General features: G+C 38.3%; 1 protein-coding gene across 1 annotated transcript; it reads right to left on the bottom strand.

Annotated features, from left to right (window-relative positions):
- Positions 1-14,134: 14,134 nt before the first annotated feature.
- Dsel (dermatan sulfate epimerase like) lies at positions 14,135-23,893 on the bottom strand. Its single transcript, XM_021664539.2, has 2 exons — positions 23,297-23,893; positions 14,135-22,506 (listed from the first exon to the last, which is right to left on the bottom strand). Exon 2 carries the CDS (start codon positions 21,648-21,650, stop codon positions 18,027-18,029), a length of 3,624 nt encoding a protein of 1,207 aa, XP_021520214.1. The 5' UTR covers positions 21,651-22,506; positions 23,297-23,893; the 3' UTR covers positions 14,135-18,026.
- Positions 23,894-72,089: the final 48,196 nt, after the last annotated feature.

The raw sequence follows: 72,089 nt of genomic DNA, 5'->3' as shown, positions 1-72,089 counted from the left end.
ATGAATGATCCTGATATGAGATACAGTGTTCCACTAAAGATTCAATACTTCTTTTAAAATACATTATTTGTTCACTTCTTATATAACTTCAAAATGACTTTTATATGAATATTAATTATTAAAACATTTCTACTAGGTACCAACAATACAACTTCATACAGTTTGGTTATTGTCTAATCATCAAAACAGGCTAACAATTTTAGACATTAAACAAATGCTAATTATTCAAACCTAATTGACTATTTTAGGCTCAGTTTTAGTTCTTAATATTCAAATAGAATTCTTGAATTTAGAAATATCACAAGAATTTACAAACTGAACTTATACATAAAATATGATTCTGAAAAAATAATTCTAGAAGTTTAGAGTTGGCAAAAACTCAGTATTATTAATCATTTTCTAACCATTGTTATGCTCAGTGTTTCCATAGAAAAAAGTGCCAAGACACCAATGACTTAAATAATATCTTAAACAATTCTATGTGTTAGCAAGGAAGATGCTATCTGATGTAGGTACAATACTAGGACTTTTACCAAGGACATGATGTCTTTCTACCTGTATTCTCTAACACTGCAGTGTCTGTTCATATAGGAACTTACATTGTAGGTCAAGTCTAATACTAGGCCAACCTTAATATGTTTAAGTACAGGAATAAATTTATTTAATATTACAAGAAGTCAATCAATGAGCAGTGACTTTATTAATACATTATTTCATTTGGGCTAGAGTTTATAAAGCTCAGAATGGTTTCACCATAAGCTTTTAATACCTTCTTAATTCATTAACTATATATATATATTGCATATATGATATGGATATATACGCTGATTTCTGTTAAACAATAGTTCATATTTTAATTGCAAGAATGAAGTCAAAAGGCCCAAGTGTAAATAAAATTAAAATAGTTTTACCAGACTATCTTATATTCATAGGAGGTATTAAGGAAGAAAGGATGGGTCTGGGAGAGATGTCCCAGTAGTTACAAGTATTTGCTGCTCTTTCATAAGATCTTGTGTTCTCCAAACCCATATCAAGAGGCTTGTAATAGCCTCTGACTCCTGCTCCAATGGATCATAGCCCCTCTTCTGGCCTTCAGAGGTACCCACACTCATGTACATCTGCTAATACAGATTTATACACACATATACAATAATTACAATAATAATAAATCTTTAGAAGGAAAAAGAATACAACATATAGATTAAAGCTATAGACTATATATTCTTTGGAGTACAATCCTATCACCTTCATATAATTAATTAGTGAAATTCTATCAGAGAAGCACCTTCCTGCTTAAAGAGCATCCATGAAAGATGTAATGTTCCAATTTCAGAGGAAACTGTTTCACTACCTGTAGTTAATACTTTGGAAAAGTTTGATTTATAAAATAACAATTTATTAAAATTTTTCTGAAAGTGTTGTTCAAATAAGAGTTCAAAAGAGTAATCAAGATTTCAAACCTAAATTATAATAAGAATATCAATTTCATTTAAATTGGACTCGTCTATAATATATAAAACTATTGGTGGATATATTGGTAGCATATGTTAATAAATTTTAAACTTTTATAAAAATAGACTAAGAGGCAAAAATTCAGCAAACAACATCCAGTTTTTTAAAGACGGAACCAATTTTGTTTCATGGAATTCTGATGCATCAGCTGGCAGATTCCTCCCTAGATACACATGCGAATTATTTTTTATATTTTATTTTATTTTTTGCAGCCCACATTATATTTGAGACCACAAGAGCAATATCTAAAAATTACTACTTCAGTGGCTTTTCATAGAGTAGATATATCATATTCTTTCTTTTGCCATAGTCTGAGCAGCTACTAAAAAATTACAAGACATTTTTTCTTATAGTACTTTGTCACTTGAGGCATACAGCTTTGGGTCCAAAGAAAACAAGAAGAAAAGGTCATATACTTAGCGTGAATGAATTTATAAAACACCACGTAAAAGTTAATTTCCCAAACACTTATTTCACAGTAGGCACAATTACCCTTTGACTCCTGAAGTTTTGACTAAGTATAGGTCTTATTGTTGGATTGATGATACATTTTAATTAGAAGATCTGATCTTCTAAACATAAAAGAGCAATTTTTTGAAAGATTAAACCTTGAGCATTAATTTGAGGTCATAAAACCCATTCTTATTAGTGATGTCACTCGTGCTTTTAAACAGCCTAAGTAACTGCTAATTTATCTTAGGGCCACGCCAATCCTGATGCTCCCAGGCATTATGTTTATCTCAGTTAATCTCCTTGGACACTAAATCTTGGGCACTATTTCAGAGTCAACAGAACTCATTCTTGTGAAAGACACCAGAGGTACTTTTTAAATAATCTCAGTATAAATATGTCTTAAATTGTTGTGCACTCGGGACTGTGGTAATTGTTACCTGAATATGTTTTTGCAAAATTCCTCTGTGTTTAAATATGGCTAAAGTAAATGATACGGGCCAGACTCTAGAGGTACTGGTCCAGTGCCAGTTACAATAAAAGCGGGCTGAGCTGACTTTCATTCTTACCTCATCCTGCTCTTTTTTTCCCCTGCCTGCTGTAAAGCCTGCAGGGGAAACATCACAAGAATCTGTTTAAAGTTTCAATATATCAACACTCCCTTTATACTGGAATTTCTCATTTCTTAGTTTTTCAATACTTGGATGGAAATTCCAGACAGCAGGGTGTAGGAGGGAGATGGTTGAAAGATTATAGCGCACAGGACACCCCAAGACCGAGGTCTGAGCACAAAGGTGATTTATTTGTCCCAGACAAAGTCAGAGATCAAGGAAGCGAACGAATGGGAAAGAAACAAGGGAGAGGGTGAAGAGATATTTTAGTCCCTGAATGACAAAGGACTGCCTCTGGGTAGAGAAGAGACATGTGTTGCTCATATGCAAATGACATTTTATAAAGATAAAAAGGAAAACCCTGTATTAGGATGAGGTGCTTCATTTTGACTGGGCATGTTAATTAGGGCAGCCAAAAGGGGGCTTCTGATTGTTGGGCTTTGGTTCTTTGATGGCTGGACCTTGTTTGTCAACCCAAAAGGAGGAAGTAGCAAAATAAGAAAATGGACGTTGGTGAGTAGCTTTAGGACTGTAATCTGTCTTTTAGCAAGAAAGGCGGGAATAGGGGAAGGAAAAGACCTGCCAGAGCCACGTTTGTCATGCTGAGGCCTACCAGAGGCTCCTCAATGGTCACTATGATCCAGTGAACTACCATACGCTCCTCCATGAGGATTTCCAAGCTGAGAATGGCCCAGAGCTAAGTGTGGCAGTGGTTTATGAGGACAAACCTTGAGGCCACCGTACTTTTCCCTGAAGCTTTGTTATTTCTCAAGAACCAGCACTTGTAGCATTCTAGAAAGTTAGCTGGTCCCTGGGCAGGAGGGGCTTACCAATTAGTCTTGTACCTAACATTTCCCCCTGGAGTTGTATGTTCAGTGAAGTCTGACTCTATGTTGGATATTTTGTTTTTTTTTTGTTTTGTTTTTTGATCTAATAACCATCAGAGGTGTATCTAGAAGGAACCAAGAAGTGGACAGGAATTAGTCATTTATTTGTTCTCAGGTCCCATTTTTGTAACGTTTTGAGTAGAGCCAGATTATAAACCTGAATGGTTTGTATAGAAATAATAATTTCTTCTGAGCCACATAACACAGTTTTGTTTTGTATGAAGGTTAAGTGTCCTAGCGTATTGCAGAACTATTTTAGTTACCGAATCTTCCAATTGACTAACCTGTGCTCATCTTTCTGGCATGTTAGTTGGCTATAGGTGGCCATTTGTTCCTTATGCCAGAAAATTTTATTTTCACTTCGCATTTCAGCCTGTTAGGGTAGCAAGGGACGATGTGTTTTCTTCTGTAAATCATTTCAGCTGATATTAAAGTGCTGTTTCTAGGGCTCAGGAAGTCTGAAAGGCTAGTCAAAACCTGGGCAATGAGACATTTAGAATGGCCTTGACCAAAGGTTATCTCATGTTCAGTATTTAATATTTAATAAAGCTTGTTTTAAATTTGGCCCAAAGTGATGTAAGTGGTTTTCTCTGGTGATCTAGGATTAACATAAGGCAGAATTAGGAATCCAGATAGAAAAATGTCTAAATATGGCTTTGACTGTCACAGAAATATATGAAAGTAGATAATAAGACAAAATAAATACAATGTACTTGGGATAGGCTCAGGATTCACATTTCTATTTGATCTTTCTCATGCCATCAAAGTCTTAATGTCATTATACTCTCAAATTCTCTAAATATGGTAGCAGATATTTTCATCCTACAGCTATACATCCTGCCTTGAAGCATCTCTTGGCTGCTATAAGGGGCAGTCCTGGTACAGTAGAAAGCCTTTTTAGTCTGACTTGAGACAGGAGGAAACTGGAGAGTAGGTAAAGATCCAACAATCTATGAGCCTGAAAGGCACATTATTCTAGAAAATGAGGTAGAAATAAATAGCAGGAATATGATTAACAAACTGTATTTACACAGATGCCAGAAATCTAAACAGTATGACAATACCTTTAGCTTTATCATTACAGGAACTCTGAAACCTAATTTTTCATACTGCATTATATATGAAAGTTAACCAGTGATTAAAAGTGTTAAAAACCTCTCCAGGTCTTACGATCTCAGAAAATATCCCTGTGCCCAGACTTTTTGGATCTGTTGCTCTCATTGTGGAGTTGCTGTCCTCTCCAGGTCTTACTATCTCCCACTTCTTTCATAAGATTCCCTGCATTCTGCCCAAAGTTTGGCTATAAGTCTCAGCATCTGCCTCCATACCCTGCAGGGTAGAGCCTTTCAGAGGCCCTCTGTGGTAGGCTCCTATTGTTCCCTGTTTTCTCCCTCATCCCAAACTTTGGGCAGAGTGCAGGTAATCTTATGAAAGAAGGGGGAGATAGAAAGACCTGGAGGGAACAGAAGCTCCAAACAGAGACCAACAGAGTAATAAAAACTGAGCCCTTGAGGCCCTGAAGGGAATGATATCCCAATGCATGGAGAAGACCTAAAACCCTGCTCAAATGTAGCCCATAGACTCAGCCTCAAAATGTGGTCTCTAATAAGGGGAGCAGGGACTTTCTCTGGCATAAGCTCAGTGGCAGGCTCTCTGATCACCTCCCCCTGAGGGGTTGGGAGCAGCTTTACCAGGCCACAGAGGAAGACAATGCAGCCAGTCCTGATGAGACCTGATAGGCCAGGGTCAGATGGAAGGGGAGGAGGGCCACCCCTCTCAGTGGACTTGGGGAGGGACATGAAAGGAGATAAAAGAGGGAGGGTGAGATTGGGAGGGGATGGGGAAGGGGGCTACAGCTGGGATACAAAGTGAATACATTATAATAAATAAAAAATTAATTAATTAAAAATAAAAAAGAATTATTTAGCCCAACACCATTGTCTCAGAAGGACATAAGATAAAGCAGGTAGATCCCTCTAGAAACTAGAAAATACAAGAAAACAGACTCTGTCCTAGGATTACATAAAGGAGTTTGGACCTTCAGACATCTTAATTGTAAACAAGAAAGCTCACTGCAAACTCTTGATAATCCTCTGGAGATTATTCGCAAGACACGAAGGCTGTATTTTTTTAAGTAACTAAGGTCAGTGTTATGTATTACTCCAGCCATGCTAAGTTACCTACATATATATGGCAAAAACTTAGACAAGGCATGAAGAGGGTTCTGCTTTGATGCTGCCCAGAATTAAATGCCATCCATAAAGACACATTTTTCTCTCATTTTTATCCATGGTTCTAAGAATTCCACAATTATAACCTTTACCATGTGCCGTGTGTTAAAAGAATTAAATTCAAGTGTCAAAGCTTACTATGTAGATGAATAACTTATGAGGGTTTTTTTTTTTTTTTGGTAACCTTTAAGACAGATTTTTTAAATTTAAATGATGTGGACAAAACCCAATTCATGCATCAAAAATGTTTAAATAAACATTATGATTTAACAAACTCTGCCAAGGACTGTCAAACGCAGTGAGAAACATGAACAGTTTTTTAAATAGCAGATGTGAAGCACTTTCTCCCAAAGTAATGTCAAAATACATTAGTGTCTCAACGCTATGACAGCTGAAAACCCTGGAGATTATCTCTTTAAAATGCAGAGACAGACTGAGGAATTAATGATATAGTTGTGTGAGATTAAACTTAAATGTGTAAATGTATAAAGTGGAGGAATATTCCCTACGACAGACTCACATTTCCAAAGCCATTAACATAATACAGCAAGGAAGAAAGTGTTCTACATTGACTCTCTTACCTGGTAAAATCACCTGATCAGATCATTAAACTCAGTTTTATTCTGCCACAAGAATTTAATCAAGACAATAAAGAGGAGCCCAAATTTAACCTGTGTCCACATTCTAAACGATGCTGCCATGAGACTCTTTTGGCCAGACATGAAAGTTAAAGTGCTCATTTGTTAAGTCATGAAGCTGAAGTGTTCCATCCATGTAAAAATCACACCTTTTCATAGCGTAGGTAACAGTTTTCTGTGTAGTAGCAATCCATGTGCATGTAGTCTAACATAACAATAATTTATTTGTTTAAGATTATATTTATGTAAAAATGGCTCAGAACTGTTCTTTTGTATTCTTGGAAGTGGTAGAGCTAATGATTGTTGCATTTTGAATTTCTATTGATAGAGTCTTCTGACACACCTGACATGTGGACCTGTTTCTTACTTTGATCATATAAGTTTATGGATACACTTTTGTAATCTCTACCATTATATAATTTCATAAATTTATGTTTCTGTTCTACAATCATTGTATAGTATGATTCCTTTGAATCCCTTCATTATAGACTAAAAGGCAAAATTATGTAGAAAGTAGTTTTTGGCTTGAGTAGCACAAAGTATTTCTTCATATTTTAAGGCTAATGAAAATCATTTAAAGGATTCTACTATAGAGGTTTTCCTGTTAGACATGGCAATATGCTCATTAAAGTACTACATGAAATAAATTGTTTCAAATATAGATGATATGTAGATTTTCTTATTAGCACTGGAATATCTTAATTAGATTTAAAAGTATAATAAATCTCTTCAAAATTGGTTACATATTTATGAGCTAATATATTTTAAAACCTTGATATAATAAAAAATGAAAGCTATCCTATCATTCTAACAAGCAACACATTTTGATAGGAAGTTCTCTTGGTGATGTTTTACCTGCTCTATGATCCACTATGGATGATAATAAATGTTTCATTCTCACTATTAAATATGCAAATAAGAAACTAGTCTAGTGTCATAAGTAAATAATCTCAAATTTCCCATGACTAGAAGAAAACAAAAAGACACAAACTTGCATCAATAGATCTTGATGTCACACACCTGTGAGAAATTATCAGTAGGCACAGGTTTTAATAAAATATTTGAATCTTGTCTTTCCACCAAAAGTCTCCACCACAAACATATGCAGCTCCTTAACTGCATATAATTATAAATTACATGACATGATTAATGAATACACCTATTGAAGGATTGAAGATAAACCGTGATGGAAAAGCATCACTTGCTTTATGTTGGAGACAAATTCTTTGGGCTTACTGAAGTTACTCATGAAAGGTTTCTTATCATTTAATCAGTGTACTTTTCTAACACTGACTTATCCATGTGACTGCTATGAAATATTGCAGTTAAGATTGCTACCATCTCCTAGTAATGCCCTTCTTACTTACCCATCAAATATTGTATCAATTAGTGAGCAAAATGAGACTTGCCATACTAAATTCTTTACTGCCATTCATAGAAATGATTGAAAACTTGCATAGAGAACTATAATATATGGATCTTTATTCCATTCAAAACTTTTAATTATTAACAGAACAACAAAAGTTGCAACAAATGTGTGTGTGTGTGTGTGTGAGTGTAGGCATAAGGTTGTGTAATTCAAATGCTGATTTCTGTACCCCTATATCTACCTGATCACAATCCTTACTATGAGAATCTCCTGTCTCAATGTTGTATAATAAACACAGCTCCTCTATTAATGCTAATAAAGCAGCTTACAGTCAATCACTGAGCAGGGGAAAAAAAATAAGGCTGGACTTCCTGCCATCCAGAGAAGGAGGAGTTAGAAGAGGAAGTAAGGTAATTGAGCCACTAGAAAGGTCCAAGAGATGGGAGGAGGAAGGAACTAGATCAGGAAAACTACAAATTGTAAGTATTGCTAGGGATGTATGCTAGGAGAAAACCAGATTAGAGTATAGAGGGTTAAGAATAGAGTAACAAGTGTTCAGTTATTGCATTGTAAAGCTTATTATTAAAATAATACAATAGTCTCAACTATTGGTATAATAGCTGGGTGAAGAGGCTAGACAGGTTAAGAGAAAAAGTGAGAAACAAACAGAGTTTTATAAATAACTTTAACACACACACATTGCCTAGTGCATTGGTCTAATGCTCAAACACTTTTCAATCCTTTCTTCTCCACCATGTTTGATCTAAATATGGGGATATTATATCTATCTATTAAAATCAATAATAAAAATGTTTCTCTGTATTTCTTTCTTATATTTCAATTTATTTTTTACCTGTCCTTTTTTAATGTGGCAAATTATAAGTGACACTAGAAATTGAAAAGCAGGAATAGCTCAGGATGTAACTGCCTATAACACTAAAGTCTGTCAGCCTGAGTTTAATACCTGGAACTGACATAAGGTTAAAAAAGTGAACTGACTCCACACTGTGGTCCTCTGTTATCTACATATAAGCCATAGTGACTACAAACACACATACACACACATACACACATACCACAGAAACACGCAAAAGAAATTCAAAAGCAAAACTGCCCTTCGAAAGAAGTGGTATGATAATCAAACTACTACAAAATCCATCTCATAGAAAGATAATCTTTTTTTAATAGAAAATTCAAGTTGTAAAATTAAATTGAATTCCAAAATGGTGTCAATACACATTAAATTTAAATTTTTAATAGTCTTCAGCCAAATATTATACTGTATTGGCTCTTAGCACTATCGTGTTAAAAATGAAATTAATGAAGATGAAGAAGACAGATAAAGGGCATAGTTTTAAGATTTGTACACAGCAGCAAGTTAGAAATCATAACTAATGCAACAAAAATAAAACCAGGAGGAAAAATGGTTTGGGCCATCTGGTATGCTGTGTAGGATCCCAGACAGATTGTTATAGAACTTAAACAACTGTCTGGCACTTTTCATATCTTGGTGGTATAATTTTCAGCAAAGTAGAAGCCTCTTAGGAGCAGTTTTTTTTTTTAATTAAAAAAAGTCTAAAAACTATAATTGAATATGCAAATACAACTTGATTGGCAGGATGAAGTTCTTAAGATTTCTCACACAGATAAAAACAGATATTCCACTCTTTTACTGAATCTAAGTATAATTTTACACAATTTTCTATTTTGTCATGTACTTCTTTTCATGATTATCTCTCAAGTATCCAAATTCTAAATATGATGTCCAAAGTCTTAGGTTTGTCTTTGGCCTTCAGTGGTGCAGACATCAATGGCCAGGGAGTCAAAAAGGGAAAGGTCAGGGTTGACTTGAAAGTTTTGTCTGAAGTGCCAGTGAGTCTATAGAATAGAAGCTCATGAGACACAGACTGGATCTTGATGCTGGCTCATCTGTAAAAGCAGAGGGCAAATTGCCTTTCTTCAAAAAAAGTCTACAGCCTCATAAATTAGAACCAGGAAGAGAGAAAGCTAATCTGACCTCAGCTTTTAGACTTCACATAGACACTCCTCCTCCTCCAACTTCAAAAATTAACGATGTATTATTAAAATAAAAATCAATATCAGTAGGTACCAATAATATGAATATGCTATGTTTCCCTTAGTACTTATTTATTCACTTATTGTCAAATATTTTGGGACGCCTTTAGTTTTCATTTGTGTACAATTAATGGGGAGAATTTCCAAAAATAAATAATGCTTCTATTTCTCTTTTTTATTAAAGAAAAAGATTGGCTGCAAAAATCTATTAGCTCCCAGGTCAGAGAGCATTTGTTTCAAAAATACCTTGAAGAGTGAATGAGGAGATACCTGACATAAATTTCTGGCCTCCACATGCATGTGTATGAAAGTGTAGGTGAACCCCCCCCCACACACACACACACATAGGAAGCACAGCTTAGAATAGCATTGACAAAACCAGGTTTGTCAATTACATGAGCTCTGCTTATCAGCCAACAGAATTCACTCGTATTGTAAAGGTCACAGGTTACAAGTTCTGCTGTGTTTAAATGTGTAAGAAAAGTACCCCACGAGGTCAGTCTCTGGAAAATTTTAAGCCAGTGCTTGCAAGCTAGCACTGTCCAGATTCACCCTTCACCTCCTGAGGATCACCACCCCATCCCCAGCAAGATATGAGGCTTGGGAGGGAGGCTCCCAACATCCTCCCCACCACCCAATGTACTCGCACACAGAAACTTACACAGAGAACGCAACTAAAAGGCAGAAACATGCTGCTCACTACAGATCAAAATTCACATGGTGTGTAGACAACAGCTGTATGAAAACCACAAGGAATGTGTAGAAGAAATTTTAAGATAAAGTTTCATAAAAAACAAAACAATCAGATGTCACAATTATTACTGTACCATCATACAAGTTTTAAAAAGTCCTCATCCTGTTAGAAGAATCTAACACGTTAGTATCTAAATGTTAGAATTACATCTTCAAATTTCTTTTTAGAACTATTTCATGAAGTTGCAGCTTAGGGGTAAGATACTTGCCTCAAAAGTTCTTATTTAGTCCTCAGTCCCTCCTCAAATAAATACATAAGCAAATAAAACTAAGCTATTATTTTTTCCGCTAATGTCTCCACTTACATTTATGGGTAGGGCTTTGCTTGCTTGCTATTATATTTAAATAAAATAACGTAAGGCTGGTGACATAGTTCAGTGAAAGAGTATTTGCCCATCATGAATTAGGCTCTATTTCAGTTTCCTGTACTCCAAAAACAACAAATTAATTTCAATTTAATTTTAGTGCTTTACTGTGGTGCTTTCTATGTCAACATTGATTGTGAGGGAGATCAAATATATTATTTCCTGTATGTTCAAATTAGCCACACTTAATACACTGGTACTCTTTCTACAGTTGTTTTAGTGGTTGAGCTTCTTGTGATAGTTTTCCTCACCATGAATTCCTGATATCAGGACAGAGCAGTACGTGTTCTTCCACTTTTCTTTTTATATTATTTTAGTATATTTTACTATGCAATGAAAATCATTAGTATTTTGTTTTATGTAATCAAATGTATCATGTTTTTCTTAAGACAACTTTTCACATTGCTAGCAGGTCAAAACTCAGTTCGGTTGTTTTTCTTTAGATAGGCACTGTACGGTGCAAGGCTGGCTTAAGCGGCATGACCACAGCCTAAAGGTAAGCTGTGGAGGTAACTGTTACAGCTTACGTGATTGACAAACCTGTATTCACCAATGCTTATTCTAAGCTGTGCTTTTCACAGTGGGGATACAAGTACAGTTTCACACACGTGCATGTGGAGAAATTTATGTCAGGTATTCTCATGCCTTCTCTTGAGTATGTGAGCCTGAAAAGGAAGCTGTGCCCTCCCTTCCTCCAAGGGTAAGTCAAACAGGAAGTCAGCTATGGTCTTCCTTCATTACATTGAAAATTTACAGTTTCTACTAACTTTTGATTACTTTACAATGTCTTCTCGTATTTACTTGACCTTGTAACATTTTCGATTTTAAATTAGCTGCTGTCTGCGAGAAGTTTATTCTATGCTTAGATGTCCCCATCAGAAGTAAAATTCAAGGATGTAAACTTTGAGTCATAATTAAAAAGATTTCATATGTCTAGATTTAACAGAAGCTTCCAAAAATAGATAATTCCAACCATAAGAGGTTTAATCTTTTCTCAAATGTTCAAAAATAATTTTGACTAATCTTTAATCCCTCCTCACAATTTTATGCCATTATGAATAATAGCAGGGCATAAGATATGGATCAGCAGTAAATAGCTTATACTGCTCTTGCAGAAGATTTAAGAGTTCTCAACATCCGTAGGGCAGCTCAAAACCATCTGTAACATCAGTTCCAAAGGTTTGTCTGATGCCTCTGGCTCTTCCGGGACATTTGGACCTGCATTCTCACACCAACATAGAGACTTTTTTTATCTTAAAAAATAATAATATTAATGTTTTTGCCATTTACTGAAAAATTTTACTTTGGTCGTTAACAGTCTTTCATATAATTATTTCCAAAATACATTATAGAATCACAATATATTATAAATAGAACATTGCAGTGATTATAAGCAATAATAATAAAGAATATGAATGTTTTTCTCTATTGAAAATTCAGACTGAATATTAATTGATTTATGTTTGGGAACAGAAATAAAAAGTAAGTACTATAACTAAGAGACCTGGGATTCTTTCAGTTTCTTTAGTATTAAACCAGTTCTTACTGAAAGTTTGTATACTTTAAGGATGCTTGCTTAGGTGAAGTCTCTTTGAAGGAATATGAGTTTCAATGGCTAAGGTTCTATAAAGGGTATGAATAGTTCATTAGCATATCATAAACCTTCCAAAGTATCTCTGAGAGATTTCTAATCTTTTATCTGTAACTTTCCTCTTTAGGAAAAAAAACTAGTAAGAGCTGTGTCCTGGGATCTGAGTTTTACTTCAAGGTTCTTAAAGAATCACAGGAATGCAGTCAAAAGTAAGAGTAATGCCCAGAGGGTACTGCTATCAAGATAACCCTGACATTTCAGGAAGCTTCAGAAATGATGGGAAGGAAATACTTTTAATCTATTTTGTGGCTAGTCTGAATAAATTCTGACAGAAATCCCAATTTTTCTGTCCAAGTTTAAAAATAAGGATGGTAAATTTCCAACCGTACAATTCACAATGCATAGCTATCACTTTGCAGAAACTCATGTTCATGAAACATGGTGTGGGTGTGGTTGGAGTTATGAGAATCCTTGAATAACACTGGCCAACCAATCTAAACAAAAAGGCTAGCTTCTGGTGTTAAGTGAGAAAGTGGGTCTCAAAAAATAAGGAAGCTGGCTCCTGATTATAATGACATCTAAGACTGAGTTCTTGCCTCCCTGTGGATGTTTACATAGTCTCACATTCCTGCATATGTGTATGCATGTATGCATGTATGCATACACACATGTATGCATGCTTATGGAAATATGTGCTATGCGTCTTAAACAGCACTATCTTCTGGGCAGAGCATCCTCCTTTTTCATAAGACCAGCTGGTTTGCTTTCCAAAGATCCTCACAGCTGAGCGTGTTGACTGCTGACACTGATAGGGAGGAGTGAGGAGCTACAGGACGGTGGCCTGGCATATGACCTGGGTCGTCCCCTCCACAGAACCAGCTACATGAAATTCTGCCCTAGTCATATGTGGCCCAAGGCTCTCAGGGACCACCTAGAGCGTGCACGCTGGGGAGTACTGGGCGGAGGGGCTCTACACAACTGCACACCTGAGGGAGCACCTTCATCCATCGTAAGCTCAGAACTTCCTGTGCGATGGCCTGTGGTCGCCCACACTTTAGCATGTCTCAAACATGTTTCCTAATCCCTAGGGCCAATTTGCTGTACTGGAATTTGAGTTTGTCACTGAAACCACAGGATTTGCAAGGGGGCATTTCTTAGTTCCCCGAGGACGAAAGTTCCTGACACAATATGAAAAAAGTGTACTTAGCAACATTACAATCGAATAGTTGTTGACCCATCAAACTTAAAAGGAAATATTCAACATGAAGATAGAAAAGGAGCCTTTGTGTGCCGAAAGCAGTGCACTTCCCTTAAATACAATCCAGTGTTGTATAACATGTAGAAGGGGCTGAGAAAGAGAGATGTGTGAAGCTGCCTCCTGCCCATCTATAAGCACAGAAACAAGTCTATTATTTATTGGCTATGAGCTGTCTAGGATATCCCACAGTAAAATAGACAGGCTTTCATCACGTTGTTCTAATTGCTACAGCTAAAGAGTTATTCTTCACGGTGACTTGTTTAATAAGAACTGTCTCTGGGGATATGTGGTTATAGGTCAAAATTAATTAAACTGGATATTAAAACCACAGTGCTCAAATAAGCTTTCAAACCTGCCATTTCATAGCTCGTTCTAGCTTTGAGGAATGAAAAGTAAAGTAAATTTATTAACAGCGACACAAATATATGAAACATAAATTTATGAAAATACAAGAAAACGGGCATAGATCATTGGATATTATTTTTAACAACATAATTAGAAAATGAATCCATGTAGTCAGACACATGTGTGTGTTCATAATAATATGTTTCAAAGTTCCACCCAACTTGAAGTTTTACAACAAAGCTGTTGCTTCAATTAAAGTGGAGTAATAAGTAAACATGTAATTAAGAAAACAAACATAAATAAAACCTCACAGTAATCTTTCAATATCGTAAAATAAGGACAAAAAACATTTTCTCTACCATGCCATGCTTGGTGAAGCAGTGCTTATTTAGTGACTACAGACTTTCATTCAGATAACACAATCTGTGCAGTTTTTTTAACAGCCTGGAAAGTCAGTGTTCTAGGCTGACCTGGCTCCCACAAATGGGAAGACTATGAAGGCTGTCCAGTGTGCATGGGTTTTTTCTCCTTCAACAGTGATATACAAGGTATAAAGTCTAAGTTTTGAAGAAAAGAAGAATACAACATTTGGGAGAATACTGCACATCTGAAGAATCTGAAAACCTGAGACACTAGTTGAAATTGAAGATCAACATTAATACATTAGAATCAAGACAGTCATATCAGAAAAACCCAGAGAAATACAGCAATAGTTTAAGAATAAATAAGAAAACAACTGCAATGTAATAGCAAGTACTCAGATTATAGCTTTTGTTTTTAATCAAGTTTTATACACTCTAATACTCCAAGAGCTTTTACAATTGTTTAAACAATCATTTGAGTATAATAAGAAGGCTAACGCACTACTTCCTGCCTTCTTCCTTCTCTGTCCCTTCAAGTATTAAGCACAAAGAAGAGAAAAAAATATAAATAAGACATTGTTCTATATTTTAAAAAATCATTGAAAAATCTGGCACTTTCTCAGACAATTAGGAATATTACCACCTTAAGATCCAGCTATACCACTCCTGGGCATACACCAGAAAGATGCTCCACCATACAGCAAAGACATTTACTCCCCTATGTTCATAGCATCTTTATTCATATTTGCCAGAATGTGGAAACAACCTAGATGTCCCTCAACCAAGAATGGCTACTCAGACAGTGGAAATTATAACATGATATGATGTGGAATGTTAAAGGCATGCTAGTATGTGAGAAGGTAGATGCTTCTTTGAAGACATTTACAAAGCATAACTTAACAGAACCTTACATTTCTTAAAATTTGAAAAGGCCTGTTTAATTCTTAGGAGGCAGTAAATCTTTTTGCTTGTCTGAAGAAACCAAATGTGTTATTTGTGGAATCTAATCTTAATATATACGTGTCATTGTATCTTCTTGATAAATTAAATTTAAACAAATTCACAAATTTAACATCCAGGCTTTGAAAATTTCATCTCTAAATGAGTTCTAGCTTTAGGATGGGTTGTTTTCTATTCATCTAGAGTAAATCTATACGTGTTGGAAAGTTTTGAAAACTTCATTGCCAATGTTTCTCTACATTGTCATCTGATAGCAGTTTCTCAAAATTCAAACACTGTTTTTTAACAAGTAGTTGTACCAACCAGACTTAAGTTGGAGGACATTGATAAAGGAATGACTTTAACACATATGATATTTTAAGAGGGTCTTATTCTTCACAAGCAATTAAAATGTTAATTCCATTTGCAAGTTGGTAATAAGTTCAGAGGGTGTTTAGAGCTAAGATGTGCCAAAAGTGTCACTCACCTTAAGTACTCAAACTGTAAGGCAGCAGCGTTCTGCATGGACATACACAGGCAAGTTCAATTGATACCTTTCCTGGATACAATACTTCTCTGAGGACACTTGAAAGGTCTTCTTCGGAAGATTTTCTTTACGGAAATAATGAAACAGTCTGACGTCTCACATTTCCTCTGGGGTAAGAGAGTTTAGCTCTGTATTGCTCTGTCAAGGAGAAAGCTGGGATCCATTGTGATTTATCGGTAAAACATTCCCATATCCCATCTTAAAATTACTCACTCTTTATTTTCTAAACCTCTTCTTCCTCTTTTCCTCACATAACCCATTGACCACCTTCCACCCATGGGTACATGTCTGTACAATATTTAAAGAAAGCCAGAAGTAGCTTTCAATGTTTTCTCTGTGCCTGTCACCATTTCTAAATCCTACCTCAGTGTGAGGTACTGCTCTTCCACCCCAGAGCTTCTCTATTTGATCTAACTTGAGATCATATTCTGGGAATTGAAATCAAATAGTGAGACTGACCAATAATGGAAATAGTGTTATCATCGATGTAGCAATTTTACATGCATGTTGACAAAAGTGAGATAGATTAATCCTCCTTGAAAATAAAAATGTAGACTTAAGACTTCAATCTATATTAAATTCTACTCATTTTACCATGAAGGCAAGATTATAAGTCCTATATGTGAAAAACAAATAACAGGAGACACAGAGCAATCTCCACTCAGGCCATAATAGAAGTGACAGTCAAGTTAAGTACTGTTGGAATGTTACAAACCCTCAGCTTTATCACTCAGGAGGCACAGTTAGACATAGTAACAAACTACTGAGACAAAAACCACTTTATCTAGGTCAGAGTGACAGACTCCAAATGTTAGAGAGCTTAAAGAAACTGTAGTTTGAAACATCAGGAAAAAGCCTGCAATCTGCATAGATTATGAAATCTCAATGCTGCCTGATAATGTTCACCCAACACATTGTAATTACTCCACTGGCTTATAATAGCAGAGCATTTTTGATTTGAGAAACTAAGTAAAATGAGCCACATTTTATGTTGACTACATTTATAACAAGATGCAGATGGTAAAGGGAACAGATCCCTCTGACATCATCTCTCAATTGCTTTCAACTTTTGCAGACACTGGCAGCCTGTACATTTACCCAAAAGAAAACAGGCAGCTTTTTAATTCTATTTCTAGTCATCACTCCCCAACGCCCCCACAAAAAAAAAAAAAAAAAAACAAACCAGTGGCAGCAGACTACTGATGCTTTGAGTCATAAACCGGTAATGCCACACAACTAAATTTGATTGTCTGTGTCAGTCTTTAACACAAATTAATTATTGGAGAAACAGGCATGTTGGGACTTTCAAAGCAAGTAGTTTGTAGGTAAAAACTACTGATTTTGTTGTTGTTGACAATGACAAAAAGGCTAGATAGGGTGGGCTTTGTGTGACAGTGAACAGCTGTAGCTTCAGGGAGGCACATGTGAAAGAACCATTTTCAAAGCAGTTCACCAAATTTCATCATGCATTGTCCACAGCCTTTATTTCTTAAGCAAGACAAAAAAACTTTATTCTATATTTTCCTCTATATTTTCTAAAAGTTCTAGAAGGAACTTTTATCATTTCCCAGTGATTTCACTGAACATTACACAAAATATTTTTTTTTCTTTTTTATTTCTTTTTCTTTGTGCAAGATAAGTGTTAGACCTTCTCAAAACATAACAAAAATTTGTAGTCCATCTTAAGAACAAGAGATGACTAGATAAAGCAGCAGTTGCAAGGCCTTTTGTAGTGTTTGAGGTCCCAAGATAAATTAACAATTTCCAAAGGTGAGTTAAAATCCATTAAAATCTTCCCATATTCCCAGGCCCCCATAATATATACCTCTGTAGCAGAAACATTTTAGCAGAAAAAAATTCAGAAACCAAGGCAAGGAAAGTGGTAACATAAAAAATACATCCTGCTAGGCCAAATATGGTGCCTATTTAAAATATCTCTCTGTGCAAATAACAGACTGAACACACACACACACATACACACTCTCTCTCTACACACATACACACATATACAAGAATAAACAAAGTTTTTCTAGTTCATATCCACAAAGTAGGTTGGGACACATTAGTGCAAATTTTTGCTGACCTGCAGCATTTAGTCCATAAACTTTGGATATCCTAGACGATCCATCAGTGTCCAGCAGATGTTTTCAATTAGCTTAATTTCATCTCTAGGCAAGTTTTTTTTCCAAATATTAGTATTAGATGGTGATATTTCTCCCTCATAAGGAAGATAAAAAAGGTTTGTGGATGTAGCAAACAGTATTTGGTTTAAACTGGCAGGAGACAAAGGAATTCCAAGAAAAGCAAAAATCCTTTCAGTAGTCTTCTGAGGAAAATGAACAATGTCTTCAAACTTGACCAGATGGTAGCTGGTAGGCATTAAATCTGTATTTATTCTCAAGGCTGCTGCAGTGTTTGCTAGCCACAGATGAGATAATAAGGAGACAGTATTTGATTGGGATGTTTCTAATGCTTTCTTCAGTGATTCATACTCAAAAGCATAGCCTGAATTCACGTTACATTTGCTTTTACCTTCCTCTATCTTAAACAGCTTTGCTAAGTGCTCTGGCACATTCTTCAAAGAATAAAGACTTGGTTTGCTACCATATAGCATTGAATAGATCCAAGCTCGAGGGTCTCTTACTATGTACAATGCCCGCAATGAAGTTCCTAAAACTTCCTGAAAAAAGTGAAGCTTCAATGTCCAGATGCCACTACTTAAGCTGAGCACAGGACGGGCATTTGGGTAATAAACTAGGTGTCTCCTCAAAGCCCGTATGTATTCAGCGTCTCTGTCAAAAGTCCCTTTCATTCTACTTCCTTGTTCTTGCAAAGACTCCCTCCTTTTCAATTTTCGTTTTCTGTCCTTATTAGCTGTAAAATACTGGGCCGCTTTATTTCGACTGGATTCATGTAGATGGATGTTCTGCAAATGAAGTTTTGTGTCCTGGACCAAAGACAGCAGCCACCCCCGAAGAAGACGAAAGTGACCACTGTGGATATCTGAGACTTTCCACTCACAAGCATCGACAAATGAGTCAAGTTCAAATTCAGTTTCAGGGATACTCATGTAGGCTGTAGGAATTTTGATGTAGAGGAAATCACTACTGTTGAAGAAAAGCTGTTTGAGAATTTCAGCTCCTGAACCAGGGAGTGAGGTTATAACAACATCAGGGAGATCCACGGGATGCCCTTCAGAAATTGTGGCCTTCTCGTTCGCCTTGGCTTTAGTCCTTGTCCATTTTGCACAGATGGGCTGAGTGCAATTGCTCCACACATCCAGAAGCTCAATAAACCACAAGGCAATAACAAGCATTAATACACAGCGCATTAGCTTTTTAAAGGAAAGGTAAAACCGCCATTGAAAAGTTAAAATAACCAAACTAATACATAAAATGAATCCAACTGCTATATTAAATTTAAACCCAAAGGGGAAAACAACTCTGTCATGTCTTACAGTGTTTGCTATTGCTTGAGTGCCCAAACCAAATCGGGTTATATGGTCTTGATTAGCCACGCTAGCAAAACCACCAAATCCCAGGTAGTTAAATCTGCTTTTCAGGTTTTGGTAGTCAGTGACAACAGAAACACTATGTTCAGTATTATTGACATTTAGAGAAATCTGAAGTCCAGAACCGGAACTGTCAGTAAATCTGCAGCTGGAAACATTGACATACGGACCATAAAATACGTAAGCAATTCTTGTAATTGTGGATTCCATAGGAAATGTAACATTAACAAACTGAGTCCACCTTTTCTTAAATTCAGCAGCCTGTTCTGCTTCCTGTATATTAGCCACAGGACTGTTGCCATGGTGATCAAACCAAAACATTTTATAGTGTGCATCCCACACATCCATCATGGCCCCGTTATACCTATTCATAAACCTGTATGGGATGTATTTAAAATCGATGTCCAAATTATGAAAGAAGGCACTGACAGAATTTATTGGGGAAGCTTCTTGCCTTTCAATATGATCAACAACAAGCAGCGTCTGAGAATTTAAAAGAAGCAAAGCACGATAGACACTTTTCAGTCTCATTGCTGAGGAATAGGCAGATACTGCTTCCCCGCTCACAAACATCCTTTCTCCATGTTGAGAGGCGGTAACAACTTCCCCAGCTGCATCACCAACCTCTTCACCAGTCCACCTGAGCCACTGTGTGCATTCTCCCAGCTGACCTTCCCAGGGCTGATTACACTGGCTAGACGGTGATGGGGCAAACACCAATACATTGTTAAGGTGGCTCAGCTTCGGTCCATAAAGAGCCTCGGAAACAAATACTTGCCCATTGGGGGCAAAAGTAAATGAATTTTGATCTGGATGTTCATGTCCTGGATTAAAGCTTCTCCATCCATCAATCCAGGAATAGGGCTGAAAGTGAACTATGTCATACACAGCTCGTCCCCCTAGTTTCCCAGATTTAAAAGACACAAAGGTATTGGTCTGTGTGTTTGGTAAGCCACCGCCGTAGGTCACAACACCCCAGTTAGGAAATGTGTGCATTTTTGCAGTGCCAAAGTCAGCAGGAGGCTGTGGAGTGAGCTTTGGATCATACCAAATGTATTCAGTATGAAGGGTACTCCACCTTTGCGCAGTGGAAGGGACCATTGGCCCATCCTTAGGTCGATGCTTTCTAATTTGCTGAGCTAACCAATTTCCAGCTCCATTCCTTAAAACAAACTTATCCAGGAAAACTAGCTGGCTCTCTGGACCATAAAACCAATTATAATTGGAATCTGCTATGCCTACAGTTCTTTGATAGCCCGGCAAAAGTGTAGCATAATAAAACCAAAAGTGCATTTTTAACCAGTTATTATCCAAGTTGTTGATGTTAAAATGGCGTTGTGCCAAGAAAACATACTGTGTAACTGATTTGGACGTATAGCTTCCATAGGCCACACCTTCATCCAAAGAGCCATCTACAATATGGTTCAAAAGAAACATAGTCTTTTCCATCACATCAACAACAACTTGTTTCCATATGTATGCTTTAGATTCTTTATCTACTCCAGTAACCAAGGCCCCTATGAGTAACGCCACCATGTTTGTAGCTTGGTGGTTATGAAGAAGTTGCTTGCCCCATGAACGAATCTTGGAATATTCATACATTTCCTCAGTAACGATCCATATTTTTTCTAGGTATTTTTGTTTTCTATGATTACCTAACAGATTATATAAAAAGTCAAAGGCAGTGGCAAAGCCTGTTAAAGAATGGCCAACTGGGACCTCATCCCCTGGTGCATTCTCAACCAGCCAGTCTTTGTAGCTAACCATCCTGTCCATGTACTCCATGACAAATTCAAAGGCAACTTTGTCTTCTGGACATAATAAACAGTACAATGCTAAAGGAGGAAGGTTATTACCATATATTTCATTCCACTTGGCAGCAAAATCAGCATGCTTGGGTGGAGGTAGGTAGTATGATGGGTTGGACAGCATAATCGTCACTGCACTTTTGATAGCTCTAAAAAGATGCAAATGGCTTGTACGAGATTTTTGTTTCATTGTCTGTATATCTCCAGCATCAAAATATAAGCTTGGATGAAGTTTTTGGTTCGGTTTGAGATCTTGTACTTTCTGTGTCTTAAACCATTGCATATCATCTGTGAAAACTGCCCATTCAGAATAATTGCTCACAGATTCTTCACAAGTAGACAAACTACACATCGTCAAGGTTAAAAATAGGAAGTGTCCTGTAAACATTAACGCCATGATCCATGGGGAAGATCTTTTCCTTAGGCATTCGGGTTGAGCACAGTGTTCAGTGAGTTTCCCATCTGGTTACTATGAGTCATAAGTTAAAGATCTAGAGAAAACAGACTTTATACCTCACAGGCTGTGAAATCCAGGTGACAGTCAGCTCATCCAAGGCCAGGAAAGTTGCTATAAAGAGAAAATTATATAGCATGTCTGTGTCCCTGGCACAGTTTTGCTCCCAATAAAACAAAACTTCAAGGAATAGTAATGCCTCCAATATCTCCATAATGCACAGAAAACATCAGTGTAGTCAGAAAATACAATGAACCCAGCATTTATTCTCTTTATGTAAATCTAATTAACATGAAAGGTCATGTGAAAAGAGAAAACAAAAAAAAAATTCCAAAATTCAAATGAAGTCATTATTTAGCATATAGAACAAGAAACCATTCTTAGTGATTAAATTAACCACACACAAGGTACGTTTCTGTCTGTTCCCCAAAAGAAGATGATAAAGTATTGTCATTCTCAGAGCTGGCAGAATTCATTATTAGTTCTCACAGAGCCTCAAGCATAATGGTTTGTCAACTGTTTTTTTTCTTCCATTTTGGGGAGAAAAATATTCTGAACAAGTGGTCAAAGTCCTACATGGTGGACAAATAAGATCAAAATTTCTGCCTTCACTTCAAACTTCTTTCTAAAGTCTTTACAAATCTTCTTTCATCAAGTCTGTCTGTACCTCTGAAAGCATCTGGCGTTGTCAATCTCTTGGTGCTCTTCTTGCAATCATGAAAATATCCCACCAACTGAGGAAAATAATTCCACTTTCAGCAACACTGAATTTCCTCTTCCTTTTTCGTGTCACTCCTCTCTGGGAGGAAAACAAAACAAAGAAAATTTCTAAGGCTACAATTGGAGATGAACTGATGATTTAAATAGGTTGGTCATTTACAAAATGTTAGGATCATAGTAACAGCTGGTATTATTACGATCTAACTTTTCTCTAGGGCTTTTTTTTTTAAGTTTTCATACATATTTAGATCCCAGTTAATATTAGCAGAGAAAAAAACAACACAAGATACGTTTCATATCTTTTTGTGTTTGCTCTAGCTACTTAAACATATTTCTATTCACATGTCATTAGCATAAAAAAAATGAACAAAATATTCTTGTTATTTCGGTTACGAGAGGTAAGAGTCAGAACGACCCTTTAAAATTATGGCTTACAGTTTAGCTTTTAAGGAACCAAAAAGCCTCTTCACAGGAGAAGTCGCTTTTCTGAGGACAAATCCCAGTGCCCAGTGCAGGAGGCAGAGAGAAGGCAACATTGACTCAACTGTTCACCTGTAGCTGCCTGCAACATCCTCATCAGGAGCCACCAGAGGGAGCTTAGTCCCAGGTTTAAGGAGGAGGCCTCTGCTTTGCCCATCTTGGATCTGGAAGAACCTCACTAAGTTTCCGTCTAAGACAAGTCCCCTTTTCCGGAGGAAACAAACACTCCTAGTAGTTTCCTAGTCTGCCCCGCCTGTTGCATATTTTATTTTCTGACTTCAGAACTCAACGCTCTTCTGCTCGACTCCCCACCCCCAACACACACACTTCTTGATGGCCGGCTGCGATATTTGGGGACTAGAGCCCTCTCAGTGGCCAAGTGGGCTTACCTCACAGCGTTGGAGGCTGGGCTGGGCCCCAACCCAGGCGAAGGAAGGGAGTTCAGGAAACCGCGGTCCTCCGGGGGCGGGCCTGCGGACCCCAGGGGCTCCGAACGCCCCCGGCGGCGGGTGACCGCGAACCCGGGGGCACCCGCCGGGCGGGCTCCCCGGGCACGGGCTCCCCGGGCGTGGGCGTCTCCCGGCGCGGGCTCTCCCGGCGCGGCCGCCTCCCGGGTGCTGCGGGGCGGGAGGGCGGGGGGGTCCTCGCCGGCGCCGGGACCTCCTGCGGGAGGGGAGGGCTGCCTCGCGCGCGCGCCTTCTCTGGCCCCACCGTCCGGTCTCGGCGCCGAGGGTCGGCAGGGCCGGATCTGGGGGAGGATGCTCGGAGCCCAGACACGCCCGCCCCAGGAGAACGCCGGGCGCCGGCGACGAAGGCTCGGCCGCCGAGAGGCAGCCCGCGGGCGGCGGGCGCTGTCGAAGCGCTGCCCTCCGGGGCGCGCCGGTGACCCGAGGCCCGAGGCCGCCGGGGCCACGTTCTCGGCCGAGCTCGCTGTGGCTGCCTGGCCCGGGCAGGGCGAGAAAAGGCGACGCGGACCGGAGGGCGGGGGCGGAGCCTATGCGGAGGGGCGTGCCCGTGGGCGGGGCGGAGGCGGGGTCTCAGGGTAGGGAGAGGACCGCGTCGCTGACTTGGGGGCCGCAGCGGGGCTCAGCAGGGAAAGGCGAGAGCCTGGGGAAGGCCATGGCAGTCCCGGCCTAATCCTGCTCAGCAGGGGCTCCGCGAGGCGCGCAGGAGCTTGAGCTGGGCCGGCTTGGCAGCGCTACAGGAACCTCCCGGCTAGATTTGGGGGAGGTTTGGAAGCCCCTGTGCCCAAGGTTCTGTCTGGGCTGGTGTTCTAACTTCTGGGTTATTGATGTGTGCTACATCTAAACGTGGCAGGAAGGGATATTACAAATGATGAGAGAAACTCTTGGGGGATGGGATGGTTAAGGGCTGTGGAAGGACAAGGATATTCAATTACCCTTAAGCGCTGGAAAAGGACTGAATAAGCACTCTTTGCGACCCTGAGGCTCGCTGGCTGGGCTGAGATTGCTATCATCAAAAAACTAACCCAAAATATCCAGATTAATATACTGGGGACTACTTCCATAGCAAAAGGGACTAGTCAGCTCTACTGATTGAAAGTTTCCAGTGGAATGTAAACAGGGGCAAATATGGGACAAGCAACCAGTAAAAACCTATTTAGATAGGAAAACCCTTACCATGGTTACTGGATTACTGTCACACCGGCACCTCAAATGTGTGTGTAATTTGATGCTTGAAAATTCAATTGCAGAACAGGCAGGGCTGTGGTTCCTGTTGTACCCACCCGGAGCCCTTCCACCAAGCTTAGATTACTCTTGGACAAAGGCCAGCACACAGTCTGGCCGATAATTTGGACGCAATAATACAAGGAAGTTTCACATAAGAAAACTTCATCCCTAGATGGGAATTAGTTATACACTTCAGTTTCCTTCTAACCCTTTTTACTTACAAAAATGCACAGCTATATTAAAAAACAAACAAACAACAACAACAAAAACTTCAGTTGCTTGAGTAACATCCTGTAAGAAGAAAAGATAACTTTACTAGCTGAGTTCTACTTTGGCCCTTTAGTAATTGTGCGTAGCCTACGCCTTCCTCAGAGTGTCTACCAGCCAGTCACACACACAAGTTGGTGACTGCAGGTTTCTCTAAATCGAATTTTCTTGTCCTAGTCTCAGGTGGTATTTCCAAATTCCTCATCAGTTTCCCAACCGAACACTCTCAGCAGAACTGTATTTTTTTTCTTTTTCCTTCCTCTATTAGGTTTCTAAATTGTTCTATGGCTTACAGTTTCAAATGGTTCACTTTTCTGCTCTACCTGAGGCTCTATCTGGCTAGAGATATACATAGTAATTACCTTTGTAAGAGCTGTGGCTGGGTTCGAAATGACTTGATCTTTTAGCAGTTAGGCTTTAATGAACTTAGAACCTTTACCAAAGGCCATCTCAAAACAAAGATTTTCCTTAAAGACAAACTTCTCAAAAACAGCTGGACTGTCTTTCTCCATGACTCCAGACTGGAGAGTAGGGAAATCTGACATCATTGACTTCAAGCTCCATCTTTTTACAAAGAAGAAAGAAGAAATTAGTGTTTATTAAAAAAAGAAAAATGTTGGTAGATATATAGACTGTTTCTTAAAATAAAATGTGTGGACAAAGTTAATTTCATCTTGTGGTTGCATGGTACTCAGTAATGTGAGTGTCACCAGGAGCAGGAACTGGTGGCAGAGGAGGAGCTGTCAGATAAACTTTATAAGTTTCACACAGTCACTGTAGTTTCTAATTTATTATCATAGGAATGTTAATTTTCACTTGACTGATAAATTAATCCTGGACATGGGCATTGAGGATTTTTTTTCTAATTTAATTTATCTTTTTATTAATTACAGTTTATTTACTTTGTATCTCAGCTGTAGCCCCCTCCCTTGTCCCCTCCCAATCCCACGCTTCCTCCCTCATCTCCTCCCATGCGCCTCTCCCAAGTCCTCTGATAGGGGAGGTCCTCCTCCCCTTCCCTCTGACCCTAGCCTATCAGGTCTTCCTCTGTGGCCTGGTAAGGCTGCTACCCCTCTGGGGGGAAGGGGTGATCAAAGAGCTACCTACTGAGTTCATGTCAGAGACAGGCCTTGTTCCAATTACTAAGGAACCCACTTAGAGACTGAGCTGCCATGGGCTACATCTGTGCAGGGGTTCTATGTTATCTACATGCATGGTCCTTGGTTGCAGTATCAGTCTCAGAAAAGACCCCTTTGCCTAGATTTTTTGGTTCTATTGCTGTCCTTGTTGAGCTCCTGTCCCCTCCAGGTCTTTCTATCTCCCCCTTCTTTTAAAAGATTCCCTGCACTCTGCCCAAAGTTTGGCTAGGGCTCAAAAAACAACAGCCTACAGACTGGGAAAGGATCTTCACCAACCCTACATCTGACAGAGGGCTAATATCCAGAATATATAAAGAACCCAAGAAGTTAAAAAGCAACAAATCAAGTAATCCAATTTAAAAAATGGGGTACAAAGCTAAACAGAGAATTCTCAATAGAGGAATATCAAATGGCAGAGAAACACTCAAAGAAATGCTCAACATCCTTAGTCATAAGTGAAATGCAAATAAAAACAACCCTGAGATTTCACTTTGCATCCATCAGAATGGCTAAGATCAAAACTCAAGTGATAATCCATGCTGGAGAAGATGTGGAGAAAGAAGAACCTTTCTCCATTGCTGGTCGGAATGTAAACTTGTACAACCACTTTGGAAATCAATTTTGTGCTTTCTCAGAAAATTAGAAATAGTGCTTTCTCAAGATCCAGCAAAGTCTCTCTCTCTTTCTCTCTCTCTCTCTCTCTCTCTCTCTCTCTCTCTGCCTCCCCCTTCTCTTCCATCCTCCCCCCTTTCCTTCTCCATCACCTTCTCTCTCTCTCTCTCTCTGTCTCTGTCTCTCCCTTCTCTTCCGGCCTCCTCCCTCTCCTCCTCTGTCACCCTCTGTGTGTGTGTGTGTGTGTGTGTGTGTGTGTGTGCATGTGTGTGTGGTATGTACACATGCATGTGTGTGTGTGGTGTGTATGCGTGTGTGAGTTTTACTGTGTGCAGCTTTAGGAAGAAACACCACATAGCACAGGAAGCAGGGTCCCACTAAATCTACTGGAACCAAAATGTCGGATGGACTTGATCCCAGAACTCAGAAAAACAAACCTCTACCCTGTATAGATTAGTAGTCTGTGGCGTTCTGTTTTGGCACCAGCTCTGCTTTCCTTTGTTCACAGATGGCTTTCTATTATTTACTAGGCATTGGGTCTGTTTCTCTCTAGTTGTCCTAAAACACTTAAAAACCTAGCTGTCCTGTCTTCTGTGAAACTGTGGGCTGCATTTAAGGAAATGACTCAGTAATTAGAAGCACATGCTCTCTCAGAGGACCTGAAGTCAGTTCTAGCACCCATATGAATGAGCTGACAACCATCAAGCTACAGGAAACGCAACACCCTCTTCTCTCTGAAATAATGTACGTGTACACACACACACACACATTTATGTTAAAGCGTAGAGCATAACTGTAGGCAGGATGGACAATAACGAATACCTAGTAAATTACACAGTGGTGTGACATTTAGGATTATCAGAAATGCCCTTCAGATCCTTCTATTGTCGCTATCGTGGTACCTTAAACAGCTTTCCTATTATCTGATTGATTTTTTTTCTTCAAAACACTGTGTACAAGTTACCATTCTCTTTAAAAGTCAGTCTGCCATTTTAGCTTATTTCATGTTGATGTGCAAAACACCCAGGCCAAAGCCAAGAAATGAGAAACACTATTTCAGGGGTCTTGAGTTACTGCAGGAATAAAGACGCTGTTATTCTAAACTAATGACTGACACCAAGCTGGGGCGATATTTGAGAGACATTCCAAGCATTATATGCAGTGTTTCAAACAACAAGGTCACTAACCATATATCATATATGTGAATATTTAATCTACGTATGTGAAACCAGTCAACTGGTTGTTTTCACACACAACGCAGGGCCATGTTTGGCCTGAAAATCTGATTTTGCAATGATAGTCAAAACTCTGGGTTATTTTTTTAAAAGAAATTATTTGATTTTAAAAACATTGTTGAAATTTTATGAAAACTCCCAGGTCAGATAAAATAAAATATACCTGGGAGATATATCAAAACTGTAGGGATTTTGACTGAGAAGTGGTAGGCACAAAAATAGATATCCTGATTTTGATTGTGTTGACAGACGCACAAGGATTTCTGTTTCCATTTAATGCTTAAACGCAAAAAAAAAAATCACCTCATCTGTGAAGCTATTACTCCAGGCAACTCTTCTGCTGGTGATATACTCAAATAATCACATGTATATCAGCAGAAAAGCTTTGCATTTAGGTTCCTAAATTTAGTCAATAAATAGAAACCTAGTGTTCAGTTATACATCCCGCTAGACACTGGAAACTTTAATGGAAAAAAAAAAAAAAAAAGAAATTCTACCCAAATGGAACTAAGAATCTTTTTAGAGAGAAAACACTTGAGAGTCATGAATTATTACTTAATTTTTTTCTGTATTTTAATCATTAGTTCGTCAAATTTAAATGACTTTGAAAGATCATATGGATCTCGTTTTCCATTGTTTTTCGACGTACTTATAACTTAATGAAAACTAAAAATTAGCAGTGATTCCGGACTAGAGAAGTAGATAAAAAACATGACTGCTTTAAGGAATCTCCAGGACATCCTCGGGACTGTGCCCATTGTTTTCTAACACCTGGGCAGCAGCCAGGCAACAGGCAGGCTCGCTGAGGACTGCAGAAAGGAATCCTGGAACTGTTCCTGAACGGCTGCAGAATTTCCAGCATATCCAGCCAGAAACTTCCTCTAGACAGGGAGGGGACTAAAAAAATAAATGAAAAATAATTTATGATAGTTCGGCTATTCATTTAGCAACAGTTAGAGATGGGGTGATGCCATTCTTGGTTGCAGCTGGCTGCTGAACAGGCTACTGAAAGACTTGAGAGAACAGAGCAGTTTTATTGGCAGCAATCCAGTGGCGGGGTGTAGCTTTTCACTGCAGGACACGGTCAAATCTGCAATGAAAAAAAAAAAATCATCTCTCTTGTGCCTATTTTAATCGTAAGGACAACAATAAGAAACAGAAATGCGCACAACCACATTTTGTGAAAACTTTTGATAATAAGAATTATCAAAGGTGCCTAATAATTTTCTGTTTCAAATGGCATCCAGATTCCAGCAAGAGGTCAAGAAAGTGACCCTCTTGCAAGTTGTTTCAAGTGGTAACTATCACCAGAGACGCAAAGCAAACACTGAAGAAGGATGCAGAGTGGCCCCTGGGCTGATGGTCACCTGCCATCTGGCATTAGAGTGTTGCTGTGTCCACTCACAGACAGATGGTTGCACACGTAGATTTTGGAATAAGGCAGCTCTGAGTTTAAATTAGAAAAACCATGAAACTCGATGAACATCATTTTAAATTGCCAAGCCAGCTATATACCTTGCCTGGCTAGAGAAGTCCGCACATGAAAAGACGAGGGGCTAATATCATTAACTGTAAGTCGTTATAGGGAAGTTTAGAATTTAGCTATGTTTTTGAACAATTTTTTTTGTCTTTTGTCATGAAAGTGCCATACGTGAAAGGCTGTGGATATACTTTGTACCTTGAAACTACTGCTTCAGAAAAACAATGTTAGAGATTTTTTTTTTACTTCAAAATCTTCTAAATCTACTTCTAAATCTAAACCTTTTATTAATACCATATTTTTAGACAGTCTGAAATTTATGGGAAGGTGAATTAAATAATGCTCAATTTCATATAAATATAGGAAACTTTATATATAAATGTTAAAACTATTAATAAGAACATAGCTTTTCTGGGATAGTCTAGATTTTTTTTCAGTGTTTTTCATCTAGATATATTTTTCTGTGACCCAATCTTGGTCCTGAAAAAAAAAAGTTCTTTTTTTATTTTTAAATTTTTATTTTTTTAATATTAGTTACAGTTTATTAACCTTGTATCCCAGCTGTAGCTCCTTCCCTCTTCCCTCCCAATCCCACCTCCATCTCTTCCCTGCCCCTTTCGGAGTCCACTAATAGGGGAGAACCTCCTCCCCTTTCATCTGATACTGGTTTATCAGGTGTCTTCAGGACTGGCTGCAAAGTCCTCCTCTGTGGCCTAGAAGGGATGCTCCTCCCTTGGGGTGGGTGGGGAGGAGGTCAAAGAGCCAGCCATTGAGTTCATGTCAGAAACAGTCCCTGTTCCCCTTATTAGAGTACCCACTTGGATACTGAGCAACCAAGGGTTACATCTGAGCAGAGGTTCTAGGTTGCATCCATACATGGTCCTTGTTTGGAGAAACAATCTCTAAAAGATTCCTGTGCCCAGATATATTTGGTCCTTGTGAAACTCCTGTCCTCTCCAAGTCATATTAACTCCCCCCCCTTTTTTTTTTTGCTCAGCCATATTTGTAGCAGTTTTATTAGTAATAGCCAGAACCTGGAAACAACCCAGATGTTCCTCAGTTGAGGAATGGATACTGAAATTGTGTTACATTTACACAATGGAATACTACTCAGCAATTAAAAACGAGGAAATCATGAAATTTGCAGGCAAATGGTAGGACCTAGAAACGATCATCCTGAGTGAGGAATTTCAAAAGCAGAAAAACACAAATGGTATATACTCACTTATATAGACCTATAAGATAGAATAAACATACTGAAATCTATACACCTAAAGAAGATAAACAAGAAGGAGGACTCAGGGTAAGATGATCAATCCTCACTTAGAAAGAAAAGGGGATGGACTTTGGATGTAGGAGCAAACAAGTAACAGGACAGGAGCCTACCACAGATGGCCTCTGAAAGACTCTACCTATCAGGGTATCAAAGCAGATACTAAGACTCATAACCTAACCTTTGGCAGAGTGCAAGCAATGTTAGAGCTTATTAACCCAGTACACTGTTGCGCTTATCCAAATCTTTACTTAACAAGAACTAGTAGAGTTTCTGTAACATGTCAGGCTCCATAGCTAGCACTGGGAATACAAGAATAGAAACAGGTAAATGATCCTATTTTTCAGCGATTTTAAGGTCAGGTGCAAAAAAAGTTCTATTGACATATTAACATTGATAATGATACAAACACTTATTGCATGGTACCATGAAAAATGATAGAGAATCTGGAGAAATATTCATCAAAATCTACCTGGAAAATTAGAAATTTATTCCTGAAACTATGGATTGTATAAAAAATCATATCTCCATAATTAATTAAACTTCAGCTCATGTATTCTAAAATTTAAACTACTTTAACCTTCAAAGATAATCTCAATGTTTGACATTCTCAACTAATGTTATCTTTAAAATATCTTAAAGTTTTTACTTCTCTGAATAATTTTGTTAATAAAATGAATACTTTATTAGATGGCCTTTAAAAATATAGACTATAGAATTTTTATTAAACAATTTAAGATTCATTAGCTCGTAACACGAAGGGCCGTATTTTCTGTGTTCTGAGTTCTTCAGCGCCTTACTTATGTTTGACAACACTCAGTAGGAAGTCATCTTCTCTAGTATTCACTAGGACAACATAGGGAAGAGCCTTATTTGAACTTACATGTAAATAAAAACCTGTCTTTTTCTAAAATAAAATATTCTGACATGCCTATCAGTTCTTCGATGCAGCCATTATGTGAGAAAAGGACATCAGGATTTTGATCTAGTTTCTCTTGGCTTGTGGGTCACTGTGATAGTTATGGGAGGAATTCAAACGAGGTACACAGAGAGCAATACAGAAGATAGGCAGACTTTGTTGCAGACTACAGCAGAGGTCAAGGCTGGCAGCAGACAATGGTCACTGTGAGTTTTATGCTGATCTCTGCTTTGGACATTCTCTAGAACAAGCAGTTTTACCTGGAGGCTGCTGTCTTGTCTAGTTGATAGATTGGCCTGTTTGTTTGACTCTCAGAAAACAGAACCATGCTATGACTGTTCTGTAACAGGAAGCCTTGTGTTGTTATACAGTAATCTTATAAGGTTTATGATCGGTGGAATGAGGTTTATAAAGTTAGACATTAATGACTCTTCTGCAGGTCAGTATGACACATCTCTTCCCAGGACCAGAGAAATAACTCAGGTTCCATCTTACTGACCAATGAGTGGAGCACTGCAGTTCTAGTCTAGAAGCCACTGAAAAAGAAGGAAGAGTCCAATTCCAGTGTTTTTTAACTCTGCTAAAATGTAACTAATTATCAAAGAGCTCCCACTAACATGTTCAGGCCTTAAAATCAATTAGGACTTTGGGTGTCAAATCAATCTTGATATTCTTTGCCGAAGTAAGGCATAAAAATAATTTTTTTTTTTTTTTTGCTGACTTTCAGGCCTCAACAAGTGATCAAAAGGGGCTACATAAATGTAGGTAGACATTAATTACACCATCTGAGGGTGAGTTGATTGTAAATTAGGGGAAATAAAATGGAGGCTGTGGTTAAGCACCCAACTTCTAAAGACTGATGGAATCATGGAATCCCTACTAAGATAGTAATGGATATAGTTCATTTTCACTATGAAAATACAGAGATCCAATTTTAAAGCCATTTGCCAAAGAACGTTGGTTTCTGACATTGTTTAAATCTATTTTTGCAGATCCTGTGGAACAGATAAGAAAAAAAAAATTGGAATAGCACTACCTCAAGATCCAGCTGTCCCCTCCTGGGCATATACCCAAAAGATCCCCCCCCCAATTCAATAAGGACATTTGCTCAACCATGTTCATAGAAGCTTTCTTTGTAATAGCCAGAATCCAGAAACAAACTAGATGTCCCTCAACGAAGGAATGGATATGGAAATTGTGGTAGATCTACATAGTGAAATACTAGTCAGCTATTAAAAACAAGGAAAAAATGAAATTTTCAGGCAAAATGATGGAATTAGAAGCGATCATCCTAAGTGAGGCAACTCAGACAGAGAAAGACAGGCATGGAATACACTCACTAATAGGCAGATATTAGCTGTATAGAATAGGACAGCCATCTACAGACCTAAAGAAGCTAAACACTAAAGAGGACCCTAGGGAGGATGCTTAAATCTCATTTAGAATGGCAAAGAGGATAGACACCAGAGGAGGTGGAAGAGAGGAAACAGGAAGGGAGTCTACCATAGAGGGTCCTCTGAAAGGATTCACCCAACAAGGGACTATGCAGATGCTGAAACTCATGGCCAAACTTTGGGCAGAGCTCAGGGAGTCTTATAAAGGAAGAAAGGGGTGAGATTAGAGGAACATGAAGGGGGCAGGAGCCCCACAAAGAGACCAACAAAAGATCTGAGCCCAGGGGGTCCTGCAGAGACTGATGCACCAAAGGAAGACCATGCATGGAGAGGACCTAGACCCCCTGCTCAGATATGGCTAAATGGCACCTCAGTGTCCATGTGTGTCTCTGAGTGAGGGGAGCATGGACTGCCTCTATCATGAACTCAGTTGCCTGCCCTCTGATCACTCACCCCTGATGATACAGCCTTGCCAGGCCACAGAGGAAGAGGATCCAAGCAGTCCTGATGGGACTTAACTAGCTATGGGTAGATGGCAATAGCAGAGAACTCTGCCTTTAAGTGGACTAGGGGAAGGGGATAAGAGGAAGAGGGACAGAGGATAGAGGTGGGGGAGTTGAGGGAGGGGGCTTTAATTGGGATATATAATGAATAAATTATTAAGAAAAAGTAAAAATTAAATAAAATTTAAAAAGAGCTATCAGAAACATTTGCAGCCTTTAGTTTGACAACAGTATATAAGTTTCTCTGCATAGCTATAAAGATATCTAAGGCCACACCGTTTTGTGTATTTTCTTGTATAATTATTTGTAAATTTAAAGTTAAGGAAAAAACATTCCTAGGGTGAAGTAAATGAATAGCTTTGTAGGGTGAAATATAGAAAGTGTGACTGCAAATACAGTATAAGTGTGCTAGAATCTATTGTTCTGGCAAGTAAGAGTGCTCAGTAGATTCAAATCACGGTGGAGAATGCACAAATTGGATTTATTTTGGTATTTCACAAGTGAGCCGGCCTCACAGTGAAGTCCATGATGACAATAAGCAGAAGCTGAAGGCAATAGAGATGAATAACATAAATGCAAAGTGACTTCTGCTTAAGGACAGATGGTACATTACAAGGTCCAAAGAGCCAGTTACAGTTTTTCTGAACATTTAAATGAATAATTTTGCTGAATGCAATGAATTTTCTGTCTTTAAATTATATTCTGTTCTCTTAGAAGGATGGGGCTATTTAGGAGCTAAAATGGAACCACAGGATATAATTTTAAATTTCAGGCATAGCACACTGCTTTATCAAAGACATTCACTGACTTCTACTTCAGGACGTACACTGAAAATCAATATTTTTTTCTTTTTTAATTTTTTGAACTTTATTATTTTGAGAATTTCATACGTGAATATGTGTTTTGATCAACTCCATTCCTAACTCTTTCCTCATCCACTCCTCTTATATCCCTTCTCCCAATAAGCCTAGGGACCTCCTCTTATATTATCATAGGCTGAATGAGGCGACACAGTAGAAGGAAAAAGGTCCCCAAAACAGGAAAAGATTCAGAGACAGTCCTCCCCCCACTGATGGGAATTCCACAAGAAGATGAAGCTACACTCCCATATATGCAGAGGGACTAGGTCAGATTGATGCAGGCCTACTAATCATCAGTTCAGTCTCTCAGTCTCTATGAGCCCAAGCTAGCTGATTTTGTGTGTTCTCCTGTAGTATTCTTTTTTTTTCTTTCTTTATTACACTTTATTCACTTTGTATTCCCCTGTAATTCCTTCCTTCCTCCATCACAATCCCTCCCTTCCTCCACCCTCTGCATGCATGCCCCTCCCCAAGTCCACTGATAGGGGAGGTCTTCTTTTCCTTCCTTCTGATCCTGGTCAATTAGGTCTCATCAGGAGTGGCTGCATTGTCTTCTTCTGTGGCCTGGTAATGCTGCTTCCCCCTCAGGGTGAGGTAATTAAAGAGCAGGACAATTAGTTCATGTCAGAGGCAGTCCCTGTTCCTATTACTATCTAACCCACTTGGGCACTGAACTGTCATGTGCTACATCTGTTCAGGGGTTCTAGGTTATCTCCATAAATAGTCCTTGGTTGGAGTATCAGTCTCAGGAAAGACCTCTGTGCTCAGATTTTTTGGTTCTGTTGCTCTCCTTGTGGAGTTCCTGTCCTCTCCAGATATTACTGTTTCCCACTTCTTTCCTAAGATTTCCTGCACTCTGCCCAAAGGTTGCCCATAAGTCTCAGCATCTGCATTGATAGTCTGCAGGGCAGAGCCTTTCAGAGGTCCTCTGTGTCAGGCTCCTGACTTGTTCCCTCTTTTCTCTTTCTTCTGATGTCCAATCTTCTTTGCCTTTCTGGATAGGAATTGAGCATTTTAGCAAGAGTCCTCCCTCTTGATTAGTTTCTTTAGGTGTACAGATTTTAGTAAGTTTATCCTATGTTATATGTCTATATGAGTGAGTATATACCGCGTGTGTCTTTCCGCTTCTGGGGTAGCTCACTCAGGATGATCTTTTCCAGATCCCACCATTTACCTGTAAATTTCATGATTTCTTTGGTTTTTATTGCTGAATAATATTCCATTGTGTAGATATACCACAATTTCTGTATCCATTCCTCCACTGAGGGGCATCTGGGCTGTTTCCAGCTTCTGGATATTACAAATAAGGCTGCTACAAACATGGTTGAGCAAATGTCCTTATTGTGTATTTGAGACTCTTTTGGATATATGCCTAGGAGTGGTATAGCTGGATCTTGAGGAATACCTAGTTGTCTGAGAAAGCGTCAGATTGATTTCCAGAGTGGTTGTATCAGTTTACATTCCCACCAGCAGTGGAGGAGGGTTCCCCTTTCTCCACAACCTCTCCAGCATGTGTTGTCACTTCAGTTTTTGATTTTAGCCATTCTGATGGGTGTAAGGTGAAATCTTAGGGTCATTTTGATTTGCATTTCCCTCATGGCTAATGAGGTTGAGCATTTCTTTAAGTGTTTCTCTGCCACTCGATATTCCTCTGTTGAGAATTCTCTGTTTAGCTCTGTACTTCATTTTTTAATTGGATTACTTGATTTGTTGCTGTTTAACTTCTTGAGTTCTTTATATATACTGGATATTATCCCTCTCTCAGAGATAGGGTTGGTGAAGATCCTTTCCCAATCTGTAGGCTGTCGTTTTGTTCTGACGACAGTGTCCTTTGCTTTACAGTAGTTTTTCAGTTTCATAAGGTCCCATTTATTGATTGTTGCTCTTAGAGCCTGTGCTGTTGGTGTCCTTTTCAGGAAGTATTCTCCTGTACCAATGATTTCAAGGGTATTCCCCACTTTTTCTTCTATCTGATTTAATGTGTCTGGTTTTATGTTGAGGTCTTTGATCCACTTGGACTTCAGTTTTGTGCAAGGTGATAAGTATGGATCTATTTGCACTTTTATACATGTAGACATCCAGTTAGACCAGCACCATTTATTGAAGATGCTGTCTTTTTTCCATTGAATGGTTTTGGCATCTTGTCCATAAATGTGTGGATTTATGTCATGGTCTTCTATTCAATTCCATTGATCCACCAGTCTGTCTCTATGCCAGTACCATGTAGTTTTTAGTATTGTTGCTCTATAGTACAGCTTGAGATCAGGAATGGAGATACTTCCTGAAGATCTTTTACTGTAGATAATTGTTTTGGCAATTCTGGGTTTCTTTTTATTCCATATGAAGGTGAGAATTTTTCTTTCAAGGTCTGTAAAGAATTGTGTTGGTATTTTGATGGAAACTGCATTGAATCTGTAGATTGCTTTTGGTAAAATGGCCATTTTTATTATATTAATCCTGCCAAGCCATGATTATGGGAGATCTTTCCATCTCAAGGGGATACAAATTGGAAAGAAAGAAGTCAAAGTATCACTATTTGCAGATGATATGATAGTATACGTGAGTGACCCCAAAAATACTACCAGGGAACTCCTACAGCTGATTAACACCTTCAGCAAAGTGGCTGGACACAAAATTAACTAAAAAAAAAATCAGTAGCCCTCCTGTATACAAAAGACAAAAGGGCTGAGAAAGAAATTAGGGAAACAACACCCTTTACAATAGTCACAAAGGCCATAAAGTACCTTGGTATAACTCTTACCAAGCAAGTCAAAGACTTGTATGAAAAACATTTCCAGTCTCTGAAGAAAGAATTAGAAGAAGATATCAGAAGATGGAAAGATTGTGTAGTATTCTTGATCCCTCTGGATGCTACAGTCCTCCTCCTTGTCTTCTGCAGGATTCTGTGAGCTCTCCTTAAAGTTTGGCTGTGCGTCTCTGCAGCTTTTTTCCATCAGTTGCTAGATGAAACCTCTCCTATGACAATTGGGTTAGTCACCAGTCTATGAGCAGAGCAGATTAGCATTAGGAATCATTTCACTGACTTTTTTTTTTCAGTCTTACTTGTTTCCATATTAGGCTTCTGAACTATTCATCTCATGATGTGCGGCTAAAGCTGGACTAGTCATTGGTTGACCTCTCCCAAAATACAGCTTGTAGGCAGGACAAATTGTATGTCAGAGGTTTTGTGCCTGAGTTGGTGTTCCAATCCCTGCACTGGAAATCTTGCCTGTTTACAGGAGATGGCTAGTTCAGGCTCATATCCCTCTCCCCGCCCCCATTACAAAGAGTCTTAGCTAGTGTTATACTCATAGATTACTGGGAGTTTTCATTGCACTAGGTTTTTACCTTGTCCCAAGAAAGCACCCTGAAGCAGCTATTAAAAGTCTTCCAACCTCCCCCCTCCCCGGAAAAAAGCACAGGGTCAGACAGGTTCAGCACAGAATTCGACCAGACTTTCAAAAATAGTTAATGCCAATACCTCTCAAATTATTCTACAAAGGAGAACCAGAAAAAAAAATTTTGCAAAATTCATTCTATGAGGCCTGAGGCCACAGTCAGATGGATAACCAAACCACCAGACTCAAAAAAGAAAGAATTACAAACCAGCTTTCCTAATGAACATTGATGTGAAAATACTAAATAAAATATTCATAAACCAAATCCAAGAACACATATAAAGATCATCCACCATCACCAAGTAGGCTTCATTCTAGGGATGCAGGAGTGGTTCCGTGTACAACAATCTGGCAATGCAATTGAGCATATTAAAAAAAACTGAAAGAAAAAATCACATAATCTTTTCATTAGATGCTGAGAAAACCTTCGACAAGACCCAACACCCCTTCATGATAACAGTGTTGGAGGAATCAGGGATACAAGGGACAAACCTAAACATAATAAAGGCAATTATAGCAAGCTGATAGCCAACTTTAAATTAAATGGAAAGAAAAACAAGACACTCCCACGAAAATCCTGAACAAAACAAGGCTGCCCACTCTCTTTATAGCTATCAAATATAGTACTTGAATTTCTAGCTAGAGCATGTACCCTTTTTTTAAACCAAGTTCATTTAGTGCCATCAGTATGTGTGTGGACGTATGCTCACTCCTGGAACACCTCCGTTCTATCAGCATCCACATCTGAAAAAACTAAATCACCCTCCCCTAGCAGCCTTCACTTGCCAACAGTTCTTCAGCCAAGTGTGGGTCTTGTGCTGGCTTGGAAAATAGACCTTTTTTTTAAAAGAATTGTTTATAAAGCTGTTGCAATCATTAGGCAAATAATAGGCTCCTGGTGTGATAAAATGTTATTTAACTGTTTTGTCTAAAAATACGATATTTAGACTTAATAATGTATTTTCTTTAACAGTAAATAATCTTTTTATAAAATAGTCATTGGTCACATGTAAATATGCCTTTGAGTTTTCTGTTGGTATTAACTTTAAATGTCATTCTAAATATCATTTAAATTTACCACTTTTACTAACTGTAGATATATTCTACATTCATTAAAAGGGACAAGAATAAAGCAACTCAACAGAATAACACAAGATCACCAACATTTTCATGAATTTTAAAGCAATTCTGTTGCCTTTCAGTAAATTACCTATCATCTAAGCTCCTGCCAATGCCTTGCATCTTGGATTCTACTGAGATACTATGAATCCTGATGTAGAGAGCATTGTTTGGTGAATCTCTGGATGGGAATGTCAGCATGATGGAACAAAAGTCATGTGTGGCTCCTAAATTTATGCTGTTTATATATCTCTTGTTTATGTTCTCTTTATGATAACTTGTATGACTTGACTTTTGTTGTGTGGCAGGATCTTATCCTGACCGGGAAACATTTCTTATGCTCTCTGCTATTCACCTGGAGTTCCTATATGTTAAAGAAGAAAAAAAAAACAGTAATTTTTAAAGTGAAGATATGATTCTTTGTTTTTATTTTTCTGTCTCCTGAAACATCCTTTGTGCTCTAAAGTAATTTAAATTTGTTAGTTAATTTTTTCTTAAATGTACAATTTAGGAATAAATGACTAAGAGAATGGTAACCTTCCTTCATTCAGCTAGTTCAATTCTTTTTTTCATTTTAAATGACCTTATTTTTCTGTTTTGTGATTTTTCTGTGAAGAGTATGATTCAACATGCACTTGATTTGGACTGACCTTTACTTCTTAAATGCTTATTATTATATTTGATAAGGAACTCCATATAGTTCAATAACTGTACATATTTTATTATGGTTTCTTTAATTACTATTAAAAGTTTTAAAACTGTGATATTATGTAATTCCCAAATGCCTATAATAAAAGGAAAAGCTCTTCTTCATTTTCTTCACACAAATTCTCATTTTGATATAAAAGGTTTTATAATTTTTAATCTAAAGTTATTACACAACCTCTTGTGTTATTGCATTGTTGACTGTATTGTGTCATTTGCTGTTGTGAGCACCTAAGAGAAATTAAAAAGTATTAATGAGTCAAGTAAACTAGAAACAATGATGTTGACAATGAGATAATTCACCAGAAGCTCTTGAAGAGATACATATTAGTATATTACTTTATTTTTAAATTAAACATCACTAATAAGTTTTGAAGGTATCAGCTTATTCTACATAATTATAGTTTAGCTGGAAGTTAAATGAATAAAATTCATAAACTTTGGGCAGAGTACCAGAATCCTTTTGGAAGAAGAGGAAGATGGAAGGACCTGGAGGGGACAGAAGTTCTACAAGGAAAACAACAGAGCTATAATACCTGGGCCCAGGAGGTCCTGCAGAGACTGATACTCCAACTAAGGACCATGCATGAAGAGGACCTGTTCAAAGTAAGCCCATTGGCTCTTCAGTTTCCAAGTGGGTTTGCTGGTAAGGGGAACAGGGACTGTCTCTGACATGAACTCAGTGGCCATATCTCTGATCACCTACCCCTGGGGTTGCAGCCTTGTCAGGCCACAGAGGAAGATGATGCAGCCAGCTTTGAGGAGACCTGATAGACTACGGTCAGACAGAAAGGGAGGAGGTCCTCCCCTATCTGGAGACTAGGGAAAGGGCATAGGGTGAGAAGAAGGGTGGATGGGACTGGGAGGACACAAAGGAGGGAGGGCTGCAGCAGGGATACAAAGTGAATAAATTGTAATAAATAAATAAATATATAAATAACATTAAATAAAGAAGATTTACTTTTTTAAAGTGATCCAGCTATTTGGCTGAAATTGCATGACTACTGTTTACAACTTTTTCATAGATAAATAACTTAAATGAAAAAACACTCCACGGTTATACTTATTAAAACTGATTCATGCAAATATTAGTTTTTCTTATCAAAGCCTAAAACATAAATTATTAGAAATTTGTTATTTGTACTATGAAAGAACCTAAATATATTTTGAAACTTGCTAGTTACATGTTTGTTATTTTGCATGTTTATTTCAAGTACAGAGGAATGTTGAAACACTGTGAACCCATTACTGCTAAGACTTAGTTATAGCGTTAAAACAAAATAAAAATTCTGAAAATACTTATGGAATCTAAAGTGACAATGGAGCCTTTTCAGGTTCGAAGTGCTAAAACTTAGGTTTTTGATATTTCTGTCCTTCAGTCATAGGTGACCTGACATCACATTTCCATGGATCTTCCTGGCTCTTGACAGCAGTGACTAACTCAGTCCGTCCACAATGGCTCACGTTGAATTAACTGCTCAACTACTCGATTTAACAGAGGTGTCTGGATAGTAACCATTCAGCCAGAACCATAATCATGATCATAATGGAACGTTAACAATAGTGACTACCCAGCTTTGGCCAAGCTGCTGCTCTGTGATGAAAACATCATCGTAAATTATTAGGACTCCTTGAGGAAGGTTGTGTATTTGTAAGTCTTTGCAGGACTTTTGCCATTTTGAACCTAAAATTTTAGAAGTATAAGCCTTCTGAATAAATGAGTGCATTCCTTATTTTTTCCCCAGAGAAATTATTGTTATTCTACTTGCTATACATGCTAACCTTAACCACTTCCTAGAATGAAAAAAAAAATTATCACTATCATCATTGGAAGTGATATTTTTTACAAAAAAAAAAAAGAGATTGAGATTATCAAAATTGAGCATAGTAGGAATAATACCAGTAAACTTTTAGGTAATCAGTTATTTGGGACTTGGGATTAACAGAAAAATCCACAACAACAATAGCACAATACAAATTAAGATGAAAAGGGATGTTTATGCTGCATGAAAAAAGAAATATTAGAGAAGATGTAGACAGGGCAAAAATAAAAGTTCAGTTAGTTGACAGCATATAAAAGAACCCTCATTTATAAGAACATAACAGGATAAATTAAAATCTTATAATTTAATAATATGTATAACATAATTAGGATTTATATCTCTCTAACATATATATGTACTATATTTTGTTTTGTCTGCCTTAAAAAGTATCAGTTAGCATTTTGAATATATTCATATGCATTAGATAATTCAATCAAATCAAATCAAATCCTGAGGCAAATAGTGCGTTATGAACTTGAGTATTCTATTAAAACTTTATGGGTTAGCCTGGAGGACAAAATACCAAAAAAAAGAGGTAGATGCAGTGTATGGTGCACATAAATACCCTGACCATAATAGTAGATCCAACGGCATGGGCATAGGGCAGACATTGCCAAAGCTTCTTTGTTTTTGCAATTTTTTATTTATTCTTTATTAATTACACTTTATTCACTTTGTATTCCCCCTGTAATTCCTTCCTTCCTCCATCCCAATCCCTCCCTTCCTCCACCCTCTGCATGCATGCCCCTCCCCAAGTCCACTGATAGGGGAGGTCTTCTTTTCCTTTCTTCTGATTCTAGTGAATTAGGTCTCATCAGGAGTGGCTGCATTGTTTTCTTCTGCTGCCTGGTAATGTTGCTTCCCCCTCAGGGGGAGGTAATTAAAGAGCAGGCCAATCAGTTCATGTCAGAGACAGTCCCTGTTCCTATTACAATGGAACTCACTTGGACACTGAGCTGCCATGGGCTACATCTGTGCAGGGGTCTTAGGTTATCTCCATAAATAGTCCTTGGTTGGAGTGTCAGTCTCAGGAAAGACCCCTGTGCTCAGATTTTTTGGTTCTGTTGCTCTCCTTGTGGAGTTCCTGTCCTCTCCAGATATTACTGTTTCCCACTTCTTTCCTAAGATTTCCTGCACTCTGCCCAAAGGTTGCCCATAAGTCTCAGCATCTGCATTGATAGTCTGCAGGCCAGAACCTTTCAGAGGTCCTCTGTGTCAGGCTCCTGACTTGTTCTCTCTTTTCTCCTTCTTCTGATGTCCATCTTCTTAGCCTTTCTGGATAGGAATTGAGCATTTTAGCAAGAGTCCTCCCTCTTGATTAGTTTCTTTAGGTGTACAGATTTTAGTAGGTTTATCCTATATTATATGTCTATATGAGTGAGTATATACCGTGTGCATCTTTCTGCTTTGGGATAGCTCATTCAGGATGATCTTTTCCAGCTCCCACCATTTACCTGCAAATTTCATGATTTCCTTGTTTTTTTATTGCTGAATAATATTCCATTGTGTAGAAGAACCACAATTTCTGTATCCATTCCTCCACTGAGCGGCATCTGGGCTGTTTCCAGCTTCTGTCAGTTCCTGCACCTATCTCACTGCTTGTCTACTGAATAAATATAAATGTTTGTGGGAAACCTCCACTGTTGGTCCTATTTGAGCAACATTAAAAAGAAAAAAGACTGAACCAGCCTTGGTATGGAATGCAATGGCACAACACATATGAGATCCGCACAGGGCTTGTGATTAGTTCTGATGGCTCAGAGGTAAATGCACTTGCCAGCAATAAACCTGAGTTTATTCCCTGGAATCCATGTAATTACAGGAAAGAGATCATCCTCTGGCCTCACATGAGTGCATGACTCCATAGATGCGCACACACACATACACACACACATACAGGTAAGTGAAGGTAAAAATAAAACACGCTTCTGTTATCTCTCATTTAAAGAATAAATCGATGCTCAAATATTTAGCCTTTTTCAAGTGAAATATATATACCACATGCTGAGTTGGGCTAGAGCACTGTGTGTTCATCTGTGTTGCCATGGAGATTCCTAAAACACGTTTGATTTAGTCAATGTTGGTTTTATATTCTTGGCTATTGCTTCCCTGGATGAATAAAACTTAGAAAGGAGTCAAGATTCCAGAGTGTGTGCAGCCAGCTGCTCTGCCTAGATAATGTTCCTATCTTGTCTCTGGCTATAATATACTTTATATATCTCACTGTTCTTGAATGGTTGTTTGTAGATCATGTTTTCCACGTTCTACTTCTTATTTCAATGGACTAAATAAGATCTGTGCGTTAATAGATACCACGTGATGTTCCATATCTTAATTCATTACATAAAATTTAGATTGGTTTAAATTTCTCTCCTAAAACATTTAGCAATTTATTTTTTGTGGTTAAAAACTTCCACACTTCTCTTTTTAAAACATTTTTCATGTTTTTTTTAATTTAAAAATTTTAAATCATTATATTTTGATCATAGTTTTGGCATTTCCCCAGGTCTTCCCAGATCCTCCCATTTACTGACCCATCCAAATTTATGCTCTCTCTCTTTCTTAAAAACATCCCCACCATAAATACAAGAAACCAAAACATAACAAAAATTAAAAATGTAAAGTAGATACCAACCTATAATAAAATAGCACAGGAGAAGCTATGGACCCTGTTTTGTGCTTGTTCCTGGTTTGAGGCCTGCCTTTCTGGATCGTGTGTTTTCATCCTGTGTTATATTTACAGTTTACCTTATAAAGTGGCATTCTAATCCCACTTTCCACATTTTAAGATATGAAATAATCTTTAAACTGTAAAATTACTTTTTCCCAAAATGAGCCATAGGTCTTTGAGATTCGTGATTGTTGGTGATCTGAGGGTAAGTTGTAAAGACTGTACTAGAGAAGTACATATCTTCCAAAAATTAGCAGAATTTGGTTAGTCCTGGGGCTCAAAGAGAGTAGAGAACAATACTGTGAATTCAGAAAAAGAAAGGAGCCACAATTACAAATTAAGGAGAGCTTAAGTCAGCACATGAAAACAATGTCAGGGAAGGATCTGAGGCGCTCTGAAGGGACAGACCAGGCGGAGGTACTTCCAAAGTCGGGCTTTGAGACATAAGATTAGATAAGTGTATTGATATCACAGAGAAACAAGTTTTCCTTTGATATGTAAACTTATATGAGTAATATATATAACATTTCTCATGATAAAAATTGAATTAATTTAAATTATCTTTGTATCTCATTTAAGTCTTGCTTTTCTTAATCCTGAAAGAGTAATGTTAATTCATTCTTTGTAGTCATCTTAGATTAGTGGTTTCTGATCTAGCAGCATTTGTAAGAAAATTATACTACACTTAGAGTTCTAGAGGTTGAGAAGCAACTGACAAACTACTTAGAAAACCAGAACTGGAATTCTGCAAAATACCATAGGAAACATTATGCTTTAAGTTTTCTTAAATATAAATATAGCATAAATATAAATGTGTGGTCTTTCCAACAAGAAAATGAAGTTAACATTTTCTGATACAATAATGTTATATTTTCACAATATTTCATTTAGTAAGTAATTCAATTAAATAGAAGATAATAGAAATAAAATGTCATCTTCAATGAATCATGGATTTTTTTAGATAATTATGTTTACTTTCATATATTTGTTAAAACATTTTATAATGTTTAAAAATATTTATTTTTTAAACTTTATTATTATTATTTTATAATTTATTCACTTTGTATCCCAGTTGTAGCCCCCTCCCTCATCTCCTTCCAGTCCCTCCCACCCTTCCTCTTTCTCCTCTATCTCTCTCTCCTAGTCCACTGACAGGGGAGGACCTCCTCCCCTTCTATCTGACCCCAGCCTATCAGATCCCATCAGGACTGCCTGGATCCTCTTCCACTGAGGGCTGGCTAGGTTGCTTCACCAAGGGGAAGTGATCAAGGAGCAGGCAAACAAGTTCAAGTCAGCGGCTGTCGCTTCTCCCCTTACCAGGGCACCCACATGGAGACTGAAGGGCTACATCTAAGCAGAAGGTGTAGGTCCTCTCTATGCACGTTCTTCGGTTGATGCATCAGTCTCTGCAGGGCCTCCTGGGCACAGAATTTTTGGCGTTGCTGGTCTCCTTGTGGGGCTCCTGTCCTCTCCAGGTTGTTCTATCTCCGGCTTCTTCCATAAGACTTCTTGTGCTGTGTCCAAAGTTTGGCTGTTGAGTCTCTGCATCTGCTTCTATCCCCTGCTGGGTGAGCATCCGTGGTAGGCTCCTGTCCTATTCCCTCTCTTCTAGTGTTTCCTGTGTCTATCCTGTTTTCCCTCCTGAATGAGAATTAAGAATTTTCCCTAGAGTCTTCCTTGTTGTTTAGCTACTTAGATCCTTAGATTTTAGTATGTTTATCTTATACAATAAGGCTAATATCTACTTGTAAGTGAGTATATACCATAGGGGTCTTTCTGCTTCTGGGTTACCTCACTCAGGATGATCTTTTCTAGTTCCACCCATTTGCCTGCAAATTTCATGATTTCCTTGTTTTTAATAGCTGAGTAGTATTCCATTATGTAAATGTACCACGATTTCTGTATCCATTCTTCGGTTGAGGGACATCTGGATTTTTTCCAGTTTTTAGCTATTATGAATAAAGCTGCTATGAACATATTTGAGCAAATATCCTTGCTGTATTGCAGAGCATCTTTTGGAAATATGCCCAGGAGAGGTATAGCTGAGTATTGAGGTAACACCATTCCCAGTTTTCTGAGAAAGCACCAGATTGATCTGCAAAGTGGTTTACAAGTTCACATCCCCACCAGCAATGGAGGAGGGTTCTCCTTTCTCCACATCCTCTCCAACATGTGTCACCACCTGAGTTCTTGAGCTTAGACATTCTGAGGAGTATGGGATGGAATCTCAGAATCCTTTTGATTTTCCTTTCCCAGATAACGAAGTGCTTTGAGCATTCAGTGTTTCTCTGCCATTTGATATTCTTCTGTTGAGAATTCTCTGTTCAGCTCTGTATCACATTTTTAATTGGATTATTTGGTTTGTTGTTAACCTTTTTAATTCTTTATATACTCTGGATATCAGCCCTCTCTCAGATGTAGAATCGGTGAAGATCTTTCCCAGACTGTAGACTGTCCTTTTGTTCTGTTGACTTTGTCCTTTGCTTTACAGAAGATTTTCAGTTTGATGAGGGCCCATTTACTGATTGTTGATTTTAGACCCTGAGCTCTTGGTTTCTGTTCAGAAAGTTGTCTCCTGTGCCAATGAGTTCCAGGATCTTCCCCACTTTTTCTTCTCATATATTTGGTGTGTCTGCTTTTATGTTGAGGTCTGTGATCCACTTGGACGTTAGTGCCGGGTTGTTAGTGTGGATCTATTTGCATTTTTCTACTGGTAGTTATCTAGTTAGACCAGCACCATCTGTTAAAGATACAATCTTTTTTTCATTGTATGGTTTTAGTTTCATTGTCTTAATTAGGTGTCTGTAGCTGTGTGGGTTTATTTCTGGGTCGTTGATTCTATTCCATTGTTCCTCCAGTCTTTTTCTATGCCAGTACCATGCAGTTTTTATTAGTGTTGCTCTTTAGTACAGCTTAAGATAGGGGATGGAGAAGCCTCCAGAAGTTCTTTTATTATTCAGGATGGCTTCAGCTATTCTGGGTTTTTTATTTTTCCATATGAAGTTGAGAATTGGTCCTTCAAGGTCTATAAAGAATTGTGTTGGTATTTTGATGAGAATTCCATTGAATCTGCATAATGCTTTTGGTAGGATTGCCATTTTTACTATTCTAATCTTACTGACCATGGGAGTTCTTTCCATCTTGTGATATCTTCTTCAATTTCTTTCTTCTGAGATTTGAAGTTGTTTTTTATACAAGTCTTTCACTTGTTGGTTACTTACACCAAGGTACTTTATGTTGTTTGTGGCTATTGTAAAGGGTGTTGTTTCCCTAAATTCCCTAATTTCTTTCTCTGCCCAGTTCATCAATATTCATAAGAAAGAGTGGTCTGAAAATATGTTAATTTCTTGGATGTTTGTGTGGTTTAGGTATCAAAGTGACTGTGACTTCACAGAATGAGTTTGGTAATGTTCCTTCTTTTTATATTTTGTGAAGTAGTTTGAAGAGTATTGAGATTAGCTCTTCTCTGAAGGTCTGGTAGAATTCTGCCCTGAAACCATCTGGCCCTGGGCATTTTTTTTAGATGGGAGACTTGATGAGAGCTTCTATTTCCTTAGGGGATATAGGACTATTTAATTTATTTACCTGATCTTGACTCAAGTTTGGTAAATGGAATCTATCAAGAAAATTGTCCATTTTGTTTAGTTTTTCAAATTTTGCAGCATATAGGCTTTTAAAGTAGGACCTAATGATTGTGTGGATTTCTTCAGGGTCTGTAATAATGCCCCCTTTTTATTTCTAAATTTGTTGATTTGGATAGTGTCTCTCTGGCTTTTACTTAGTTTGGGTAGGTATTTGTCTTGTTGACTCAAAGAACCAGCTCTTGGTTATGTGGATTCTTTGAATTATTTTTATTGTTTCTAGTTTATTGATTTCAGCTCTGATTTTGATTATTTCTAGCTGCCTACTCCACTTGGGTGTTCTGGGTTTTTTGGGTTTTTTTTTTTTTTTTTTTTTTTTTTTTTTTTTTTTTTTAGTGCTTCCAGGTGTGCCATTAAGTTGCTTGTATGAGCTGTTTTGAATTTCTTTATGAAGGCACTTAATGCTATGAATTTTCCTCTTAGCACTGCTTTCATTATGTTCCGTAAGTCTGGGTAAGTTGTGCCTTCATTTTCTTTGAATTCTAGGAAGTCTTTAATTTCTTTATTTCTTCCCTGACCCAGCTGTCATTGAGTTGAGAGTTGTTCAGTTTCCATGCATGAGTAGACTTTTTGCTATTTCTGTTATTGTTGAGGTCCAGCTTTAGTCCATGGTGGTCTGATAGGATACAAGGGATTGATTCAATCGTCCTGTATCTGTTGAGGCTTCCTTTGTGCCCAACTATGTGGTCAGTTTTGGAGAAGGTTCGGTGAGGTGCTGAGAAGGAGGCATATTGTTTTGTATTTGGGTGAAAAGTTCTGTGGACATCAGTAGGACCATTTGATTCATGATCTCTATAAGCCTCATTATTTCTCTATTTAGCTTCTCTCTCAGTGATCTGCCCCTTGATAGAGCACAATGTTGAAGTCTCCCACTATTAATGTGTTGAGATCAATGTGTGATTTAAACTTTAATAATGTTTATTTTACAAATGCAGGAGCCACTGTATTTGGGGCATAAATGTTCAGGATTGTGATGTCCTCCTGGTGGATTTTTCCTTGGATGAAAATGAAGTGTCCCTTCCTATCTCTTTTGATTAATTTTGGTTGAAAGTCTGTTTTATTAGATATTAAGATGGCTGCTCCAGTTTGGTTTTTGGGTCAATTTGCTTGGAGAACCTTTATCCAGCCCTTTACTCTGAAGTACTACCTATCTTTGTTGCAGAAGTGTGTTTCTTGGATGCAGCAGAATCCTGTTTCCACAAACATTCTGTTAGTATCTTTTTATTTTTTTGGAGAGTTGAGTCTATTGATGTTGATGTAGATAGATAGTGACCAATGGTTGTTAGTTCCTTTTATTGTGCAGTTGGTGGTAATTGTGGTTTATGTGCTTGTTTTCTCTTGCTTTTTCTGTGAAGGTATCTTTATCCTGTGTTTTCTTGAGTGTAGTTGATCTCGTTGGGTTAGATTTTTTCTTCTAGTATCTACTGTAGAGCTGGTTTGCTGTGTATTTATTTAAAATTAGTTATGATATGGAATATTTTGTTTTCTCCATCTATGGTAATTGAAAGTTTTGCTGAGTATAGCAGCCTGGGTTGGCATCTTTGGTCTGTTAGTGTCTACATAACATCTGTCCAGTTCCTTCTGGCTTTCAGAGTCTCTGCTGAGAAATCTGTTGTGATTTGGTTGTATTCACCTGTATTTCTTTGAGAGAGTTGTCCATTTCCTCTTTATGTGCATCTAATAACTGCATAATCATAGATTTAAGATCATTTTCCTGTGTTTCAGCTGCATTAGAATACCCATTGATTTGGGGGGATTCTGTTGAAGCTATGATGTCCTGGGTTTTGTTGCCTGTATTCTTATGCTGGCCTCTAGCCATCTGATTGTCTGTAGCCATAACTGTTTGTTCCTGGAGCCTGTATTACAGACTGGGTTCACCCATCTCTGGAGTCTGGAGTAGTCTTCAGGAAGATGAGAAAGTTCCAGGGACTCATGAATGGGTGCTGGCGATCCAGATGTAGTTAAGTTAGTTAGAGTGCAGGTACAGTTGTCTTGACGTAGTGGCTCAGGTGCTGGGGTAAGTGACTTGAAGGACAAGGTCCAGGCACAGATTGGGCTGTGGGCTTGGCATACGTGCCCAGTGCCAAGCAGATTTCATGTCTCTGCTGCTCAGACTTGTCTGTGCTATCTTGGATCCATGTTCTGTGTGCTTCCACTGTTTGCCTTGTCTCCACAGAGTGACCAGCAGACAAGCAGAGCGGTGGCCTGAATGCCTGGAATGGCTGCCCCAGAAATATGATGCTGCCCTCAGGGGCCTGGGAGGGATCCAATGTCTGGCTGCTAGAAAGGAGAGTACCTGGACCTGGAGCTCCCCATTCCCCGGCATACGTGGAGAGTGCTGGGGGCCCACAGTTCATGACTGTCAGACCAAGGAAACAGCCACATGGGAAGGGTGGGGTTGGGGGAGGGGTTGGAGGCTGGATCTGATCAGACCTCAAAAGTCCCAGGAAACCTGAGGTTACCCTCAAGGGAAGAGGAGGGATTCTACATCTGGCTTCTAGAGCAGAGGGTCCCTGGACTGTGGTTCTGCACTTGCTGGGGTGTGCAAAAAATGCCAGGGGGTTCACAGTTTGCCATTCCTGGACCCAGGGGATGGCCACCTGAGGCATGTATCCTATTGGCCCCAAATCACGGGATGCCCCCTCTAGTACTGAGAAGCCCCAAGATCGATGCTCTGGATCCAGCGGCCAGCTCACTCATGGGTTTCCGAGTGTTGGATCCTCTGCCCCTCAGATGCAGTGCACACTGATCATGGTCATCTTGAAACTTTAAAAATATTTATTTTTTATGCTCATAAAAATATGGCTAAATGCTGTAGGATTTTTTGTAACATTTATTTTATTCTTCAAATACTGAAGGTATGAGGTTCCTGTTTTTGACAGCACTTCAGTCAGCATTTACTAGGCATTTGTTAAGTGGGGTTAGTGTTGAGCTGAAGTACAACATGCCCCAGGTCTGAACACATCAGGTTTGGAGACCTGGACAGCTTTACAATATCACATATGAAAGCTGCCTAGCCTAACCTTGGTTATATATTGGTTCCATTGAGTTTTTCTAAATTGACTCATTAATTTAAAGGACCAATATGATTGATCTTTTACTGCTGAGTGGAACTGATTTTGTATTAAGCAGTTCTGATCATTCAGTCATGCATAAGAACCCATGTAAATTAGATTTTTATATATAGTATCTTATAATTAAACTGTCAATTATAATTATTATCCAAAGTGATTGCATTGCTGGTCATTTTTGGATGTTTCAACACTGAAAATATGTGAAATGTATGTTGACTTAAAAATTTAAATAACTAAACAATATATACAATTTATAAGTATATAATATTTTATTTCAATATTTTATTTTATTTAAATAAATTTATTTAAATTTTATTTCAAATATTTTATTTAAAAGACACTAGCAGCTTTTGAATTTAAATTTATACATTCACAAGCCATATATATATATATATATATATATATATATATATATATCTCCTTGTCAAACAACTGGTAGTGAAAATTCACTGGTATGACTGTGATTACACATACCAAAATTAAGAAGAATATGTGTTACTTTAACAAGAAATATACTTTATGGAATTTGAATAGAGGTTAAAGATTACAAAATAACAGTCTTACATACTCCATCCAAATTCAATGCAATGATCACATAGACAATACTTTTTACATAATTATGTTGAAATATCATACTCTAATTTAGAAAAAGACTTAATTTTGAAAATACAGATACTGTATATCTAAAACTGTCACATTCAATTTACTCGCAAATCCGCTAACTGAACAAGTGAAATGCCTCTTATGCCTGTCTACATTTTGTTTCTGGAGGAAATGGTAGTGTCTCATTGGCTACTGATCACTGGGTCTTCTGGAATTTGTTTTCAATGTCCTGTAGGAATCTATAATGACCTACCACCGTCTATCATCTTAGCTTGGGATACACAAAACATAATTTTTCAAGAGCCTGTATAAGGATTCACCCTCTAAAGTTGGGTCCAGATACAAACACTTAAGCCTTCATAATGAGTCCTGAAGAAATATTACCATTTGGATGTGCTACTTCAAACCATCCATTGGCAACACTCATCTATGGTTAAGGAACAGACAGTTTTTCATTCTCTAGTATGGTAGAGAATGTGCTTAATCCGGATACGTCTTGACGTGCTAGGATGGGGGGGCCCTTTTCTGAAGAGGTGGAGCAATATGGGAAAGAGAAAAGGAGAGTAGGACCAGGAGGAGAGGAGGCAGAGGACTCTGTTTGGGGTATAAAGTGAATGAATAGATTAATAATTTTTTAAGAAAGTATCAGACTCTTGGCATGCATGGCCCAAGTGATGCTTTAGGTATGTATATATGGTTGTTCGGTTTGCTATATGAGACATTATCAAAGAGAAAATATTTCTGCAAAATTTGGAGGATAAGAAAGGGTAGGTCTCAATCTTCCATGTTTACTGATAACAGTTAATATAACAGTTAGTCAGTTATCAGTTAATATATAATAATAATATGTTATCAGTTAATATTAACTAATAACAGTTAATATAGTGTAATATATTGCTATATAACACTATCAATAGTGCATAAGAGGGATCCCATGCATTCAAATGTCCTATAAATGGTGAACACAAAAACAGGAAGTGGGTTTCACAGCTGTGAAAGAATTGAATTGCAAATAACATCCATGATTTTCTGACTTGTTGGAGGACAAAGAATCATGGTTTCTATTCTTTCCAAATAATTTGCTGTGTAATATACTAAGTATGTTATCTAGCATCCTCTCCACTTTGTTTCCCTAGTAACTTTTCACAGAGAACGTATCTAGCATTATTAAGTTACTGTATTTTTTTTTTTCCTGCTACAAAATATGGAATTGATTCTGTGTCTGAACTAGACAAGGGAAAGTGTCTTAGGGAGGGTTCCTATTGCTGTGATAAAATTCCATGACCAAAGGCAGCTTGGGGAGGAAATGCTTTATTTCAGCTTTCAACTTTCCATCACCAAGGAAGTCAGAGCAGAAACTCTGACAACGCAGGAGTCTAGAGGTGAAACCGAAGCAAGAAACCATGGAGGAGAGTTGCTTACTGGCTTACTCCTCATGTCTCGCTCAGCTCGCTCTTACAGATCCCAGGAACAAATACCCTAGGGTGGGTAGAGCCACTCAAATCAATTATCAATTAAGGAAGTGCAGCGCAGGCTTGCTTACAGGCCAATCTTAGCTGAGGTTATTTCTCCCCAAAATGATTCTAGCCTGTGTCAAGTTGACATAAAACCAGCCAGCGCAGCTAGAAAGGGTGATTCAGATCTGAAATGCAATTGTTTCCATATTTAGAAGTGAAATTATACTTCTGTGGGATGGGAGACTAGAGAGGACTATTTCATAGCTTGAAAGTTCAGAGATTCTTATTTCCACCCAGAGTTGATACATGTGACTTGGGCTAAGGTCAAGCACCATTCTCTCAGTAAAACTCACACTTCCTAGACAGTTGTTAGGAAATAAGGCTTGAGTCATCCTACTGCTGTAAAGAGGGACGTCAGGTCAGCAGGTTCTCATAGCATTGGTGGCAGCAGTAACTCCACAGCTGCAAAATCACCCTCTGGGCAAGGCACAGTGATTTAGGCAAAATACCTAGGGTATTTAAGTCAAGCTTAGTGGTTTACGTGTTGTTTTTTGGTGTTTATCTTAAAAGTCTAGATATGATCTCACTCCACTGACATTCTGGGGAACTTACTGGTCCCTGCCAAACACCTTAGTCTACAACTATTCCTTCTGTCATAGCAGACACTGGTTATTAGTCACACAGTGGGGGGGGGGGAATGCTTTTGTATCTCTGAATTGCACTTTCTTTATCAAGTAAGGTGAAATGGAACTGTGAATCTTGAGTTTTAAGGATTCTCTCTTATTTCTCAGTGGTTTTGCTACTCGATTATCAAATTGATATTGAATTAAAATTGATGATAGAGTTTCAACTTTAATATCCAAATGTAGATTTGGGCATTTTATGAAATAAGTTGCAACTATAAAATGTTAAGATAGCAACTCAGACAGAATAACAGGGAATGAATTCAGGGAGATATGATGGCTCCATCAAGAGGAAAATGGAGATCCAAAAAGTTATGAAAGTGGTTAGTGATCATATTAAGAGAACAGCAATATTGCCCCAATTTTTTTCCTTTTATTCTTCCGTGGTGTTGAATGAATCATTGTGTCCCATCCTAAACTTCTTACAGTCTTCTTTCACTGAAAGAAAACAGCTGAACTTGATTTCCTTTCAACATCTGCTCTGCACATGCTCCAGAACCATGCTAAAATTGTCTAGCTCTAATATATGTAAAAGCTCACTGGAAAATGACAAAACCTTAGGTGACTGAACAACACAAGCATAGAACTGTTTCACGGTGTGATGGAAATAGTGGCCACCATGACCTCTTGCAGCACTTAACTTCTATCAGCTGTATTTTTCTCAACGGTAAAATAAATTGAGCCATTAATTAATTCTCAAGGTAATTATGTTTGGAATAATCCAAAGAGAGGTGCTTAGCATTATGCTTGTCAATGAATTAGCAGTCTACAAATGTTGGCTCTCTTATCATACCCCTAGGACCAATTGCTATTTCATACATAAATTACAGAAGATAGTAATCAAATAAATGTTATTTTTTTTAATTTAATATATATTTATTACAATTTATTTACTTTGTATCCCCATTGCAGCCCCCTCTCTTGTCTCTTCCCAGTCTAACCCACCCTCCCTCTTCTGCCTCTATGCCCTTTCCCAAGTCCCCTGACAGGGGAGGACCTCCCCCCCTTCTATCTGACCCTAGCCTATCAGGTCTCATCAGAGCTGGCTGTATCATCTTCCTGTTGGCCTGTTAAGGCTGCAACTGCCAGAGGAAGGTGATCAGAGAGCCAGCCACTGAGTTCACGTCAGAGACAGTCCCTGTATCCCTTACTAGGGAGCCCACTTGGAACAGAGAATTCTCAACAGAAGAATACTGAATGGCAGAGAAACACTTAAAGAAATGCTCAGCATCTTTAGTCATTCAGGAAATGCAAATCAAAACAACTCTGAGATTTTACCTCACACCCATCAGAATGGTTAAGATCAAAAACTCAAGGGATGATGCATGCTGGATAGGATGTGAAGAAAGAGGAACCCTCCTCCATTGCTGGTGGGCTTTTAAACTTGTACAACCACTTTGGAAATCAATCTAGTGCTTCCCCAGAAAATTAGGAATAGTGCTTCCTCAAGATCCAGCTATACCACTCCTAGACATATACCCAAAATATGCCTCACCATTCAATAAGGACATTTGCTCAACCATGTTTTTAGAAGCTCTATTCGCAATAAAAATAATTTAAAGAAAGAATATAAAACATAAGCATAAAGAAATACTTTCATTCTCATGATTTTCCAGCTCTATTTACAATAGCTGAAATGTATTCTCAAATTAATAACCCCTAATAGATTAATGTATGTGTATGCTTGTAAGGGATTAATGGTTTAGGAGCAACTTGCAAAAGTGACTTATATTTTCAATTTTTCAATTTCTTTCTGTAAATTTTCCCTTTTATGAATGCAATAATAATAAACTTTGAGTCCCCAATAACGCATTGATGTTGCATTAAGGAAAAAATTTAAAGCACTTCCCTTTGGTGGCATTTAACCAGGAGAAAGCCTGCATCTGAGTTCTCTACCTCACTTCCCTGGTATCCTCCACGCTTTTGTCTTGCCTGTTGTGTGAATCTGTGCCTGCTTGTAGGCTGCCCTGTGAATCTGTCCCTTTCCCTGTGACTATGTGTCTGTGCCTATCACACGGCTTTGCTCTAGTTATTGAGCATCATGGCAAGTATCATATGGAGAAAGCATGGGGATGTTTTACAGTAATCCTCAACAGAGTTTTACAAGAGATTATGTTACTGACCCCACCTTGTTCCAACTGACCCAAACAACAAACCATACTACAAATATCACTGTTTATCAAGTAATATCCTAATGCTGTATTCAACTTTTATGGGAATATTCATTTTATGAGACTGCTTTCAGCCTTTATTTGTGTTTTCTAGCAAATAATTATCATAATGCATACGCATTATTTTCAGTCAGGGATGTGGAAAAGTACATGATTTAAGATTACAGCTATGCATTAGTTTAGGTGGTAAAAATTAATTACATGGGAAATCTGAGGCAAATTGATTATTACATGGTTTTCTTAAACGTTGACTAAATAAACATGCTGAGTATGCAATAGGCTAGCAGTCTTACAGTGTATTATTTACACTGGCTGTGAAGGCCAACAAAAGTTCCCATTTTTTAAAATCTAAAAGATGTTTTGTCATAATTCATTACCACAGGACTATTTATATATATTTGTGTATGAGTGTGCACATACAGAGAGATATTTAGATCTATAACTATAGGTCTATGGTTATATATCTATTCATCTGTATCTATTTATGATATAGGATATGTTACATGAAATAAATCAAACCCAGTAATATACCTGCATTATTGTATTTGTTTGCTGAATTTATAAAAGTCAAATTTCTGAAGAAAGAAATATGTTAGTTTCCAAAAGCTGGAGCAAAGAAAATGAGAAAGAAATGATCACGGGTTTCAAATTTTCCATTATACATAATAATTAATATCTGGTAAGGTGATCTTCTGCAGAGTGTTTATAATAGACTGTGTAAAGTTTTCTCAGAGCTAGGTGCAGTGGTGCACAACTTTAATCCTCCCACTCGGGAGGCAGAGGCAGGTGGATCTCTGTGATTGCAAGACAAGTCTGGTGTACAAAGTGAGTCCAGGACAGCCAGGGCTACACAGAGAAACCCTATCTCAAAAATTTATTTTTCTCTCCGGGATAGCTCTCATATTAGGTGCTTTACCAACAAAACACAAACATTAGTTATACTAATTGAGATGGGAGGAAACTTAGGAAAATGTTGGAAATTACTATAGTTTTGGTGTTGGTAATATTAATAGGTTGTGCGTGTGTGCAATGCTTGCCACCAAAAGTTTACATCAGTTATGTAAACAATCCTAAAGGATAATCGTGACTTAATGGAGTAGTGAAAGCATCAGTACATTACCAGAATAGAGTGCAGATATCGTTTGTTCTTACCAAAATAAAAGAACAATCTACAGTATTGAAAACACCTTACTCTCATAGTGTAGATCTTCTCTATCCTATGTAGTTGTGTTCTTGGAATATGAAAACACGATTTAATTTCTTTTGTTTATTTTTCCCACCTGCAAACTTAATTTTCAACCAGTTAGTAGACAGTTTATCGGGTAAAGGAACCTGCAGTCAAGGCCTTTACCTGAGATCAGTAGTGTAGTCAGAATCCACATGCTAGAAAAAGAGACCCTGACCTCGCATGCATCCTCTCAGCTCTGCAATGTGCCTGAGCGCACCTGTACACACACGATTACATGACAGGCTAAATAAGTAACAAGCTAAAAAATACAACCACTCAAAAATATTTTTAATTTGGGATAGCTATTGCAAATGAAATTTACACTACTTAGCTCAGTGCTATGAAGCTCAAAATTAGGTAAGCTTCTATTATGTGCTATTGGCAGCAAGCTTGGACTTAAAGAGTTATTGTGTTTCTTACACTTTAGAGAGAGCAATAGACACATATGTGTACTGTGTGGTTGTTTTCGTGTTCTTTTGTGATTCACAGGAAATCATGAAGGTGTGATTAAATTTACTGCCCTCCCCACCCATTCTTTCCATGTTGTGAATATATCGTCCATCAGCCTTGCTTCAAATTAGAAGACAGCTTTTTTCTTTTTTTTTTTTTTTTAATAATGACAGCCACTTACACCCTCATTGAACTTCTTTACAGAGTATGTGTTCCCAACTCCATGCAAATTCCTTGTGTTGCAAAGAATGGGCTCTTCAGATAAGAGACCTGTTGTCTATGTTCTTGTTCTGCTATATTTTTTTTCTAGCTCTCCACCAATTAACGTCCCTTTCCTAATGGGAGATTATGGAAACTTTTAGAATGATGAAATTAAACTTTGTCTATATACATGCTGGCTGTGTGAACTTGAATTATTTAGAAGTCTCTGCGTGACTTTCCTCAGCTGTGAAATAGAGTCATATAATCTCAGAGACGTTTAATGTGCATTACAACAGAAGCATTTGAACACTTAGAAGACAGCCTTGAAAATTATAAGCTATTGTTTATTCAATGACTGCTTCCTTTATACCTGGCAATCTTCCTGAATGTATTTGCATAGAATAATTTCCACCTTAAAAGCCATATCTTATATTGTCTTGTTGGTATTTTACATTATTTTGCTGGTATTTTCCAGGTGAACACTGCCCCTTTTTTCCCTTTATATCTGATCTGAATACAAGTAAGTATACATTGATTGAACTCACCACAATACAACAAACAAGCCTATTGATTTCACCACTCACTGTTTCTAAACTTACCTCTCACTACCCGAATTCATATATTTATTTTCTCTCTCACACCCTTTCAACACTGATATTTTTCTTTTCTGTGATAGAATACCATGACCAACAGTAACTAATGGCATAAGGAGTTGATTTTAGGATTTAGGTCCAAAGGGTAAATGTCAGTCATGGATGGGAAACACAAAATCAAGGTGCAAAAATGGCTACAGTCTCACAAACCAGAGAATTTGCATATTGTAATGCAACATGAATCAAAGAGAGACAGAGAGAGAGAGAGAGACAGAGAGAGAGAGACACACACACAGAGAGAACTGGAAGACATAACATTTCCCAAATTTCTAATGAAACTTGTGTTTGGAACAACTGGAATATTTATTTTGCTTTTCTGCTTCTACATACTCTAATGTTTACTTATTTCAAATTATTTGGTCCTGTACTGGAAGCAAAATAATCTAAAACAATAGAACTCTATGTACATGCTTCTTTTGTGACTTTTCTACCAAAATATAGTTGATTAAGATGAGAAAAAAGGTATGTGTAAAAGAAACATTACTAAAGCTTAAATAACACATCGAACCCCACACATTAATAAGAGGAGACTTCAACACCTCATTCTCTCCAATGGACAGATCATCAAGACAGAAACTAAATGGGGAAATAAGAAACTAACAGACATCATGCATCAACTGGACCTAAAATATATCTACAGAACATTTCACCCAAACACAAGAGAATATAGCTTCTTCTCAGCACCTTACAGAACCCTTTCCAAAACTGACCATATGCTCAGTCAAAAAGGAAACCTCAGTGGATACAATAAGACTGAAAAACCCCTCTGCATCTTATCAGATCACCATGTAGTAAAGCTGGAAATCAACAGCAGCAGAAACAAGAGAAAGTTTACAAACTCATGGAAACTGAACAACTCCTTGTTCAATGACCACTGGGTCAGGGATGAACTAAAGAAAAAAATTAAAGACTTTCTATTAGTCAATGAAAATGAGGCACAGCAAACCCAAACTTATGGGACACAATGAAAGCAGTGCTAAGAGGAAAGTTCATAGCACCAGGCACCTTCGTAAAGAAATTAGAGAGATCCCAGACTAGTAACCAGCAGCACACCTGAAAGCTCTAGAACAGAAGCAAACAAACACACCAAAGAGGAGTAGATGACAGGAAATAATGAAACTCAGGGCTGAGATCAATAAATTGGAAACAAAGGGAACAATACATGAATCAATGAAACCAAGAGCTGGTTCATTGAGAAAATCAACAAGATATAAAAACCCTTAGCCAAACTAAGTAAAAGATACAGAGAGAGAGAGTATCCAAATTAACAAAATCAGAAATAAAAAGAGGAACATAATAACAGATAATGAGGAAATCTAAAAGTTATTAGGTCTTAATTCAAAAGCCTTATTCCAAAAAAAAAAAAGAAAAAAAGGAAAATCTAAAGGAAATGGGCGATTTTCTTGAGAGATTTCACCTACCAAAGTTAAATCAAGATCAGGTAAATAGTATAAATAGTCCTATAATCCCTCAGGAAATAGAAACAGTCATCAAATTCTCCCAAACAACAACAATAACAACAACAAAAAAGCCCAGGTCCAGATGGTTTTAGGACAAAATTCTAACAGACCTTCAAAAAAGAGCTAATACTAATACTCCTCAAAGTAGTCCACAAAATACCAACTGAAGGAACATTGTAACACCCATTCTACGAAGCCACAGTCACTCTGATACCTAAATCACATAAAGACTCAACAAAGAGAGAATTTCAGACCATTTATACTCATGAACATTGCTGCAAATATACTCAATAAAATACTACCAAACTGAATCCAAGAACACATCAAAAACATCATCCACCATGATCAAGTAGGCTTCATCCCAGGGATGCAGGGATGATACAATATACGAAAATTCATCAAGGTCATCCAACATATAATCAAACTCAAAGAAAAAAAATCACATGATATCTCATTAGATGCAGAAAAAGCCTTTGACAAAATCCAATACTTCTTCATGATGAAAGTCTTGGAAAGATAAGGGATACAAGGTTCATATGTAAACATAATCAAGGCAATACATAGCAATCCTGTTGCCAATATCATATTAAATGAAGAGAAACAACGTAGTTACATTAAAATCAGGGACAAGACTAGGGTCCCCAGTCTCTCCATACCTCTTCAATATAGTACTTGAATTTCTAGCTAGAGCAATAAGACAACTAAAGAAGGTCAAGGGGCTATAAAGTGGGAAGAAAGAAGCCAAGTGTCACTGTTTGCAGATGATATGATAGCGTTAAGTAAGGGACCCAAAAACACCCCTGATTTCATCTTCCAGGAGCCTTGCTGGTGCTGTCTGAATGCCTCCTTTCTCCATTTCACTCTTGTTTTCCTGATTCTCTTTTCTCTGGCCATGGCTCCAGTGCATCCCTGTTGTGGGCATCAGGCTTCGAGGGTTGTTGGACATGGCTTGGCAGGTACAGCAAAGTGGACTGAAGGGCCCTTCTGGGTTTAGCATAGACACTGGGCCTAGTTTAGGCAATTTTTGGATTTTTGGATTAGGAACCAAGGATGAGATAGATGTGGCAGCTGGGATTGACAGGGATCACAGTATGATTCCTTCTCCCAAGGCCTGCTCAGAGACAAGAGAGTCACTGGTGAGACAAAGAATAAACACAGCCACTTGTGCTAGAAGGGAGACCTTCGTGATCTGGGAGAAGGCCCAGTGGGGTTTCTACTCCAGTTCTGGCTTCTTTTCTGCCCTCTTCCATGTGGTACCCAGCCCTGAGCATCTCAAATTAGGAGGCTGTTAGGGGTGGGTGGGAAGGGTTGTTTTCCTTTGGGGGATAAAGTCTGTGCAGCACATTCTAGAGCAGCTGGGGAATAGGACTGTTTTTTTGTTTTGGTTTTTGTTTTTTAGTCTTGTGAATGACACTGTTCTTGCTAAATGATCTTTTTTAGGAGGAGTATACTTTTTTTTTCAACTGACTTTATTAAATGAAAATCCAAACCTTCAAAAATATTTTGATACAAGGATAGCTCTTCTAGATACTGCTCTATTGGTACATTTTTGTTTGTTTGTTTTTGAGACAGTATACCTCTGTGTAGCCTTGGATTTCCTGGATTCACTTCGTAGAGCAGGATGGCCTTGAACTCCCAATTACACTTCTACATATGCTCTTGATTAAAATAGAATTTCATCACTCCCCCACTTTTTCCCTCCAACCCCTCACTGCTAACCTCTCTAAAATTCTCCCATGTCCTTTTATTTATATATGCATACATAGGTTTATATTATATATGTATACATGTGTATATATGTGTGCACAAAAACTTTATTTCCGGTATATTGCTTCAAAACTGACAACTCTGAGTTGGACAATTAATAAGAGGATTCATCCTTGGAAGAGACTAACTCTCCTTTTCACAGCTGTCATTAGCTGCCTTTGTTTTAAGATGGGTACCATTGTAATATTTCTACTTTCACCTTAACATTTCCATTGATATTCTCATTCTTCTGGCTGTGTTTGTACTGCCATGTCTGAGAGAGACACTTTCACAGAAGAATCACTGGCATTCTGGCTTTTACAGTCTTTCTGTTCCCTCCGTTGCGAAGTTCCTTAAGCTATAGACACAGGAGTCATGATATAGATTTGTTCTTTTGGGCAGGGCTCATCATGATCTATTGATCTCTGCACTGTGTCTAGTCGTGCTTTTCCTTGATAGCCTCCATTTGCTGAGAAGACATTTTTCTGTGTTTAATTGGAATTTTTAACTCCTCACTGATTCTTTGTTGAGTTTCACATCATGCACCCCAGTTCCACTCATCTCCCATCCCCTTGCATCTGCCCTCTGCCACTGCAACCTCCCCCATTAAACAAAACAAATACACAAACAAAAATAAATATTAAAAAAACAAAGCACAGAAAACATCTCATTGTGGAGGTTGTAGTGTGTCACCGTGTGTCCTACAGTATACCTGTGTGCCCACACATCTTCACACGCAAATGTCCTTTGAAAAGAGTCATTGGTCTGGTTCAAGACCTGTGGCTTCTGTGACAATGTTAATATTCTATTCTGACCTCATGGGGACTCCTCCAGGCCATCCCATTATTGCTCTGTGTCTTGGAGATCCTGCAGTCTGGATCAACAGGACCAGCCCCTTCATGTGCCCCAATAGTAGATTTTTGACGGACCTATTCAGAGCCCTGGATCTGGGTCTATGTGGAAGCTGGGTCATCCAGCCCAGCTCTCCCTTATCCCAGCTCTCTCTTATCCGCACCACCAGGACGAGCTCTCTAGGACTGCTCCAGCTAGGCCACTCAGTGGTGCCATAAGCAGGAGGCAGGGTCAGCTCTTCCATCCTAACGCCCTCGAGGCTGGTTCTCCTGTACCCACAGCCAGCCCCACAGTGATGTCCAGTCAAGGCGCCAGGCCCACTTCTTTAAGTGCTCCAGCCAGCGAGATGCAGGGACAGCTCTCCTGCTCTCACTGCGTGCTCACCATCAGGGCCACCTACACTGTGCCGCTCAGGCAGTTAGCAGGACCTGCTCTCCTGAGTCTACGGGATGAGAGGCATGGCTGACTCTCCAGCTCTCAAGACTTTGGGGCCTGCTCCCCTACTAAAGCAGGTGGCAAGGGGTCAGGGGGATCGGCATCACCCGGGCACCCACCCATGCAACCTCACAGCAGAGGAGTGGCAGGGCTAGGACCCCTGTGACCTTACCCTTGCGTCTGGCTCACCAGCAAACCCCCCAAACACGGCCAGCTCCACTGTGTTGCGGGGGATCGGGGGCCTGCTCTCCCAACTACCAGTGAGGGTGGGGTCCAGTTTACACAGCCCCCGGGCATGCGCATAGTATTTATGGCTGCCCAGACCAGGGAAGTTCCCATGATCTATAGTGGTAGTATGAGCCAAGGACACCGACACAGTCTGCCACTGAGGAGCCACAGAATCAGGCATAGGGACTTTTTCATGCCTCCAGTGGTAGGGCTGGCTACTCCCAACAGGCTGTTCCTCTCCACCCTGTGTCTGCAGTTCCGTATCTCTTAATGGTGCTCAAACTGCCCGCTATCCTTTCTCTCCCATCTATCCACCACACCCTTGAACATTACAGTGGCTGCAGCTGCAGGTGGGCCATGCAGCTGGTGGGCTTCTGGGCGATCTCTGTCCGTGCTGCTTGGCATGGTGGACAGCAGGCCTCTAGATGTTTCCATGTCTGTGGACCTCTTTCCAAGCTGCACTCAGTGGCAGTACAGCAGGGAGGGCTTCATGTGCCTACGGCAACCCCGCCATGCAGTGGCAAGGGATGGGTAGAGGGTGGAGGGGGTCTAGTCTGTGGGTGTCTTTTACCCACGCTACATGGCATGGCACTAGACTGTCTGTCTTCTTCCTCCCTCGCTGCTGAGAAGTAGTAGCTACACTTACCTGTGGCCATAAGTGTAATATTTTATAAGTAGATAGGAATTATGATAGTCTAGCAGAGTACTGACAGCAGATTTTTTTTTCCTAAGGTCTGCGCTTTCAGTAGTCCAGAGAAGCTGGCTAGGTTTCCGGTATGAGGCGTGATTTCTTTCCTTCTCTTGATCCTAAGTACAATTACTCAGCTTTTAGTTGTCACTGAGATGTGAGTGCCACGTATTGCATGCACCTCTGTGATAACCTTGTCACGTTGGTAGTTATCATGGTTCATAAATGTTTCAGATGGGTGGGACTGTTTAATTGATGCCCCTCCTTGACAGCTTAGGTAGTACTTTCTGGAACCATTAAAGCTAGACCACAGGAAAGAGGCTTTCAGGTCTGATCCATCTTGAATCATCTGAATCCTGTGTGATACATGTGCAGTATCTTTAGCAATAGGGGTCTACACTCAATACCTGAGAGCAGCCAAGGACTGCATCAAAGAACTATTTCTCTTTAGGAGTTGCTTAGATTACCCTCATCAACCATTCTAAAAGAGATTCCTTGCGCCTGGTACTTGGGTTTGTTTTAGTCTATGTTTCTCATGGGGTACATTGTCAGTCCAAGTGTCTCAACTTCATATTCACTCATTTTTCCTTCATCTTCTGAAAATTAGAGATAGGACAAATTTAAATATATTTTTTAAAGTTCAAATGTATTTCATAACACACCCCATGAAATAGCATTTTATCGCAGTTTTTCAAAGCAGTTTTTTTTTTCACTTCAAGAATTGCACACTATTGCAAAGTTTATGTAGAGTGATCCAGTTATAAAAGTCCTGGTGGCTATACACATGGATGGATTGAAAAAAAAAAAGAGCAACTTAGACACATAAGAAGTACTCGGAGTGCAGAAAATTCTGTTCAGTGTGGCATCAATGTCAGGCTCATTTTGGAAGCTGTTCTTGACAGAAGCCAACAACCATAAAATCAGCTACCAGGAAAAAATCACTCAAGGACAATTCTGAAGGAACTGAACCGAAGGTGGTAAACATTACAAAGAGGTATTTAGAGTGATGACAGATTGCTAAAGAAGGGGCAGAGCAGAAAGTTTAAGGACACTGGAGAACAGAGAAGTCCGTCATCTGCAAAAAATAACTGGCAACAGTCACTGACCATGTACTGATTCCACTTGTGTCATGTTTTAAGGCGGGAGCATCTAGATCTTAAAATGGAGATGCTGCTATCTCTAAAACTCATCTGCTCATTATGGTAGAAGATATAGATAGTTTAATTTTTTTTTGTAAATGATAATAAATATTCATCTTTTTTTTTTAGTGTTCTCAGTCCTAAATAAAGAAACCTACTACAGAAAGGTTAAAAAGTAAGGTTTTATTATAAAAGTGATGGAAGTCACAAAAGAACCTCAAGGAGCAAGATTAGCTTTAGTGCTACTAAGCAACAAAAGGTAAGTATTAACCAAAACACATAGTGAGAATGTTGAGATTTAATCAGCATCATTATAACTATTCTTCACTAGTGTTGACATAGCCATAGATTGAAAATCCATGACTCAACAAGAGGTAACATATTCCTGGTACTGGAGGCTTTCTTTGATGCCATAGATGAATAATAGTGCATTCTCTATGGTCGTAGATTTTTATAAGATTTTTCTAAAGGCCTTCAGTGTTAGCTGTTCCTCCTGATAGTCTATCCTTTTACCCTACCCTGCTTTTCTCTCCCCAATTAATATTCCTATTCTAATTCCTCACTTTGTCTCTTTATAACACTATACCCTCTTTCTCCTGCTTTGGAAAAGCCCTTCTTTGGCACTGGTTTCTTACTAACTACCTAACCTTTATGGTTACTAGAATTTAAACATATCTGAAGCTTAAGATCTAAAGTCTAGATATGGAAAATAAACAAATGGAATATGTGCCATTTCTGAGAAAATTTCTGAAGCGAGGCCTTCAAATTACTAGAAATTTTATGACTCTTCAAAAAGGAACAATTCAGGTATTTGTCATTTCAGGCTTTCCTTTCTATACATATTTTTCTATTGCCTTTTTAAATTTAATTAATTTATTTTTATTTATTATAATTTATTCACTTTGTATCCCAGCTGTAGCCCCCTCCCTCGTCCCCTCTTAAACCTACCCTCACTTTTCTCCTCCCTTGCCCCTCCCCAAGTCCACTGATGGGAGGTCCTCCTCCCTTTCCCCCTGACCCTAGCCTATCAGATCTCATCAGGAGTGGCTGCATTGTCTTCCTCTATGGCCTGGTAAGGTTTCACCCCCTTCAAGGGCAGGTGATCAAAGAGCCAGCCACTCAGTTCATGTCAAAGACAACCTCTGTTGCCCTTACTAGGGAACCCACTTGGAGACTGAGCTGCCATGGGCTACATCTGTGCAGGGGTTCTAAGTTATCTCCATGCATGGTCCTTGGTTGGAGTATCAGTCTCAGAAAAGACCCCTGGGCCCAGATTTTTTGGTTCTGTTGCTTTCCTTGTGGAACTCCTGTCCCTTCCAGGCCTTTCATCTCCCCCTTCTTTCGAAAGATTCCCTGCACTCTGCCCAAAGTTTAGCTATGGGTCTCAGCCTCTATGCACATTTTATAGCTTAATAAAGTATGTAACCTGGACCAGCATGCCTTTCATTAGCAACAAGGAAGCACCAGAAATTCAGTATTAGAAACCTACATTATTGGGGAAGGGGATGTGCCATATACTGAAATGACATTGTAGTGAACATTGCATATATTTTATGTGTGTAATCAGTTAACCTTAAGATATCCAACAACACCCAGCAAATCTAGGATAATTGGTGGCAATCTAATTCCTGATCCAGAGGAATGACTCTCAATGCAAAGTATATCTATGAAAGAGAGAGAGAGAGAGAGAGAGAGAGAGAGAGAGAGGCTAAGATGGAGAGAGAATTTGCAATAAACATTACTAGTTCCATTAGAAGACAAGTTTGCTTTGCAGTGATTTGATGCTTGTGTCAGCTCAGATTTTTATTTTTATTCAGATTGTCTGTGAAAGAGATAGACTATGCTCTTATAAAAATTGTCAGGTAACCTGAACAACAGTGACTTCTCTCTGCTCTCTGTCCCTGTGATATGAACGTATGAATATGTGTGTATATATTTTTTTCAGTCTTTCTTTCAATGCCAGCTGCTAAAGCTTTCACAAGCCAAACAGTTGTATTAAAATTATATATAGTTTTAATATATTATCAGAATATAGTATCGGAAACTTTATGTTAGAATGAATATACTTAAATTGGTTATGTAGGTTTTTGTTACCTATATGAATTCTAGATTTAGAGGATTCTTTCAAGTACTGATAAAAGTGATGCCTAAGCTACATGTGTCCAAATGGGAAGTAGCTTGAGTTCACACTTGTCAGGAGGAAGTGGTGTGTATGTGCGTGTAGGGGAGCATGTTCTGAGAATTTCACTTTACTGTATAATGTATTCGTATTAAATCCATCCTCTACATCTTTCCCTCCAACTGCTCGCATCTCCCCACTTCACTTTTTCTCCCCAATTCAAATACTCCTGGAATGGATGGGGTGGGATTCATGAACTCCCCCGTTTAGGTGAAGATCTTTGGGGTGTAGTTCATGGGGGGAGAAATAGTTCATTTTGTCCAAGGATGTGGAACCTGATAGGCTGCCCATGCTACAGCAAAAGGTACATCAAAACTGCTATGCTTTGAGAAATGACATTTTAAAAAATGTATAGCTGGTGGAATATTACATGTCACTTTAACATGCCTTTGTGATTTACTGTAAATTTCATTAACTTATATGAGAAAGCAGTGGAGACAACATACACATGTTAACTTTAAAAACATCAAAAACAGTTAATCCATTTTAGTGGGGGAAAAGACATTGTACCAGATACAGAAGAATATATACTATGTTGATTTTCATATTCTGTGAATAACAGCTCATGTATCTTCTCTGAAATATTTCTTAATAAAAAAGGATCCATTACATTGTCACTCAGTTTCCATATAATATATGTCTAGATACTTAAATGAAGGCATGTTTTGCGTGGAGAATATACTCAGCAGTCATCATCTTCATTTTTAAAAATTCTCATTCTAGTTTCCATGGTTGTTCATGAAGAATGAAAATGGCATTATGGTGAGAACCACAGGCTATGCTCTTGCTGGCATTGCTATGCCTAACAATTAGCCTTTCTGTGTTACTAAACAATAAAGCCTCAGGCTCATTTGTGACCATGTATTATTGAATATAATATTTGATTATTGTAAAATTTGTCATTCTGCTTCTAATTTTAATTGTTAAAAAGGAAAGAAATTTTCCATTTTTTAAAATAAATGGTTGCTAAGTTTTTAGAATTGCAAACTATTTGTTCAACTTTGAGAAAAAAAAAGTATTTCCTAGATGAGAGAAGCCTTGATTAAATATGGCTATAACTAGATGTATTTGGGTTTTTAAATTAAGTACAGGAGCATGATAAATTATACATTCATATTACCTATCATTCAAGCTTTCTGTACCTTGAGATAATGGCTACCCTCTGGTGATAATTACACAACAGATGTTTCTTTCTGAAGCAGAACAACACATGCTATGGAATTTAACCATGAAGAAAATGAAGAGAGAGCTCATAAAAATAAATCAAGTTAGCTATCTGACAGAGTGGCTAAGTCATAGCAGTATGTTGAGTTCAATACAAGCAAACACTCCTTTTCCTCCTCCCACAAATGTGGCTGCTTTTTCGAGCAACTTTGTAGATGAAGGTTTATATAAATCTATCCTAACTATATTGACCTAACAATGTGTGCTTGTGAAAACCAGAATTTTTTTTTCCATTTTCTTTTACCACAGTTCTCAGAACCAAAGCTTTACATATCAAAGTTAACATATTAATTCATGAATTCAGGGGCTCTGAAAGATCTTTGTCTATCTGGGAATGACAACACTGAAGCATCAACTGAACACCATGAATAGACAGGACCTAGACTCCCTGCTCAGATGTAGCCCATAAACAGCTCAGTCTCCATGTGTGTTCCCTAGTAAGGGGAGGATAGACAATCTCTGACATGAACTCGGTTGCCTGCTCGTTGATCACTTCTCCTTAGTGGAGCAGCCTAGCAGCCCACAGAGAAAGAGGATCCAGGGAGTCCTGATGGGACTCCTTGGGGGAGGAGGACTTCCTCTATTAGAGGAAGAGAGAGGGAGGGTAAATCTGGTAGAAGATGAAGGATGGGCTACAGCTGGGATACAAAGCAAATAAACTGTCAATAATAATAATAATAATAATAATAATAATAATAATAATTTTAAAAAGGAAAAGAGGGAAACTAAGGTTTTTCTTTTTGCAACTCCTTGTATTTGCAGCAAGAAATTGTCAGGGCTGTAGCCCCAGTCCATAGCTTATAGTTAAGAGGGCCACCCAGTCTAACAGATTAAGACCATCTGCTGTTAAACAATAAAGGTATTTAGCCAGAGAGTTGCTTTGGTGGCAGAAAAAACAAAAGACCTAAATAGCTCAATTGATAAAGCTTCAGACCTAAATCTAAAAGTTCATGGTTCAATTCCCCACTACCTCTCCCTCTCTCTCTCTCTCTCTCTCTCTCTCTCTCTCTCTCTCTGCTTTCATGAACAGCAGCCCTAACTTTAATTGTATATAGAGAGAGCCCCACATAGCAAAGCTACCAGCCTGAAAGATTAAAGAGTTAAAGTACACCAGCCACCAGCTGGCCATCACCAATGCTGAGGCCCACCTTGGTTCACCCGCGTGCTGGACCTTGTCTCTAGCATGATATAGTAAGTATACTTAAGATTTGAGAAATGTTAAATTGTTTCTCAAAGCCACTATGGTATTTTACATTTCTATAAGCAATGTGCTGGAGTCGCAGTTGTTCTAGGTCTTGACTAACTTTTGCACTAGGCTACTTTCCATTTTAATCCTACATAATGAATGTGAGGTTTTAGGCATGGCTCTGCTCTGTATTTTCTTAATGACTACTGCTATTGATCATGATTCCACATGCCTGTTGTATGTGTTTTGTACATGTTGCTTGTATGTATATAAATTGGAGAGTAGTCCCTTCAAATGACTTCTCTACTTTTCAATATTCATAATAATTATGTTTAAAGAAGTTTTTATGTGCATAGAAAAATTTGAACATTATGTACATGGAGTTCTCCTATGCTCTCTGCCTAAACACACACACAGTATCTTTACTAAGAACAGAATACACCAGAGTCATGCATGAACTGTGTAATTGCTTATAATAGCTTACATGATGCATCATCACCTAGGGGTTTAGAGTCTATCGGAGACTGTACACTTGGTATTCCACAAGCTATATTTATGACACAGGCACAGGGACAATCTATCTGCCATTCAAGCCCTTTTAAAATAATTTTGCTGATAAAAAAAAATCCTGTATTCTGCTCACCTGAATCTCCAATACAATTAACCTTTTATTTATTTGTTTATTTTTTGAAATTATAGTATCATTACATAATTTCTCCTTTTCCTTTCCTCACTTCAAACACTCCATGTACTTCTCCTTGTTTTGTTTTTTTTTTTAATTATGGCTTCTTTTTTCATTTATTGTTATTAAATGTGTGTGTGTGTGTGTGTGTGTGTGTGTGTGTGTGATTCCAAAATATATAAATGCAAACTTCTCAGTGGGTATGATGGTGCATGTATGTTTATTTTGTCAGGGCTGACAATTTTGTATGGGGAAGCCAACCAGCATACTCTTCCCCTAGGAAGACTCATTTATCCTGCTGTTAACATCCAGCTCATGTTTAGGCAGTCACGTTAGTGAGACTACGGGTTTAGATTCTGACAGCACTGGGAAATACAATCTCGTAGTGGACTCGTTGTTTCTCTATCTTTTTCTTCCTGCCCCCTCTCACAGAATGATCCTTGAGCCTTAGGTGCAGAAGTTGATATATTCATCTATCTATCTATCTATCTATCTATCTATCTATCTATGGTTGTGTAGTTGCTTCTTATTGTTCCTTTGCTTTGAATTTCTCTAGAGCATACCTTACAGGACATTTTTTTCATAAAATTACTTGGCATCTGTTTGCCTTCCTTGGTAAATTGTCCATTCAGATCCTTGGCTTGGTTTTAGAAGTTGGTTATTTGTTGTTCAATGTTAAGAGTTCTTTCTATATTATGAATAAAGATCATGCAGTTATTGTGCAGTACTGGTTGTTGTTGTGGTTCATAAGCATTATAGCTGGGCAGGACTGTTGTTTGCTACCCTCCTTTGGAAGCATTCATGGAACCTTCTGGTATCACAAAAACTGGTCTTTAGGGAGGAGGATTTCAGGTCAGTTCCAGAACAGAGAACTCTGGGTCCTGGTATCTTCAGCAATAGAGTCTTACCTTCCATCTCTCAAATGCAACCAAGGCTATAGCAAAACCCTGTATATTTGAGAAGTCTCTAGGAGAAGCCATACCAATAAATTAAAAGATGGCTTTCACATGTCTGATGTTGGGGTTTTTCCTAGGTGGTGTTTGACTCTTGGAGGGAGCAATGTTGGCCCAGATGATAAACTTTCATTTGAAAATATATGCATTTTTATCCATAGACTTACATATAGTGTAGGGTCTTTTTTACATTGTTAACAGAATTATTATCTATATTTTTTTCACATATCATTAATATTTTTACCACCTACCTTCCTGGATTTATCATTCTCTCTGCTCCATAATCAGAAATACCCACCATCCTTCCTATGATTTCTTATAATGTGCTATTCCCCCCTCTCTTGCTCTTTACTCTTACCCACCAATGGTTCTTTTGACTGTCCTGGTTTCTGTGGTTACTCCAAGATATGGATTCACATTTGAAGATTTGGGTTAGGTCCTCTACTGAGAGAGAACATGAGATGTTTGGACCTGTTTTACATCACTTAATATGATCTTTTTAGTTACATCTATTGCTGGAAATTTTCATAATTCATTTTTCATTGGAGCAGAATAAAATTCCATATGTACCATTTATTCATTATCCTATCATCCACTGAAGGAAATGAACATGGCTGACCAAGCATCTATGGAGCATGATCAAGGTCTCCTTAGAGATGGGCCATATAATAGATTTATTGTTAGCATTTTGAGAGTTCTCTACACAGATTTTGACAGTGGATTTACTAGTTTGCAAACCAACTAACAGTGAATGAGGATACCTTCTCACTGCACCCCTCCACCTGCTGTGAGTTGTTATGTTGATCTTTGCCACTCTAATTAGGGTAAGATATAATATTAATGTTATAGTTATTTTCATTCCCCTAATTGCTAGATATGATAAACATTTTTTTCAATATTTCTTAAATAATTGTATAATTTTCTTTTTAGGGGGTTCTTTATATATCCTGGAAATTAATCCTCCCTAGGTTGTAGAGATTTACCCAGTTGATTGTTACTTTTGCTGTACAAAACCGTTTTAATTTTATGAAATACAACTTGTTAATTGTGGGACTAAATTTTAGGCAAATGAAGTCCCATTCAGAAAGTCCTTTCCTACACTTATACCATTCAGGAGACTACCTATGTTTTCTTCTAGCAGTTTTGTGTTTCATGTTTAG

Source organism: Meriones unguiculatus, chromosome 18 (assembly GCF_030254825.1).
Source record: "Meriones unguiculatus strain TT.TT164.6M chromosome 18, Bangor_MerUng_6.1, whole genome shotgun sequence".
Lineage (NCBI taxonomy): Eukaryota > Metazoa > Chordata > Mammalia > Rodentia > Muridae > Meriones > Meriones unguiculatus.
This window is presented reverse-complemented; position numbering and strand designations above follow the sequence as displayed.

Coding starts and splice junctions, on each gene's coding strand:
- Dsel (XM_021664539.2), bottom strand. CDS start 21,650: ATGGCGTTAATGTTTACAGGACACTTCCTATTTTTAACCTTGACGATG.